Source organism: Lithobates pipiens, unplaced genomic scaffold (assembly GCF_037356315.1).
Source record: "Lithobates pipiens isolate NorthernLeopardFrog02 unplaced genomic scaffold, aLitPip1_a1.2 Scaffold_30, whole genome shotgun sequence".
Classification (NCBI taxonomy): Eukaryota; Metazoa; Chordata; class Amphibia; order Anura; family Ranidae; genus Lithobates; species Lithobates pipiens.
In genome coordinates, this window is record NW_027507791.1 from 39,894,854 (window position 1) to 39,956,462 (window position 61,609).

Here is a 61,609-nt window from a genome sequence, read left to right on the forward strand (position 1 = left end):
TTTTGTACCACCACTCTCTCCCTTTAAATGCGGGTGGACGATGCTGTGGGGGGGCAGGTGGGTGATTCTGGGGGGTGTGTGAGTGGGAGATGTTGGGGGGGTGTGGGTGTGTGATGCTGGGGGGGTGCTGTTGGACGATGCTGGGGGTTGAGGGTGAACGATGCTGAGGTGTGGGTGATGCTGGGGGGTGCGATTGGATGATGCTGTGGGGGTGCAGGTGGACGATGCTAGGGGGTGAGGGTGGGTGATGCTGGGGGGTGTGTGGGTGGGAAATGCTGGGGGGATGCGAGTAGGCGATGCTGGGGGGTGCAGGTGGGCGATGCTGGGGGGGTGTGGGTGGACAATGCTGGGGGGTGCAGGTGGATGATGCTGGGGGGGTGCGGGTGGACCATGCTGGGGGTGCGGGTGGGTGATGCTGGGGGGTGTTTGGGTGGGAGATGCTGGGGGGGTACGGGGGGGGTGATGCTTGGGAGGGTGCGGGTGGGAGATGCTGGGTGGGTGTGGGTGGGTGATGCTTGAGGGGTGCATGTGGGAGATGCTGGGGGGTGTGGGTGGGCAATGCTGGGGGGGTGTGTGTGGGAGATGCTGGGGGGGCATGGGTGGGTGATGCTGGGGGGGTGCGGGTGGACGATGCTGGGGGGTGGGGGATGCTGGGGGGTGCAGGTAGGCGATGCTTTGGGGGTGCCGGTGGACGATGCTGGGGGGTGCGAGTGGGCGATGCTGGGGGGGTGCGGGTGGGCAATGCTGGTATGGACACCAGTCAGCTAATCTTGTTAGATAAATAGTCAGGAATGGTTCTCAGTCAGCAGTATCATTTCCAAAGAGGTCCTTCCCTTCCTCAGTGAAGGCAAACATGTTCCACAATGTCCAGGTTTTGGAGTAGCGTTCATGTTGACGTCGTGCCGAGAGAATTAAATCCTCCTTTTTTGTTTAGGTCTTCAACCTTTTTGAGCCAAAGACCAATGGTTAGTTATACTGCCCCAGCGATAGTAAAATTTTTATAAATCAGGATGCAATACACACCTCCTCTCCGACACTAGTAGGTATAACCTTGTGAGCTGCCACACTACTAACCTCAATACAAATAAATAAAGAATACATGTAAAAATAAAAAATTGTATTTAAGAAAATAAATAAAATAAAAATAGAAATAAAATAGATTTAAAAAAAGTAATAAAAAAATAGATCATAAAATAAATATAAAAAGAAATAAAAAATGAAAAATAGTAAAAAAAAAAGAGCTGCCAACACTACCCACACTTCCCAAATGTGATAATACAAACTGATATACCAAATGTGTGCAAAAATATAAAATAAGTGTAGGGAGACACAACTCCCGGCAAAAAAAAGCTGGTTCCATAGGACGCTGCAAGAGAAAAGAGTCACCCTAGAACAGGAAACCTGGGGGCCGTAGTCATGGGGCCAGCTAAAAACTGGAACATAGGCAAGGATTTAAAGATAAGCTGCATACTCAGTATGCTGAAAGTGATAAACAATAGGGGGTGTAATATCACTTTAAAGCCAAGAAATATGTCTGGAATATATGAGAAAGTGACCAACTGGTTACATTGGCAGTCGACTTCTAAGCTCTAAAGCTCCATTAATTGAACTTATTACCGGCCTTCCCTTGCAGCACCGGGGTCCTGAGCCCAATTCTCTCTCAGGCCATTGCCTATAAGAAGTCTGTATGTTGGTTTCCTCCCGTGTCTCGGTTTATCACTCACCATCCAGATATACATACAGGTAGAATAAGTGACTTGTGATAAAGCTGACCACACCGGGTTCTCTATTACTGTGTATTATTGTAGTGGATACAATAGCCGAACACCGATGTCAATTATTTAATGAATTGTGTGAATGTCAACATTTAAAGTATAATTCATGCAATCTCATCGTTTGCCCTTTTTTTTATCAATTTCCTCTTCCAGAGCTCTTCTCTCCTCCGGAAATAAAAGTGACTCCGTCCAGGGTAATAGAAGGAGGTGAGATGACGGTGAGATGTGACACCAGACTGGATCCGCTCAGAGGCGGCACAGAGCTGCACTTTGCCTTCTACAGAGATGGATGGACTGTGCGGGGATACAATGTATCTGATACATACAGAGTGCCGTCATCTCAGCTGGAGGATTCTGGGAAATATACCTGTGAAGTGAGGACGAGGTCTGGCACTGTGAGGAAGATGAGTGATGGGATCTATATACAGATACATAGTGAGGATGTAAACATAAAAGAATGTCTTTGATCCAATCATACATATACTTTTTATCTCTTTATTCCCTGACAGACACGTGTTGAGGAAATAGAACTCATATTGACCAATCATTGTCATCCTTTCCTCTTCCAGAGATCTTCTCTCCTCCAGAAATAAGAGGAAGATGACTGATGGGCTCTATATACAGATAACGCGGATACACGATGAGCTTGAAGAAATAAATAAGCCACTGATCCAGTAATTCTCAACCAGGGTTCCTCCAGAGGTTGCTAGAGGTTCCTTCAGCATTGGGCCATTTCTGCCTCTCGGATAAGTTCCCACCGACACCATTGATCTTTTCAGCTATCTGTAAGGAGGTAATTCTTCCCAATGATCACAAGTGTAAGGACCATTCTTCCCAGTGACCATCACACTAATGTATCACGAGTTGTAGATTTCTCATTTTTAGCATGGGGTTCCTCGAGACCGGAGAACTATTTCAAGAGTTCCTCTGTGTTGAAAAGGTTGAGAAAGGCTGCTCTGATCTGTACATGTTCTGTCTCTAATGTCACTTTATACAAAAGACATTCCTCCTGAGACCCAGTCTGTATAGATAGTTTGACAACTTGCGGACTTGAGAAAATCCACAGGCAGCGTTAACTCACCAAGATGAAACAGATGTAAAGTGTAGCATGTTCCAGACTACTAATGCTGTGTACACACGACCGGACTTTTCGACAGCAAAGTTCAGGCGGAAGGAATCCATCGGACAATTCGATCGTGTGTGGGCTTCATAGGACCCTTTCTGTCGAAAAGTCTGATGGACTTTAGAAATATAGAACATGTTTCAAATCTTTCCACTGGAACCAGTTCCAATTGAGAAAACCTGTATGCTGGTCCGACGGACCAAAAACGACGCAAGGGCAGCTATTGGCTACTGGCTATTGAACTTCCTTTTTCTAGTCCCATCATAAATCATCACGTTAAACGATCGGACTTTGGTGTGATCGTGTGTAGGTAAGTCCATTTCAGTGGAACTCTGTCAAAAAGTCAATGGAAAAGTCCGTCAGAGTCAGACGGAAAGTCCAGTCGTGTGTACGCGGCATTACAATTACGGTTTACTTACTATAATTGTACTTTTGGGTCAGTGCCTAAGGTGGCAGGGTAAGATGAGCAGCACCAAGACTCAACATTTACATATTTGGGGGGATTTACTAAAACTGAAGAGCGCAAAATCTGGTGCAGCTCTGCATATAAACCAATCAGCATTCAGATTTATTGTCAAAGCTTAATTGAACAATCTTAAGTTAGATGCTGATTGGCTAATATGCACAACTGCACCATATTTTGCAATCTCTAGTTTTAGTAAATCATCCCCATTTTAATAACTTATATTGTTTCCTTTATCTTTATTAGACATGTGCATTCGTTTTCATTCAAATTTTGTCCGAATTTCAGGTATTTTCGTTATCATTTTAACAAACGATAACGAACGTGCAGAATCCGAAAAACGAAAGATCCGACATAAACAAATGCTTTAGTTTCCTTTTCGTTGTGACTACAGTTCGATATAGATAGAAGATTTGACGTGATGCTGACAATAACAATCTGTGTCCATCGTACCTGTGGTCGAATGTGCCTAACCTTAACTCTATTAGTCCAAGATTATTCTACATAGAGAGAAAAGATTTGACATAGAGAGAAAAGATTCGACATAGAGAGAAAAGATTTGACATAGAGAGAAAAGATTTGACGTAGAGAGAAAAGATTTGACGTAGAGAGAAAAGATTTGACATAGAGAGAAAAGATTTGATGTAGAGAGAAAAGATTCGACATAGAGAGAAAAGATTTGACATAGAGAGAAAAGATTTGACGTAGAGAGAAAAGATTTGACATAGAGAGAAAAGATTCACTGTAGAGAGAAAAGATTTGACATAGAGAGAAAAGATTCAACATAGAGAGAAAAGATTCAACATAGAGAGAAAAGATTTGCCGTAGAGAGAAAAGATTCGACATGAGAGAAAAGATTCGACATAGAGAGAAAAGATTCGACATAGAGAGAAAAGATTTGACGTAGAGAGAAAAGATTTGACGTAGAGAGAAAAGATTCGCCATAGAGAGAAAAGATTTGACGTAGAGAGAAAAGATTTGACATAGAGAGAAAAGATTTGACATAGAGAGAAAAGATTTGACATAGAGAGAAAAGATTCGGCATAGAGAGAAAAGATTCAACATAGAGAGAAAAGATTCGACATAGAGAGAAAAGATTTGCCGTAGAGAGAAAAGATTCGACATAGAGAGAAAAGATTTGACGTAGAGAGAAAAGATTCGACATAGAGAGAAAAGATTCGACATAGAGAGAAAAGATTTGCCGTTGAGAGAAAAGATTTGCCGTCGAGAGAAAAGATTTGACATAGAGAGAAAATATTTGACATAGGGAGAAAAGATTCAACATAGAGAGAAAAGATTCACTGTAGAGAGAAAAGATTTGACGTAGAGAGAAAAGATTTGACATTGAGAGAAAAGATTTGACGTAGAGAGAAAAGATTTGACGTAGAGAGAAAAGATTCGACATAGAGAGAAAAGATTTGAGGTAGAGAGAAAAGATTCAACATAGAGAGAAAAGATTTGACGTAGAGAGAAAAGATTTGACATAGAGAGAAAAGATGCGCCGTAGAGAGAAAAGATCTGACGTAGAGAGAAAATATTTGACATAGAGAGAAAATATTCGACATAGAGAGAAAAGATTTGACATAGAGAGAAAAGATTTGCCGTAGAGAGAAAAGATTTGACATAGAGAGAAAAGATTTGAAGTAAAGAGAAAAGATTCGACATAGAGAGAAAAGATTCGACATAGAGAGAAAAGATTTGCCGTAGAGAGAAAAGATTCGACATAGAGAGAAAAGATTTGACATAGAGAGAAAAGATTCCACATAGAGAGAAAAGATTTGACATAGAGAGAAAATATTTGACATAGGGAGAAAAGATTCAACATAGAGAGAAAAGATTCATTGTAGAGAGAAAAGATTTGACGTAGAGAGAAAAGATTTGACATTGAGAGAAAAGATTTGACGTAGAGAGAAAAGATTTGACGTAGAGAGGAAAGATTCAACATAGAGAGAAAAGATTCAACATAGAGAGAAAAGATCGCTGCTGGAATTGGGTGGGGAAAGTAAAATTATTAATTAATAATTATTTAATATTTACTAAATATAATATTTTTATATTTTGTTTTGCCATTGGTACATGACCCCAATGACCCAGTTTCCCACGCCTTTCATTTAACAATGCTTGCTAATGACTACAAATGACCAGATGACCAGAAAGTGTGGTGGCAGATCATGGACTGGGGTCTCTGGAAAAGCTCAGAGTGTCCACCAAAAAAGAAAAGAGAAGGAGACGGGAAAGAACCTAGGGTATAGTAGATTTATTCAGAAACAAGGATAAAGTGCTTCCACAATAGAAGGAAAAAAGGTCAAAATTTACTTACAACTGTTTAAGGCTGTGCTCATCCAACAAGGGGGAAATGTGCAGCCTGCCTAATGCACGGGTCTCCATGCAGGGTTGGGGTTCTCAGGTGGGTGAATGAATTAGTGGGAAGAGTCAGGGCAAAAAGAGCCTCTCGGTACTTTGATTGGCAGAGGCGCCCGATGTAGTTGTTCAAAGGATAGGCACTAGTCTCCTGCTTTAGTAAAACATCCAATACGTTTATTTCACCAAACAAAATGCATTTCATGGCTTTAAACTGCCACTACCACAGTTTAGGGTGATACGGTTGGTGTCTGGTATTAGCTGATAGTGAGCTAAGCTTGGGAAATATTCTTTATTGACTAATGGGTGGAGTGTAGAGTTTGTGGTAGGGATGTCATCTAGGTGTATGTAGAATTATAGAATAATATTTGCCCCACAATACAGTAGATTCAGGAATGTTTGCTGGAAAGTTTGTGATCTTCAAACAAGATTTAGGAACTGTTAGCCCTTGTACACACGGTCGGAGATTCCTACAACCAAATCCGTCTGATTTTGTCCGATGGATTTTGTCCGAAACTGTTGTATACACACGGTAGGACGAAGTTGTCGGAATGTCCGAACATTCAGAACGTGATGACGTTATTTCGTTACGACGGGACTACGTTCAGGCTAGTAGCCAATAGCTTTGGTGTAGGAATTTGATCTGAGCATGCGTGGCACTTTGACCGATCGGAATTCTCTACACATGATCGGAGTATGTCCGATCGGAGCATTTTGTCGGAAAATATTTCCGGCAAGTTGGAAAATTTGGTCCGACGGATATTCCGACGGAAACAGTCCGATGCAGACCACACACAATCAGAATATCCGACAAAACGCTCCGATCGGACGCATTCCGTCTGAATCTTCGATCGTGTGTACAAGGGCTTAGGAAGCCAAACCCAAGCAGATTTACTCATCCCTAATTAGCTCATACTGAAATGATCACACTACAAAGGGTGGAGCTTACCAATTGTCAACTAGGGCTTGGAAGTTCTTCTGGAATAAGCATTGTCTTGTAGGCTCCTGAAGCTCCTGCGGTGACCACTTATGATCGCTGAGCTTCTGAGGAACCTTCTTCTTCATCATTCAGATGGACCTACAGCAGTATGGTGTCCAAATAAGGCTCTGATGGTGAGGATTTGCATTTTTCCCCTTCTTTAACCAACAACTATATATAACCACTGATCCAAACCAAGTAACATTTTAGAATCTGATAAAAAAAAAATATATATATATTTTATATTATTATATTAATTTTATTTTTTTACCTAGCATGAAGACACTGGAGAGAAAAAAATATTGTAAAAGGTCTTCTAGGTAAAAAATACAATTCAATACACAGTTGAAATGCACATGATTAAAGTTTTTCTACCGATGTATTTGTCATTTTGGTAAGTCAATTTTGTGACTTATGCTCCTCTTGGGCAGATGATGCACTTATCTCCCAGCTCAGTTTTGATGCTTCCCGTGTCACCTCTCCTCCTTTTATTGGAACATAAAACAACATCGTTGCTTCTGTCCAATGAGAAGGAAGCTTATCCAGAATCTTCATATAAACTCAGAATTTGTAACACTTCAAAATTGCAAAAAAAAGTTCTTATAACATCCATCTCTGGTTCTCTCTTCAGTTTACACGGTGCAGAATATAATACGACTGGTGATCTCTGGATTTGTATTATCTGCTGCCGTATGTTTCATCTACTTCCACAATAAGTGGTGAAGAAGAAGAAGAACTTCTAGGAATCTGAGGACCTCAATGAAACATCTAACAAATAAATACGGAAAAGTTCTTGGTTGAATTTAAAGGAACTTCAGCATTTTTAAAATGTAAATTCACGAAAAAACTAGACATTATTCTAAAAAAAATATGAGTGATTAAACTAATGAGCTTAAACATTGAATACAGTGAGCCGTGGACAAAGTAGAAGTCACTGAGATCTCACATTAAGAAGAGTTTAACAGGAAGGAAATAATGTGGTTTTCTTGAAAAAAACTAAGATAAGATCCAAAACACAAATGTCACACTCTCGGGGGCTAGCGCTGCCATTCGTTGTAAGGGAAACCAACCGGTGAAGCTGGTGGAGGGGGTCCAAACTTCTGAGGGACCTCGCTGTGGCCAGGTCGACCAGAAGTGGGGACAGGTGCCTGTCAAAAATGGGTACCCACTCCCCACGAACGATGCCAAATGTGGCAGTGGAAGGGGGGAGGAAGCAAACAAGCGGGGCTTCGAATGACAATTACTCAGTCATGCTACACTATACCAAATTGAAATCTGTATCATTTTTTTCCCACACAAATAGAGCTTTCTTTTGGTGGTATTTAATCCCCTCTGGTTTTTAAAACTTTTTTTTGCTAAATAAAAAAAAAACAGACCGAAAAAAATTAAGTTTACCATAGTTTGTGCAGGTAATTTTTCTCCTTCATTGATGTGCTCTGATGAGGCTGCACTGATGGGCACTGACTGACCATAGGGCACACGGGGAACTAGTCTGGTGTACCAGGGCTGCATGTCCTTGTGGGGCCCAAGGCAGCTAGACTGCTCCTTGAGCCTGCACCACTCACCCGACCTCTCTGCAGCCCGTCGGCCACCAGTTCAGTTCAGCTCTTGGGTCGGGGGAAGCAGAAACCGCAGGTCAGCTGACCTGTGACCATGAAGACGGAAGAGCTGGAGGGGATGCTGGACCAGAGAGAAAGTGAGTGCAGATCCCAATGCACCTGGATAGGAGAAGCGGTGGGATGGCTGCATTTAGGAGACTCAATTTCTCTATCTTCCTCCTGCAGCCTCTGAAAGCCAGCTTCTCCTCCTCTACCTGCCGCAGGCATTCATCGGTTGCAGGAGGAAAATTGAGAGATTGATTCTTCTATTAGCAGCAGCCCCTGCCGCTCCTTCTATCCAGCTTCTTTCAGCTGCTCCTCCCTATGCTCTTTGCCCCCCCCCCCATGCTCTCTGGCCCCAAGTGCTCTCCAGCTCCTCAGTGCTCTCCACAGCCCCCAGTGCTTTCTGGTCCCCCAGTGCTCTCCAGTTCCTCTCTGCTCTCAGGCCTCCCTGTGCTCTCAGGCTCCCCAGTGCTCTCCGCCCCCGCTGTGGTCTTCTCCTCCCCCTGTGCTCTCCGGCTTTGCTCTGTGCTCTCCACCCACCTTGTTCCCCAGCCCCCACTGCTCTCCAGCCCCTCTTTGCTTTCTGCCTCCTCCCCATGTTCTCCACCCCTCCAGTGCTCTCCAGCCCCACCATGCTCTTTGCCCCTATGCTCTCTGGCAACCCATGCTCTTGGCCCCCCATGCTCTCCGATCCCCTGTGTTATTTGGCCCCCCTATGCTTTTTGGCCCCCATGTTGTCCCCCATCCATGCTTGCCAGCCCCCCCATGCTCTCCATCCCTCCTGTGCTCTCTGGCCCCCACGTGTTTTTTACTGGACCCCCTTACCTCCATCAGTATGCAGAGTGGTGAAGGAGCCAGTAAATATGTCATGGGCTGCTCAGTCATTGATGGGCACTGATTGGCAGCACTGCTGGGCACTGATTGGTAGCACTGGTTGCCACTGATAGACAGCACTGATGGCCACTTTTAGGGATGCACTGATAATTTAAGACACTGATAATCAGTGCCCTGATCTCTGTGTCTGCAGACTCTGGTGTAAAGGGAAACTCTGACGTAAGGGGGTCTCTGGTCAGCAGAGACTCACACACACACACACACACACACACACAATCTACAGAGCTCCCCGTTATAGCATAGTTCACAGATTCCTCCCTAACTTCAGAATCCATAAAAGCTCCCCTTTACATCAGACTCCAGAGTTCCCCTTTACAGCACAGTACACAACGTTTTCCTTTACATTACAGTCCACAAAGTTCTTCCTTACATCATAGTCCACAGAGTTGCCCTTTATATCAGAGTCCACAGAGTTCCCCTTTACATCAGAGTACACAGGGTTCTCCCTTACAGTGTAAAGATCCAAAACTGGCCCATTGCCATATTTTTTATGGGCAGCCACTGTCCGTAAAGAACATTTACAGACAGTTTGTAAAATGCCTGATATTTACAAACTGTCTGTAAATTTACAGATGGTTGGCTACCCTGCCATGGGACTATATGTTATTCTTACATGTCAGCATGAAACTTTCATTCTAGGTTCTCAGGAAGCCAGATTCAGGAAGGTTTATAAGTTCCTTTTTAACAGGTGAAAACTTACAATTTACCATCCACCTTATTTTATTGGATTTTTTATTTATTTTTGTTCTATTCTTATTGGCACATCTACACCAAAGGATTGTCTGTAGAGTGTGAGTTTACAATTCTTATCAATACATCTATTCCAAAGGAGTGATTGTATGGTATCACTTGGGTTTACTATTCAGTGAAAAGACATAACTTGGCAAAGTGACAACACTGGACTCCAAGGAAGTGTCCTTACTACAGCTAGACCACCAATCCCGAGTAAAAGGCCAGCAGTGTCCACCCTAAAATGTACTATGAGCTTTCTCTAGACTATCATATAAGAACTGGCCACAGTAGAGTGAAATCTTATTGGCTATCACAGGCTATTCCATTTTCTACATTTTCACGAGTGACAGGTCTATAAATAAAACTCTGGAAGTTAGAAGACGATCATAACTTCTGCTTTTCCGAGAGACCGTCACATCTTCTGCGTCCCGGCTACCATGTCTGCCTTCCTCGCTATCATATTCCTGTGTAAGTAAAACAATTTTTATTGTTTATGCTATCTGAGTATCAGTTGAGTATCTTTCTTTTGAGATGGTGTGAAACACACAAAACAACTCATTACTATGAAACTTCAGTTGATTTGCTTTATGAATATTTAATGTAAACTCTGTTCATGATCTTGTCACACAGGCTGGAAGGTTCCCATTTACTTAGACAAAATGTGCTTTGTTTTAAGTTCCAGAGTCAATGATAAAGGTAGCTGAGTGGCATCTCTAAGCTTTTGTACACACGGTCGGAGATTCCGATGGAATGTGTCCTATCGGACCGTTTTGTCGGATATTCCGACTGTGTGTGGTCTGCATCTGACTGTTGTATCCAACTGTTGTATCCAACTGATCCTCCCATTTACTGAACAAGACACTCAGCTCCCTCATGGAGTGATCAGACACCCCCCAACCCCTCACAGCTTGTGTAAGTCAAAGGGTGGAAGTTCAATTCTGGGATGTACTGAGAAAAAGGATATAACTTAAAACGACATTGTAATGATGACATGAGATCAAGGGAAACTCAACAACAGACCCAGGACACATACTCTGGGACTCAACCCTAGCATTGCCCGACCTTTTCAAACATGATCGGAGTATGTCCGATAGGAGTATTTTGTCGGAAAATTTTACCGGCTAGTTGGAAAACTTGGTACCGTCGGATATTCCGACGGACCAAGTCTTCCAACTTGCCAGTAAAATTTTCAGACAAAATGCTCCTATCGGACATACTCTGATCATGTGTAGCCTACTCCGACGGACAAAGTGCCATGCATGCTCAGATCAAATTCCTAGACCAAAGCTATTGGCTACAACCATGAACGTAGTCCCGTCTAACGAAATAACGTCATCACGTTATGTACAATCGGATTTTCCGACAACTTAGTCCGACCATGTGTATGCAACATCACTTCCGGACCTCTTCCGGAATTAATCCGTCGGAATTACTCAGAGGGATTTGGTAGTCGGAAACTCCGACCGTGTGTACAAGGGCTTAGAAGAAAGGTGTAGTTAAAGGTCGGGCAATGCTAGGGTTGAGTCCCAGAGTATGTGTCCTGGGTCTGTTGTTGAGTTTCCTTTGATCTCATGTCATCATTACAATGTCGTTTTAAGTTATATCCTTTTTCTCAGTACATCCCAGAATTGAACTTCCACCCTTTGACTTACACAGGCTGTGAGGGGTTGGGTGGTGTCTGATCACTCCATGAGGGAGCTGAGTGTCATGTTCAGTAAAAGGGAGGATCAGTTGGATACAATACATAGTTCAGAGTCTGATGGCTGATTGACTGAAACTGCATGCGGAGGAAAGGTCTGGATGTTGAATGAAATAAGCTTAATGAAGGTGGTGATGGTTGGTGGTGGTTGGAGGCTACATAAGGCATACTAGAAGTGTCTTGGTGGGGGTTATGATGGATTCATGGAAAAATCTTATGGGTAAATGAGCATGTCTAATTACTGTGTGGGAGTTTATGGGGTGAAAAATGGACAACTGATGCCTACACAATGGGAAAGTGTCAAGGTCTAAATGCTTAACCTGATCTCTTCAAAGTACACCATTTGTTTTTCCATGTCTCACCTCAGTGCTAAGAGATAGTGGCAGTTGCAATCTTCTTTGGGTGAGTTGAGAAAATTGGGATCAATATTCTCATTAGAAAGGAAATGTATAATTTCCAACTGATAGCGAAAAGAAAAGAACACGATTAAAACACATCCGATTTTTAATGACATGTACTGTACTGTAGATAATATTTTCTAACAAGTGTATTTTGGATTTTCAGCATTGAACGTCGGAAAGTCCGGTGAGTACAGAACTAAAATTGATACCTCAGATAACACTAATACTATAAAAAAAAAGCAACTTGAGCCCACAGCTTCCTGAGTAATCTATGTGATGGGGTTTGGGCCAATAAAGCAGAACTTCACTCAAAAGGGGAAGTTCTGCTGTTCTTCCTTCTCCCCCTCCTCTGTCATATTTGGCATATATTTTTTTAATGGGGGGGGGGGCGGGGGGAGCAAGTACCAGGTTCTGACAGGTACTGCTCCCACTTCTCCTCCCCCCTCCCTGCCCGCAGTCCTCTGTGACACATCACAGGTCCAAGAAGACTGCGGGACCATTTATAAGATGTGTAGACGCAAGTAGTCAGTAGTTAATATTCTGGCGCCATTGACCGAAAATCAGTAAAGAAACCAGCTTGGGTGAGGACAGAGCTGGATCCTTGGGCAGGTGAATGGCTGTTTATTAAATGTCAGCAGCTACAGTTTTTATAGCTGCTGACTTTTCGTTTTTACACAGGTGACTAAAGAACCTCTTTAATATTTTTAGCAGGCAATTCAAAAAATAGCGCTGGTTAGCCTTTCAAATCTGATTGAATTTTTAAGAATTAAATTTTTTAATGCATTGAATAGAAGACCATTTTTGATGGTCGTATTTGGTTCTTTGGAGGGTTTCTGGACAAGCTACTGTCTCCCAATGGGAAGATGGACACAGCAGTAGGGGGAACTTTCCAAATGCAGAAGCGCATTTCATACTCCGATCATGTGTAGAGAATTTTGATCGGACCAAGTGCCACGCATGCTCAGATCAAATTCCTACATCAAAGCTATTGGCTACTAGCCTGAATGTAGTCCCATCATAATGAAATTACGTCATCACGTTCTGAAAGATCGGATTTTTCACCAACTTTGTCCGACCGTGTGTATGCAACAGTTTCGGACAAGATCCGACGGACAAAATCCGACGGGCAAAATCCGACAGATTTGGTTGTAGAAATCTCCGACCGCGTGTACAGGGACTAAGAATTGAGTCCCCTACCACCAGAATCTGTCTTTCCTTTCCCTTCGCTTCCCCCCCACTCTCACTGGAGGAGTTCTTCCCCCAGCAGCTAGGAGAATCCTTCAGCTCCAGCAATGCTGGTCCCTGCTGGTCTCACCAATGTCACTCAATGGAGCGTACTTATTGGGATGGTCCAGTCCTGGATCGCCCTCCCTGGCACTTCCCCCTCTACCCTTCCTGACTGTCACCCATCTACTCTTTCCTAGTGCCTGCACCTCTTTGTCTCCACCTGCATCTGTGCTGGCCCCTGCCAGCACCTGCCAGGTACATTCCCAGTACTCCTTTAGTATGGAGGGTCTTTTCAGCGCTGACAGTTGCTTCCCCAGATTCAGAACCTGGGCTTCCAGGGAAACAATGTGCTTAAATTTTGCACAGCAGCATTCTCTCTCGATCGGATGATCAAGGATTGCATTAATGCCACAAGATGTACACCGAGTCGCATCTCCACACCAGCCAGGCATTGTACCTACTAATTTAATGAGGATTGGGGATTATACCCTGTCCAAATTACCTAAAAACTAACTTCCTAACACTAATAATCAACAAGAGAATACACAGGTACTCAACAAGACAATAGACAGGTACTCACAGACCAACATGGACACGCAGACCAAGGTGAACTCGCAGACCCACATGCACTCGCAGACCCACATGCACTCTCAGACCAACGTACACTCGCAGACCACGTGCACACACAATACACAAGTATACACAATTACTAACGATGCACACACACACTACTCAGACAATACTCAGGTACTCACAATACACAGGTACTACCTGACATCAATACTCAATACAGCCCATGTGCACTCTCAACACTCAGGTACTTACAATACACAGGTACTCACTCACACTACACAGGTACTTTGACCCCTGTTATAAACTCCTGTTTTCAATTCTGGTTTTTAACTCATCATTTAGTCAAGTTCCACTAACTCTGGCTTTAACTCGCCTCTTAGTCCAGTTCACACTGAGGCAGCACGACTTACAGTGGGACTGCCTCAGGCAACATGCGCACGACAGCAGCCGCGACTTGCAAAACGACTTCTGTATAAAAGTCAAAGTCGCCTCAAGTCGCCCACAAAGTAGTACAGGAACCTTTTTCTAAGTCAGAGCGACTTGAGTCACTCCTATTAGAACGGTTCCATTGTACAGAACGGAACGCGACTTGTAAGGCGGCTAAGTCACCTGACAAGTCGCCCCAGTGTGAACCAAGTCTTACTCTGGTTTTTAACTCACCACTTAGTCCAGTTCCACTTGGCCTAAGTTCCAGGAACTCGAAGATGAGCAGGCTCAAAATGAGTTGTACAGAAAGTTATAACGGCCTCAAGCAACTGAGACCAATTAACGAATCCTCCCCTTAATTAGTAGGCTGAAGGAAGGAAATAAAAATAAAGCTGTTTTAAAAAGTGACAGAAAAAGGTGTTAAAAAGCTGCAAGGAAAAGCCCTCAAAAAGAGCCTAAAATTGCAACCCAGCAATCACCAGCAGTCAAAAGCAAAACTTGTTCACACTCCACTCAAGGTCCTCACTGTTTAGCTTCCAACCAGCAATTATTATTTTGGATAACCGGCATTCATTATTTCTGATAATTTGTAGCTTTGGATAAATTTGCGTTCGTTACATTCACTAACAGCAACATTTGAAAAAAAATTTCAATACCTATAATTTAATAGTTATGATTAGTTAGTTAAGTATTATTTAGAATTTTCAGATTTTTGTTTTTTTCGAATGTTCAGATTTTCTTTCTTATTTTCGAATTTTCTGATTTTCTAATTTACGAATTGCGATCATAAAGAATGACCCAAAAAAAAAAACCCCGAATGAAACGAACAATTTGTTTTGGCAGTACACATGTCTAGTGATCAGTGCATATTTTTAGCACTGAACGCTGTACTAATGACACTGGCTGGGAAGGGGTTAAACATCTAGGGCGATCAAAGGGTTAAATGTGTGCCTAGCCAGTGTTTGTGTTGCTTTTACTAGGGAAACAGATGGATTTGAGTCCCTTCTTTGCAGGAACACAGTATTCATCCCTCCTCCATGTTAGAAGAGACCTTTGCTTTGTTTATATGGTTCTGAGTCCCTGCCCGACAATCGGTGGGTGCCAGCAGATGCCGAGTGCCCAGCATCCAGAGAGCAGCTTCTGCTGTGAATGATGTGGGGTGTGCATGCACCCCTTGCAGGCAGAAGTGTGGGGCCACGTATATATACATGATCTGGTGCACAGATGCTGCCCTGTAGTAGTAAAACTATAGGGGGAGTTAAGCTATAGGGCAGACTGTGAGTGGTTAAATAAAAACAAAAACTTGAATCAAACCTAAGCATTAAGGGTTGTACACCTTCGTGTTTTTTCACCTTAATGTATCCTATGCATTTAGGTGAAAAAACACCTGGCAGTAACCGCCCCCCCCCCCCTGTTTTACTTACCTGAGCCCTGGAATTTCACCTGGCATAGACGCGCTTTTCCTTTTCCTGGTGTCCTTGATTGGATAGATTGATAGCAGCGCAGCCATTGCCTCCCGCTGCGGTCATTCCAATGACCGTGGGCGCCAGGGGGTGGGGCAGAGTCCGGCATTTGTGCCTATGGATGCTGAACGCTGGACTCGGGAACGTGCCCATAAGGTAACCCCCTCTGGAGAGAGCTTCTCCTAGATGGTTATCTGATGCGGGGAGGAGCCCCCACATCCGCCGGGAGACCCCAGAAGAAGGTGTTCGGGGCCACTCTCTGCAAAACGAGCTGCACAGTGGAGGTAAGTATGACATGTTTGCTATCTAAAAATAAAAAAATAAAAATGAAAACCTTTACAATCATTTTAAGGGAGGTCGTTTTCTTTATTACAGAGATTTACTAACATGTTTTAAAATCTCTGTGTCCAGGACCACAAATATCTGACATGAGAACATCATTTTTTTCTTTTTTTTAACATAAGATGTGTTCACCTCTCTGTGTTTTGCTGCACACTGTGCTCTCTATGTGTTCTGTGTGATCTCTTTTCTTCTATAGGAGGGGCCATCAAACCTGTGGTGACCTTCACACCCAACTGGGGGAATATATTACACTATGACGATGTGACTCTAACATGTGATGTGCCGTCTACTGTACCAGAGGAGCCCCGGACCTATCACTGGTACAAAGACAACCGACCAATACCTGGAGCTCACCAGAGACTTCATATCATTAGAACTTCAGTACAGGAGGACAGAGGAGATTACCAGTGCCAGACCATCGGTGGTGATATCAGTGATCCCGTCTTCCTAAATGTTACAATAAGTGAGTCGTCCATCTCATCTCCATCATTACAGATTGTTGGGTGTGAATAGAACAACCTAAAGTATCATTTTATTACATTTCAGATGAGCTCATCCTGCAGAGACCTCCATCTGCCATCTATGAAGGAGACCCCCTGACTCTGAGATGTCATCATTGGATATTATATAAGGCAATAAACACAAAATTCTACAAGGATGATCAGGAGATAAAATCATTGGAATCCGACTCCACATTCCATATTCCTAATATAACGAGGAGTCAGTCTGGACGGTACAAATGTACTAAACAAATACACCGTCGTGATCGTACAAATGTGATAGAGCGCTCAGATGAATCCTTTATCTCTGTGAAAGGTAAATTAAAGCCAACTTTTCCTTTTTTTTTTCCAAATCTATTATTTTACTCGAAAGACAGAATCCATGTTATCAGAGCAACAATGGCACGAGGAGTATATGGAATGGTACAGTATAACATCATATAGAATTCAAAAAAATAAACAAACCAGATTTGTAATATAGACAGCATACGCTCAGTCAACATCGATTCAAAATAGAGCATTTCATCGCCTCGTGGGAGGCCGAATTCAGGCAAGGAGACAATCATAGTGGACACCAGAAACTGTCTAAACATTTATCACTCTTTCAAAAGGGGGTAAATCATATACAAAGAAAGAACGAATAGGATAAACAGGAGGGGGCTAGAAGAATAGAAATCGGGGAGGGGAAGAGGTGTGGGAGAAAGGGGTGCGCGGTTGGGCGATGCTGGGGGATGCGGTTGAGAGATGCTGGGGGGGCGTGTGGATAGGAGATGCTGGGGGGTTTGGGTGGGAGTTGCTGGGGGGGCGGGTGAGCGATGTCAGGGGGATTTGGGTGGCCGATGCTGGGGGGATATGGGTGGGAGATGCTGGGAGGGTGAGAGTGGGCGATGCTGGGGGGGTGCCAGTGGTAGATGCTGGGGGGGTGCAGGTGGGCGATGCCGGGGGGATGTGGGTGGCCGATGCTGGGGGGGGGTGTGGGTGGGAGATGCTGGGTGCGTGTGAGTGGGCAATGCTGGGGGGGTGCCAGTGGTAGATGCTGGCGGGGTGCGGGTGGGCGGTGCCGGGGGGATGTGGGTGGCCGATGCTGGGGGGGTGTGGGTGGGAGATGCTGGGAGGGTGCGAGTGGGCAATGCTGGGGGGGATGCCAGTGGTAGATGCTGGGGGGGGTGCTGGTGGGCGATGCCGGGGGGATGTGGGTGGCCGATGCTGGGGGGGTGTGGGTCGGAGATGCTGGGAGGGTGCGAGTGGGCGATGCTGGGAGGGTGCTTGTGGGCGATGCTGGGGGGGGTGCCGGTGGTAGATGCTGGGGGGGTGCGTGTGGGCAATGCTGGTATGGACGCCAGTCAGTTCATCATGCCAGATCTCATATAAATAGTCAGGAATGGTTCAGCAGTATCATTTCCAAAGAGGTCCTTCCCTTCCTCAGTGAAGGCAAACATGTTCCACAATGTCCAGGTTTTGGAATAGCGTTCATGTTGATGTCGTGCCGAGAAAATGAAATCCTCCTTTTTTGTTTATGTCTTCAACCTTTTTGAGCCAAAGACCAATGGTTGGTGGCTGTGAGCCAACTTTTTTTTTTATATTGCCCAAGCGATATTAAAAATTAAATAAATCAGGATGTAATACATGCCTCCTCTCCGACACTAGTAGGTATAACCTTGTGAGCTGCCACACTACTACTACTACTACTACTACTACTACTAGTATTAACCACTTTCCAACCGGCCCATAGCCGAATGACGGCTACAGGGCGGTTGCATAACGCTGGGAGGGCGCACAATGACGTCTTCCTAGAATCCCGCCCCTGGGGCGCGCACCCAAGAACATCCAGAGAACTTGGCGCATCACAGATCACGGTAAATGGCCGCTGATAGCTGCCGTTTACCACGTGATTGCTCCGTCCTCTCTCCCCTCTATGTATCGATCGGTACAGTGTGAGAGGAGAGGGGGAGAGATCGGATGGCAGCAGCGCTGTGGGCTGGATCTGTAGTGCCCACAGCGCTGCTCTGTGACAATTGCAGTCACATCCATGGATCCATGCTCAGCAATACCCTGCAATACCTTGCAATACTCTGCCATACCCTGCAATACCCTGCAATACTCTGCAATACTCTGCCATACTCTGCCATACCCTGCAATACTCCGCCATACTCTGCCATACCCAGTCATACTCAGTGATACCCAGCCATACCCAGCCATACTCAGCCATACTCGGCCATACTTAGCCATACTCTACCATGCTCAGCCATGCTTGTCTGTACTCAGCCTCTGTATGTGGCCAGGCTGTGGAAGTCTCACACATGTGGTATTGCCGTACTCAGGAGGAGTAGGAGAATCTATTTTGGGGTGTCATTTTTGGCATGTACATGCTATGTGTTAGAAATATTGTATAAATGGACAACTTTGTGTTAAAAAAAAAAGTGTTTTAACCACTTCCCGCCCGCCGGCCGTCATATGACGTCCTTCATTTTGTGGGGGGATATCTGAATGATGGGTGCAGCTACAGGCATCATTCAGATATCAGCTTTTTCAGCCGGCGATTCCCTATACCATAAGAATGATCATAGAGGCTGTTCCACTGCTTGATCGTTCTTACAGGAGGTGAGAGGGGACGTCCCCCCCCTCCCGCCGCCCTCCGGTGCTTCTACCGACTCACTACTACGATCAAAGCCAGGATTTATTTTTATTTTTAATTTTTTTATTTCAGGCTTCTCAGCCTAGAGGTGAGATGCGGGGTCTTATTGAATCCATATATCACTGTAAAGAGGACCTGTCATGCCATATTCCTATTACAAGGGATGTTTACATTCCTTGTAATTGGAATAAATAGGATCAAAACATTTATTTTTGGGAAAAAAGTGTCAAACTAAAATAAATAAAGTAAAATCAACAATAAAAATATATATATTTTTTTTTTAACGCGTCCCTGTCCCCGTGAGCTCGCATGCAGAAGTGAACACAGATGTAAGTCCCGCCCACATATGAAAACAGCGTTTAAACCACACATGTGAGGCATCGCTGCGAACGTTAGAGCAAGAGCAATAATTTTGGCCATAGATCTCCTCTGTAACTCAAAACATGTAACCAGTAAAAAAATTTCAAGCGTTGCCTATGGGGATTTTTAAGTAGGGAAGTTTGCCGCCATTCCGCGAGCGTGTGTAATTTTGAAGGGTGGAATGTTAGGTATCTATTTACTCGACATAACTTTATCTTTCACATTATGCAAAAACATTGGGCTCACTTTACTGCTTTTTTTTTTTAAGCACAATATCGTTTTTTTTGTTTTTTTTTAAATGTGTTCAAAAAATTGCTGCGCAAATAACATGCGAAATAAAAAGTTGCAACGACCACCATTGTATTCTCTAGGGTCTTTCCTAATAAAACATATATAATGTTTTCAGGTTCTATGTAATTTTCTAGCAAATAAATGATGTCAGAATTGGCCTGGGTGCTTCAGAACGCCTGAAGGTGCTCCCTGCATGTTGGGCCTCTGTATGTGGCCACGCTATGTAAAAGTCTCACACATGTGGTATCGCCGTACTCGGGAGTAATAGTAGAATGTGTTTTGGGGTGTAATTTGTGGTATGCATATGCTGTGTGTGAGAAATAACCTGCTAATATGAAATCATTTGACAAGAATGTCAACATTTAGAGTATAATTCATGCAATCCCATCGTTTACCTTTTTTTATCAATATCCTCTTCTAGAGCTGTTCTCCCCTCCAGAAATAAATATGACCCCATCCAGGGTAATAGAAGGAGATGAGATGACGGTGAGATGTGACACCAGACTGGATCCGCTCAGAGGCGGCACAGAGCTGCACTTTGCCTTCTACAGAGATGGACAGACTGTGCGGGGATACAATGTATCTGATACATACAGAGTGCCGTCATCTCAGCTGGAGGATTCTGGGAATTATACCTGTGATGTGAAGAAGAGATCTATCTCTGTGAGGAAGATGAGTGATGAGATCTATATCCAGATAATGCAGATACCCGGTGAGCTTGAAGAAATAAGTAAGCCTCTGATCTGTACATGTTCTGTCTCTAATATCACTTTATACAAAAGACATTCCTCCTGAGTAACGATGAGCCGAACACCCCCCTGTTTGGTTCGCACCAGAACCTGCGAACAGACCTAAACTTCGTGTGAACTTTAGAACCCTATTAAAGTCTATGGGACTCGAATGTTCACAATCTAAAGTGCTAATTTTAAAGGCTAATATGCAATTTACTGTCCTAAAAAGTGTTTGGAGACCCGGGTCCTGCCCCAGGGGACATGGATCAATGCAAAAAAAAAGTTTTAAAAACTGCAGTTTTTTCAGGAGCAGTGATTTTAATAATGATTAAAGTGAAACAATAAAAGTGTAATATTCCTTTAAATTTCATACCTGGGGGGTGTCTATAGTATACCTGTGAAGGGGCGCATGTTTTCCGTGCTTAGAACTGTCCCTGCACAAAGTGTCATTTTGCAAGGAAAAAAAGTATTTTAAAATCACTTTGAATTGTCGGCTCCCTTAATACAGAGACCACTCAATAAGTGTTCTCTATATTACGGAGCCGACTATTCATTCATTGATTAAAAAAAGCGTGGGGTACCCCTAAATTCAATTACCAGGCCCTTCAGGTCTGGAATGGATATTAAGGGGAACCCCGCGTCAAATAAAAAATAAATTGACGTGCAGGTCCCCCTAAATATCCATACCAGACCCTTTATCCGAGCACGCAACCTGGCAGGCCGAAGGAAAAGAGGGGGGGACGAGAGAGCGCCCCCCCCTCCTGAACTGTACCAGGCCACATGCCCTCATCATTAGGAGGATGCTTTGGGGGTCTGTGACCCCTCAAAGCACCATGTCCCCATGTTAATGGGGACAAGGGTCTCATCCCCACAACCCTGGCCAGTGGTTGTGGGGGTCTGCGGGCAGGGGGCTTATCAGAATCTGGAAGCCCCCTTTAACAAGGGGACCCCAGATCCCAGCCCCCCCGTTTGAAATGGTAAGGGGGTACAAAAGTACCCCTACCATTTCACAAAGAAAGTGTAAAAAATGGTTAAATAAGACAAACACACTTTTGAAAAATTCCTTTATTAAAAATAAAAAAAATTAAAAAAGATTCCAGAGGTGGTAATCCACTCTTGCTATCCAGTAACTTGCATATTAGCCTTTAAAATGAGCACTTTAGATTTCTCCCATAGACTTGTACAGAGTGTTCCGGCTTTTCGAATTTGCCGCGAACACTGCAAATTGTTCACTGTTCGCTGAATAGGCGAACAAGCAATGTTCGAGTCGAACATGAGTTCGACTCAAACTCGAAGCTCATCCATACTCCTGAGACCCAGTCTGTATAGATAGTTTGACAACTTGCTGACTTTAGAAGATCCACAGGCAGTGTTAGCCCACCAAGACAATGCTGAAGAGAGTCCATTGTAGTTTGTTCCAGACTGGCATATACAATGGATGTTTTTTTTTTGTTTGTTTTTTTCTTGCAGGTGAAAAAAAAATTTGATCTAAAATCCTCCAATTCTCTAAAAGTTTCTTTCACTTAGCAAAACTAAAAAAGAAACTAGCATGGCACTCAGGGAAGAAGGGAGTTCCTAGCTAAGGGCTGAAAAACAGCTGTGCTTACTATAATGGTACTTGTGGATCAGTACCCAGGGTGGCAGGGTAAGATGAGCAGCACCAAGACTCAACATTTACATATTTGAGGGGATTTACTAAAACTGGAGAGAGCAAAATCTGGTGCAGCTCTTCAAATAAAATAATCAGCGTTCAGTTTTATTGTCAAAGCTTAATTGAACAATCTGAGGTTAGAATCTGATTGGCTAGCATGGACAACTGCACCAGATTTTGCACTCTCTAGTTTTAGTAAATCAGCCCCATTGCGATAACTTATATTCTTTCCTTAGTCTTTATTCCCTTCCATTTTTCTCTTTCCCTTAATCTTTCATTCCACCCCTTATTCTTTTTCCCTTAGTCTTTTCTTTCCTTCCCTTATTATCGTTCCCTTAGCCTTTCTTCTTTCCCTTATTCTCTTTCCCTTTAGTCAACCTTCCCTTCCCTTATTCTCTTTCCCTTAGTCATTCTTCCCTTCCCTTATTTTCTTCCCCTTTAGTCACCCTTCCCTTCCCTTATTCTCTTTCCATTAGTCAACCTTTCCTTCCCTTATTCTCTTTTCCTTTAGTCGTTCTTCCCTTCCCTTATTCTCTTTCCCTTTAGTCTTTCTTCCCTTCCCTTATTCTCTTTCCCTTAGTCTTTCTTCCCTTCACTTTTTTTCTTTCCCTTTAGTTATCCTTCCCATCCCTTATTTTTTTTGTTTTACCTTTAGTCATCCTTCCCTTCCCTTATTCTCTTTCCCTTTAGTCATCCTTCTCTTCCCTTATTGTCTTTACCTTTAGTCTTCCTTCCATTCCCTTATTCTCTTCCCCTTTAGTCATCCTTCCCTTCCCTTAGTCGCTTTCCCTTAGTCTTAATTCCATTCCCTTAATCTCTTTCCCGTAGTCTTTCCTCCCTTCCCTTATTCTCTGCCCCTTTAGTCATCCTTCCCTTATTCTCTTTACCTTCAGTCATCCTTCCCTTCCCTTATTCTCCTTTTCTCTCCCTCTTCTAGCTCTCTCTAGAGATCTGTGTCTACCTTCAGTCAGAGAACTGTTGGAGAGAGGGGATGTGGGGATGTTGAGAGAAATAAAAAAAACTCTTCATAAATCAGGAAACACAAAGACTGTCTCTTCTGTTTTGACTGGTGGGATTAATAGCTGAAAGTCAGTTGAGAATATAAAGCAGACCCCATCTTGCCTCCATTCTAGTATTGGCTCCAGGAATGAGGCTCAGGCTCACTGTTATCATAGGTTTGTAGTGAGTCCCTGGGATTTGCAAAGTTCACAAATCACAAACCTTTGGCCCAAAAATATTCAGGTTTAACCCTAAAAATAAGGAATAAGGTGAGACAATATTCGAAGGGGTGGATTACCCAGTCCCCTTTCTATAAAAGGGTGAACTCAAAACAGCAGGCATATTGTCCATGTATGTTGAAGGTGTTAGGGAAAGATAACAACTCTATGTAAGGAGAGATCATTTTTTTCATCATTTATTATTATTATATTTAGTTTTGCCATTGGTACATGACCCCAATGGCCCAGTTTCTCACGCCTTTCGTTTAACAATGCGTGCTAATGACTACAAATTGCCAGAAAAAGATCTAGGTCTAGGGTGTGGTGGTAGATCGTGGATTGGGGTCTCTAGAAAAGCTCAGAGTGTCCACCAAAAAAGAAAAGAGAAGGAGACAGGAAAAGTCCTTAGATTGTAGTAGATTAATTCAGAAACAAAGATAAAGTGCTTCCACAATAAAAGGAAAAAAGGTCAAAATTGACTTACAACTGTTAAGGTTGTGCTCCCCCAGCAAGGGGGAAACGTGTGGACTGCCTAATGCATGGGTGGAAAAAGCCTGTCTACATGCAGGGTTAGTGTGGTCTCTCTCTCTCTCTCTCTCTCGGTCTCTCTCTCTCTCGGTCTCTCTCTCTCTCTCTCTCTCTCTGTTCTGTGGGGTTCTCAGGTGGGTGAATGATTTAGTGGGAAGAGTCAGGGCAAAAAAAGCCTCTTAGTACTTTGATTGGCAGAAGCGCCCGATGTGGTTGTTCAAAGGATAGGCACTAGTCTCCTGCTTTAGTAAAACATCCAATAAGTTTATTTCACCAAACAAAATGCATTTCATGGCTTTAAACGGCCACTTCCACAGTTTAGGGTTGATACGGTTGGTGTCTGGTATTAACTGGTAGTGTGCTAAGCTTGGGAAATATTATTTATTGACTAATGGGTGGAGTGTAGAGTTTGTGGTAGGGATGTCATCTAGGTATATGTAGAATTGTAGAATAATATTTGCCCCACAATACAGTAGATTCAGGAGTGTTTGCTGCAAAGTTTGTGATCTTCAAACAAGATTTAGGAACTGTAAAGCCGCATACACACGTAGCCGTCTGTCCGACGTACTTAGTCTGGCGGACTTCCCGCCAGACTGTCCGTCGGACTTTCCGAACGGGCTACTTGCCCACACACGGCACTTTTTCAGTGGACTAATACGGCGTACTAAGTCCGCCGTACTATCCACCCTACTTTTGAAATGAACGGACTCGCCTACACACGCGGAGGAAAGTCCGCTCATTTTGAGCGCGTCTCCAGGTAGGCGGGCCCGCGAAGGATACGTCGCTGGCCCTGCCGCCTGGTATGGACTTAAAGGGGAACCCAAACGCCAAAAAAAAATCGGCGTGGGGGTCCCCCCAAAGTCCACAACAGACCCTTGTCCGAGCACGCTACCCGGCCGGCCAGGAAAGGAGGGGCGAGCGAGCGCCCCCCCCCCCCTCCTGAGCTGTACCAGGCCGCATGCCCTCAACATGGGGGGTGCCTTGGGGAAGGGGGGGCCGCGCGGCCCCCCCACCCCAAAGCACCTTGTCCCGATGTTGATGAGGACAAGGGCCTCTTCCCGACAACCCTGGTCGTTGGTTGTCGGGGTCTGCGGGCGGGGGGCTTATCGGAATCTGGGAGCCCCCTTTAAAAAGGGGGCCCCCGGATACCGGCCCCCCACCCTGTGTGAATGAGTATGGGGTACAATGTACCCCTACCCATTCACCTGTAAAATAAAGTACAAAAAAAAACACAACACACAAGATAAAATTATTTATTGCACAGCTCCGGGGGTCTTCCGTCTTCGGGGGTCTTCTCGCCGGACTCCTCCGCTATCTTCTTGTAGCTCTTTTACTAGCGGAGGAGCCCGGCATTCTTCTTCGTCACCGCGGCCTCTTCTTCCGACTTCGGGGGTCTTGTCCCCCTCTTCGGTTCTTCTGCCGGGCCACTGCGCCTTCTTATAGCTCTTTTACAGGCGGTGGCCCGGTCTTCTGTTCCCGCCGCCGCATTCCGTTCTTCTTCTTCTTCTCCTAGAGATGTTGACTCGACGTTCTCTCCGGCCGCAATGCCAGGGACGCACTGCGCTGCGACTTATATAGGGACAAGGGGCGGTGTCACATGGGTTGATGTCACATGGGTTGGTGTCACATGGTGACCCCGCCCCCTTATGATGTCACAGTCCCGGAGGATGCTGGGACTGTCGCCATGTGACATCAACCCGTGTGACCAACCCATGTGACATCAACCCATGTGACACCGCCCCTTGTCCCTATATAAGTCCCCACGCAGCACGTCCCTGGCATTGCGGCCGGAGAGAATGTCGAGTCAACATCTCCAGGAGAATTTTTTTCGGCGTTGGGGTTCCCCTTTAATTACATACCAGACGGCGGGGCCAGTGACGTCTTCTTTGCGGGCCCCGCCTACCTGGAGACTCACTCTAAATCAGCTAACTTTTCTCCGGGCGGGAAAAGTCCGTTCATTTCAAAAGTACGGCGGACTGGCATACACACGGCAGGATTGTCCGCCGAAATGCGAGTCCGGCTGCAAGATTGGAGTGCAATGCCGCGTACACACGTAGCCGTCTATCCGACGGACTTAGAGCCGTCTATCCGACGTACTTAGTCTGGCGAACTTCCCGCCAGACTGTCCATCGGACTTTCCGAACGGGCTACTTGCCCACACACGGCACTTTTTTCAGCGGACTAATACGGCGTACTGAGTCCGCCGTACTATCTGCCCTACTGAATGGACTCGCCCACACACGCGGAGGAAAGTCCGCTCATTTCGAGCGCATCTCCAGGTAGGCGGGGCCCGCGAGGGAGACACCGCTGGCCCCGCTACCTGGTATGGACTTCAAGGGGAACCCCAACGTCGAAAAAAATGGGCGCGGGGGTGCCCCCCCCAAGTCCACAACATACGCTTGTCCGAGCACGCTACCCGGCCGGCCAGGAAAGGGGGTGGGGACGAGCGAGCGCCCCCCCCTCCTGAGCCGTACCAGTCCGCGTGCCCTCAACATGGGGGGTGCCTTGGGAAAGGGGGGCCGCGCGGCCCCCCCACCCCAAAGCACCTTGTCCCCATGTTGATGAGGACAAGGGCCTCTTCCCGACAACCCTGGCCGTTGGTTGTCGGGGTCTGCGGGCGGGGGGCTTATTGGAATCCGGGAGCCCCCTTTAATAAGGGGGCCCCCGGATACCGGCCCCCCACCCTATGTGAATGAGTATGGGGTACAATGTACCCCTACCCATTCACCTGTAAAATAAAAGTACAAAAAAAACACAACACACAAGATAAAATAGTTTATTGCACAGCTCCGGGGGTCTTCCGTCTTCGGGGGTCTTCTCGCCGGGCTCCTCCACTATCTTCTTGTAGCTCTTTTGCTAGCGGAGGAGCCCGGCTTTCTTCCGCGCCACCGGCCTCTTCTTCTGACTTCGGGGGTCTTGTCCCCCTCTTCGGTTCTTCTGCCGGGCCACCGCTCTTTCTTATAGCTCTTTTACAGGCGGTGGCCCGGTCTTCTGTCGCCGCCGCCGCCTTCCGTTCTTCTGTTCTTATCTTCTTCTTCTTCAGATGTTGCCTCGCCGAGTCCTCCGCTCACAATGACGGGGACCAGGCACGCGGCGACTTATATAGGGTCAAGGGGCGGGGTCTTCGGTTGATGTCACATGGGTGGATGTCACATGGCGACAGTCCCAGCATCCTCCGGGACTGTGACGTCGTAAGGGGGCGGGGTCACCATGTGTTATCCACCCATGTGACATCAACCAAAGACCCCACCCCTTGTCCCTATATAAGTCGCCGCGTGCCCGGTAGCCGTCATTGTGAGCGGAGGACTCGGCGAGGCAACATCTGAAGAAGAAGAACAGAAGAACAGAAGAACGGAAGGCGGCGGTGGCGACAGCAGACCGGGCCACCGCCTGTAAAAGAGCTAGAAGAAGGCGCCGTGGCCCGGCAGAAGAACCGAAGAGGGGGACAAGACCCCCGAAGTCAGAAGAAGAGGCCGGCGGCGCAGAAGAAAGCCGGGCTCCACCGCTAGCAAAAGAGCTACAAGAAGATAGCGGAGGAGTCCGGCGAGAAGACCCCCGAAGACGGAAGACCCCCGGAGCTGTGCAATAAACTATTTTATCTTGTGTGTTGTGTTTTTTTTGTACTTTTATTTTACAGGTGAATGGGTAGGGGTACATTGTACCCCATACTCATTCACATAGGGTGGGGGGCCGGTATCCGGGGGCCCCCTTATTAAAGGGGGCTCCCGGATTCCGATAAGCCCCCCGCCTGCAGACCCCGACAACCAACGGCCAGGGTTGTCGGGAAGAGGCCCTTGTCCTCATCAACATGGGGACAAGGTGCTTTGGGGTGGGGGGGCCGCGTGGCCCCCCTTCCCCAAGGCACCCCCCATGTTGAGGGCACGCGGCCTGGTACGGCTCAGGAGGAGGGGGCGCTCGCTCGTCCCCCCTTTTCTGGCCGGCCGGGTAGCGTGCTCGGACAAGGGTCTGATGTGGACCTGGGGGGACCCCCACGCCGATTTTTTTCAGCGTTGGGGTTTCCATTTAAGTCCATACCAGGCGGCGGGGCCAGCCCCGCCTACCTGGAGACCCGATCGAAATGAGCGGACTTTTCTCCGGGCAGGAAAAGTCCGCTCATTTCAAAAGTACGGCGGACTGGCACACACACGGCCGGATTGTCCGCCGAAATGCGAGTCCCGCGGGAAGATTGGAGTGTAAAACTACTTTCTAAGTCCGCCGCACTTACGGGTCAAAAAAGTATGCCGGAGGCTACACACGGGGGGATTGTTTGGCGGACTTGAGTTTGCCGGTTTTCCACCCGCTTGTTTGATCGTGTGTACGCGGCATTAGAAAGCCAAACCCAAGCAGATTTGCTCATCCCTAATTAGCTCATACTGAGATTATCACACTACAAAGGCTGGAGCTTACCAATTGTCAACTAGGGCTTGGAAGTTCTTCTGGAACAAGCATTGTCTTGTAGGCTCTGGAAGCTCCTGCGGTGACCACTTACGATCACTGAGCTGCTGAGGAACCTTCTTCTTCATCATTCAGATGGACCTACAGCAGTATGGTGTCCAAATAAGGCTCTGATGATGAGGATTTGCATTTCTTCCCTTCTTTAACCAACAACTATATATAACCACTGATCCAAGCCAAGTAACATTGTAGACTAAAAAAATAAATAAAAAATAATTTATATTTTTTTACCTAGCATGAAGACACTGGAGATAAAAAAATATTGTAAAAAGGTCTTCTAGGTAAAAAATACAATCAAGTACACAGTTGAAATTCACGTTTAAAGTTTTTCTACCAATGTATTTGTCATTTTGGTAAGTCAATTTTGTGACTTATGCTCCTCTTGGGCAGATGATGCACTTATCTCCCAGCTCAGTTTTGATGCTTCCCGTGTCACCTCTCCTCCTTTTATTGGAACATAAAACAACATCATTGCTTCTGTCCAATGAGAAGGAAGCTTATGCAGAATCTTCATATACACTCAGAATTTGTAACACTTCAAAATTGCACAAAAAAGCTCTTATAACATCCATCTCTGGTTCTCTCCTCAGATTACACGGTGCAGAATATAATACGGCTGGGGATCTCTGGATTTGTATTATGTGCTGCCGTATGTTTCACCTACTTCCACAATAAGTGGTAGAGAAGAAGAAGAACTTCTAGGAATCTGAGGACCTCAATGAAACATCTAACAAGTGACTACGGAAAAGTTCTTGGTTGAATTTAAAGGAACTTCAACATTTTTAAAACGTATATTCACAAAAAAACTGGACATTATTCTAAAAAAAATATGAGTGATTAAACTAATGAGCTTAAACACTGAATACAGTAAGCCGTGGACAAAGTAGAAGTCACTGAGATCACACCTTCAGAAGAGTTTAACAGGAAGGAAATAAAGTGGTTTTCTTGAAAAAAACTAAGATAAGATCCAAAACACAAATGTCACACTCTCGGGTGCTGCCGCTGCCATTCGTTGTAAGGGAAACCGGCCGGTGAAACTTTACTGATTATTTTATTTAACGAATGTTCCCAAAACTAAAGAATATTTTCCTCCCAGGTCCAGTCTCCTAAATCTCACTCATCCACTCTTGGCATTACACTTAAAGATGTTGTTTAATGAAACATGTAAAACTAAAGAGACCCTGTCACCAAGTCAAAATAAAAATGCAGGTAAAGCACAGACAGATTAAGTATTTTAAATTTGCATTTGCAGTATATTTGCTTTCCATAAATGATATTTTATTCGCTTGTATGGTGCCTTTGAATTTGCTAAAAAATGTGACTTACTCGAGGACAGTCAATTCCATGGCTCAGCCCCCTCCCTCATTGCACAACCTAGCCCTCTCTCTTCTGGAAGTGGCAGTTACTGTCCATGGTGGCCCAACTCCTCCAACCTTCACCTCTCTGGAAAACCTTTTATGTAGCAGCTGGGAGGGGAATGTTATTAAGTGTTTACTATTCTTGTTGGTATATCTCCCCCAAAAGGGTGTTTACAATTATTATGGGTAATTCTACCCCAAAAGTGCGCCTGTTTTTATTCTAAAGATAAAAAGAACAGTTGTGGAGGCAGCATGGACTCTTGTGGTACGATATGAACTGACAAAAGTCAGTTTACAAAAAATATAAATTTACTATACAAAAATACACATAATAAAAAAAGCCTTGAATACGTAGATACTAGACATTGGATGCTACTAATAGTGGCAAGTCCACTTATCTGACACAAATTGGAAGAAATTAGATGTATATAATGGCTCCGCACTGTTGTACACGAAAACTGTTCTTATTCTTGTTGATACACCTACCCTATAGGATTGCCAGCGGGTTGTAAGCCAAATTTACAATTAATATCGGTGCATCTTCCCTAAGAGAGCACTTGTTTCTATTCTTATTGGTACTGTAATAGAATGTATAAACAACTGACTCCATCTTAGATTCTCTTCCATTTTGAACTTTGCATGATTGTGAGTTTTGCCATAATCAGCTTAAAAGTTTGCATAGAACCACACCCTATGAGATATTGTGATTAAGCCGAATTTGTGCCAGCAAGTCATCAGCTATTTCTTGTTATCTAGTCAAGCAGCCTAATTCTTGATAAGAAAGTACTAAAGTGTAAAGTTTGAATAACCCTAAGCCCTTGTACACACGGTCGGAGATTCCGACGGAATGTGTCCTATCGGACCGTTTTGTCGGATAATCCAACTGTGTGTGGTCTCCATCGGACTGTGTCCGTCGGAGTATCCGACGGACCAAGTTTTACAACTTGTCCGTAAAATTTTCTGACAAAATGCTCCGATCAGACATACTCCGATCATGTGTAGCCTACTCCGACGGACAAAGTGCCACGCATGCTCAGATCAAATTCCTAGACCAAAGCTATTGGCTACTAGCCTGAACGTAGTCCCGTCGTAACAAATTAATGTCATCATGTTATGTACAATCGGATTTTCCGACAACTTTGTCCAACCGTGTGTATGCAACAGTTTCGGACAAAATCCGTTGGACAGAATCCGTCGGACAAAATCCAACGGATTTCGTTGTCAGAATGTCCGACCGTGTGTACAAGGGCTTAGACATGTATTTTTACTGGTATATATACTACTGTTGTATTCAATAAAGTCAGAGATCTTATGAACACACTTCAGCTTGTTTCTCGTGTCTAATGTGGTCTCCCACGGATCCGAGGATCCTGGTGGTCTGCCTGAATTAACCAAGGATCGTTGTCCAGAACCAGAATTCCTTTCAGGTACATCAGCACAAATAGATTGCCTTTACGGTGCAAACCGAGCTTACAATTCTTATTGGTACATCTACCCCCAAAGGAGTGAAAGCGCTGGTCTCTCCAGCAAGCATCTGTGTGATACAGTTAAATAAAAGTAATAACAATTTAATCTCGGTTGTGTGCAATTGTAGCTAACTTGCACTGTTTTGAATAGTCTTCTATCACTACATTAACCACTTCAGCTCCGGACCAATAAACACCTTAAGGACCAGAGGTCTTTTTGCAATTTCGCACTGCGCTGCTTTAACTGGTAATTGCGCGGTCATGCAATATTGCACCCAAACGAAATTTGCGTCCTTTTCTTCCCACAAATAGAGCTTTCTTTTGATGGTATTTGATTGCCTCTGCGATTATTTTTTTTTGCGATATAAATGGAAAAAGAGCGAAAATTTTGAAAAAAAAAGATATTTTCTTCTTTTTGTTATAAGAAAAATCGAATAAACTAAATTTTAGTCATACATTGAGGGCAAAATTTATTTAGCCACATGTCTTTAGTAAAAAAAATGTCAATAAGCGTATATTTTTTGGTTTGCGCAAAAGTTATAGCGTCTACAAACTAGAGTACATTTTCTGGAATTTACACAGCTTTTAATTTATGACTGCCGATCTCATTTCTTGAGGTGCTAAAATGGCAGGGCAGTACAAATCCCCCCCAAATGACCCCATTTTGGAAAGTAGACACCCCAAGGAAATTGCTGATGGGTATGTTGAGCCCATTGAATATTTATTTTTTTTGTCCTAAGGGATTGAATAATGACAAAAAAAAAAAAATTTTTTTTACAAAAAGTTGTCACTAAATGATATATTGCTCACACATGCCATGGTTATATGTGGAATTGCACCCCAAAATATATTCCGCTACTTCTCCCGAGTATGGCGATACCACGTGTGTGGGACTTTTTGGGAGTCTAGTCGCGCAGGGCACCCCGAAAACCAATCACCACCTTCAGGATTTCTAAGGGTGCAAATTTTTGATTTAACTCCTCACTACCTATCACAGTTTCGAAGGCCATAAAATGCCAAAATAGCACAAAACCCCCCAAAATGACCCCAGTTTGGAAAGTAGACACCCCAAGCTATTTACTGAGAGGCATGTTGAGTCCGTGGAATATTTTATATTTTGCCACAAGTTGCGGGAATATTACAAACTTTTTTTTTTTTGCACCAAGTTGTCACTAAATGATATATTGCTCACACATGCTATGGGCATATGTGAAATGACACCCCAAAATACATTCTGCTGCTTCTCCCGAGTACGGGGATACCACATGTGTGGGACTTTTTGGGAGTCTAGTCGCGCACGGCACCCCGAAAACCAATCACCACCTTCAGGATTTCTAAGGGTGCAAATTTTTGATTTAACTCCTCACTACCTATCACAGTTTCGAAGGCCATAAAAAAAAATGCCAAAATAGCACAAAACCCCCCCAAATGACCCCATTTTGGAAAGTAGACACCCCAAGCTATTTACTGAGAGGCATGTTGAGTCCATGGAATATTTTATATTTTGCCAAAAGTTGCGGGAATATTACAAACTTTTTTTTTTTTTTGCACAAAGTTGTCACTAAATGATATATTGCTCACACATGCTATGTGCAGAAGTCAAATTACACCCCAAAATAAATTCTGCTGCTTCTCCCGAGTACGCGGATACCACATGTGGGGGACTTTTTGGGAGCCTAGCCACGTACGGGACCCCAAAAACCAAGCACTGCCTTCCGGATTTGAATATAAAATGCTATAAAAAACAAACTAACCAGAGTCACCCGTAACACTTATACGGTGATCAGTGGTGAAAGGGTTAACTAGGGGCAATCAGGGGGTTCAAATTTTTATTAGGTAGTATATGGGGGTCCCTGGCGCTATATAAAAACCTGACGGGGAACCTAAATAACTAACTGGCTAACCAGCGTCACCAGTGACACTTATACTGTGATCGCTGGTGAAAGGGGGTGAAAGGGTTAACTAGCAGCAATCAGGGGGTTAAAACCATTATTGGGTAGTATATCGGGGTACCTAGCGCTATAAAAACCTGGCGGTGAACCTAAAAAAATAACTAGCTACCTAGCGACACTAGCGACACTGATGCAGCGTTCAGAAAAATTATCGCTTAGTGACACTGGCAAAAGGGGGTGAAAGGGTTAACTAGCGGAAATCAGGGGGTTAAAACCATTATTGGGTAGTATATCGGGGTACCTAGCGCTATAAAAACCTGGCGGTGAACCTAAAAAAATAACTAGCTACCTAGCGACTGTAGCGACACTAATGCAGCGATCAGAAAAACGATCGCTTAGTGACACTGGCAAAAGGGGGTGAAAGGGTTAACTAGCGGCAATCAGGGGGTTAAAACCATTATTGGGTAGTATATCGGGGTACCTAGCGATATAAAAACCTGGCGGTGAACCTAAAAAAATAACTAGCTACCTAGCGACACATGCAGCGATCAGAAAAATGATCGCTTAGTGACACTGGCAAAAGGGGGTGAAAGGGTTAACTAGCGGCAATCAGGGGGTTAAAAACATTATTGGGTAGTATATCGGGGTACCTAGCGCTATAAAAACCTGGCGGTGAACCTAAAAAAATAACTAGCTACCTAGCGACTGTAGCGACATTAATGCAGCGATCAGAAAAACGATCGCTTAGTGACACTGGCAAAAGGGGGTGAAAGGGTTAACTAGCGGCAATCAGGGGGTTAAAAACATTATTGGGTAGTATATCGGGGTACCTAGCGCTATAAAAACCTGGCGGTGAACCTAAAAAAATAACTAGCTACCTAGCGACACTAGCGACACATGCAGCGATCAGAAAAATGATCGCTTAGTGACACTGGCAAAAGGGGGTGAAAGGGTTAACTCTAGGGGCAATCAGGGGGTTAAATCTTTATTGGGGGGTGATAGGGGGCTACCCTGGACCTAACACTAACTGTCCTGACAGTTTTTACTGTCACAACTGACACTGAATGCATTGATCAGTAAAGAAATGATCAATGCAATCAGTGACACTGTGACTGGGGGGGGAGGGGGGGCGGGGGGGGGGATCGGGGGGCGATCGGGGGGGGGATCGGGGGGGGGTTTGTGTGCCTGTGTGTACCTACATGTCAGTGTAGTGTTGGTGCACACTTACTTTTACTGTTCTCCTCGTAGTCCGGTCAAAAAGACCGCCCCGAGGAGAATGACATCACTTCCTCCTTCCTGTGTAAACAATACACAGGGGAGGAAGCTTCTCATTGGCCAGGAGCGATCCAGAGGGGGTGGCCGAAAACCAACGGCCATCCCCTCATCACGGAGCGCTCCTGGACCGAATCGGACCGCCGTAACCAGCGGGAGGGGGTCCGATCGGACCCCCCACCCGCTGGAAGGCAATCACGTAGATGTACGTGATTATGCCTGCCTGTGCCATTGTGCTGACGTACAATGGCAATACGGCGGTCCTCAAGTGGTTAATGCAAAGCTTTTAACAAACGTGTAATCAAAGAACCAAACCCAACTTCTTTCTCAGATCTTAAATAGGAGTTCCACCCCCACCAATTAATTAAAAGTCAGCAGCTACAAATACTGTAGCTGCTGACTTTTAATATTATTACACTTACCTGTCCAAGGATCCAGCCAATTTCCCAATTGGCTCTCGGGTTCTGCCGCTGCCATTCACTGTAAGGAAAACCAGCTGGTGAAGCTGGTGGGGGAAGCAGGAGGGTGTCCAAACTTCTAAGGGTTGTGCCAGACGTGGGGACAGCTACCTGTCAAAAACAGGTACCCGCTCCCCACGAACGATGGCAAAGGTGGCAGTGGAAGGGGGGAGGAAGCAAACAAGCATAGCTTCGAATGACAGTTACTCAGTCATGCTACACTATACCAAATTGAAATCTGTATCATTTTTCCCACACAAATAGAGCATTCTTTTGGTGGTATTTAATCCCCTCTGTTTTTTAAAACTTTTTTGCTAAATAAAAGAAAACAGACCGAAAAAAATAAAGTTTACCATAGTTTGTGCGGGTCATTTTTCGCCTTCATTGATGTGCTCTGATGAGGCTGCACTGATGGGCACTGACTGGCCATAGGGCACACAGGGAACTAGCCTGGTGTACCAGGTCTGCATGTCCTTGTGGGGCCCAAGGCAGCTAGACTGCTCCTTGAACCTGCACCACTCACTCGACCTCTCTGCAGCCCGTCGGCCACCAGTTCAGTTCAGCTCTTGGGTCGGGGGAAGCAGAAACTACAATTCAGCTGACCTGTGACCATGAAGATGGACGAGCTGGAGGGGATGCTGGACCAGAGAGAAAGTGAGTGCAGAGCCCAATGCACCTGGATAGGAGAAGCGGTGGGATGGCTGCATATAGGACACTCAATCTCTCTATCTTCCTCCTGCAGCCTCTGAAAGCCAGCTTCTCCTCCTCTACCTACCGCAGGCATTCAGCGGTTGCAGGAGGAAAATGGAGAGATTAATTCTTCTATAAGCAGCAGCCCCCGCCGCTCCTCCTATCCAGCTTCTTTCAGCTGCTCCTCCCTGTGCTCTTTGCCCCTCCCCATGCTCTCTGGCCCCAAGTGCTCTCCAGCTCCTCAGTGCTCTCCACAGCCCCCAGTGCTTTATGCCCCCCCAGGCTTTCCAGCCCCCTGTGTTCTCCAGCCCCCCTAGTGCTCTCCAGCTCCTCTGTGATCTTAGGCCTCCCTGTGCTCTCAGGCTTGCCAAAGTGCTCTCCGTCCCCCTGCTGTGCTCTTCCCCATGTGCTCTCTGGCTTTCCCCTGTGCGCTCCTCCACCCATATTTCCCAGCCCCCCACTGCTCTCCAGCCCCTCTTTGCTTTCTGCCTCCTCCCCATGCTCTCCACCCCCCAGTGCTCTCCAGCCCCACCATGCTCTTTGCCCTCCTGCCCCCTGTGTTCTTTGCCTCTATGCTCTCTGCCCCCCCATGCTCTTGGCCCCCCATGCTCTTCCTATCCAGCTTCTTTCAGCTGCTCCTCCCTGTGCTCTTTGCCCCTCCCCATGCTCTCTGGCCCCAAGTGCTCTCCACAGCCCCCAGTGCTTTATGCCCCCCCAGGCTTTCCAGTCCCCTGTGTTCTCCAGCCCCTCAGTGCTCTCCAGCTCCTCTGTGCTCTTAGGCCTCCCTATGCTCTCAGGCTTGCCAAAGTGCTCTCCGTCCCCCCCGCTGTGCTCTTCCCCCCTGTGCTCTCTGGCTTTCCTCTGTGCGCTCCGCCACCCGTGTTTCCCAGCCCCCCACTGCTCTCCAGACCCTCTTTGCTTTCTGCCTCCTCCCCATGCTCTCCACCCCCCCAGTGCTCTCCAGCCCCACCATGCTCTTTGCCCTCCTGCTCCAGCCCCCTGTGTTCTTTGCCTCTATGCTCTCTGCCCCCCCCCCATGCTCTTGGCCCCCCATGCTCTTCGATCCCCTGTGTTATTTGGCCCCCTATGCTCTTTGGTCCCCATGTTGTCCCCCATCCATGCTTGCCGGCCCTCCATGCTCTCCATCCCTTCTGTGCTCTCTGGCCCCCACATGTTTTTTACTGGACCCCCTCACCTCCATCAGTATGCAGAGTGGGGAAGGAGCCAGTAAATATGTCATGGGCTGCTCGGTCATTGATGGGCACTGATTGGCAGCACAGCTGGGCACTGATTGACAGCACTGGTTGCCACTGATAGACAGTACTGATGGACACTTTTAGGGCTGCACTGATAATCGAGACACTGATAATCAGTGCCCTGATGTCTGTGTCTGCAGACTCTGGTGTAAAGGGAAAGTCTGACATAAGTGGGTCTCTGGTCAGCAGAGACTCCCACACACACACACAATCTACAGAGCTCCTCTTTATAGCACAGTCCACAGATTCCTCCCTAACATCAGAATCCATAAAGGCTCCCCTTTACATCAGACTCCAGAGTTCCCCTTTACAGCACAGTCCACAAAGTTCTCCCTTACATCACAGTCCACAGAGTTCCTGTATTGCCTGTAGAGTGCGACCTGAGTTTACAATTCTTATAAATACATCTATTCCAAAGGAGTGATTTTATGGTATCACTTGGGTTTACTATTCAGTGAGAAGAATAACTTGGCAAAGTGACAACACTGGACTCCAAGGAAGTGTCCTTACTACAGCTAGACCACAAATCCCGAGTACAAGGCCAGCAGTGTCCACCCTAAAATGCACTATGAGTTTTCTCTAGACTATCATATCAGAGAGGGTAGAACTGGCCACAGCAAAGTGAAATCTGATTGGCTGTCACAGACTATTCCCCTTTCTAAATTTTCACGAGCGGCATGTCTATAAATAAAACTCAGTGGAAGTTAGAAGACGATCATAACTTCTGCTTCTCAAAGAGACAGTCACATCTTCTGGGTCCCAGCTACCATGTCTGCCTTCCTCGCTATCATCTTCCTGTGTAAGTAAAACAGTTCTTATTGTTTATGTTATCTGAGTATCAGTTGAGTATCTTTCTTTTGAGATGGTGTGAAACACACAAAATAACTCATTACCATGAAATTTGGCTTCTGTTGACTTGCTTTATGAATATTTCTTATAAACTTTGTTCATGATCTTGTCACATAGGCTGGAAGGTTCCCATTTATCTAGACAAAATGTTTTAAGTTCCAAAGTCAATGATAAAGGGAGCCGAGTGGCATCTCTAAGCCCTTGTACACACGGTCGGACATTTAGACAACCAAATCCGTCGGATTTTGTCCGAAACTGTTGCATACACACGGTCGGACTAAGTTGTCGAAAAATCCGATCTTTCAGAACATGATGATGTAATTTCGTTACGATGGGACTACGTTCAGGCTAGTAGCCAAAAGCTTTATGTAGGAATTTGATCTGAGCATGCGTGGCACTTTGTTCGATCGGAATTCTCTACACATGATCGGAGTATGTCCTATCGGACCAGTTTGTCGGAAAATATTTCCAGCAAGTTTTAAAATTTGGTCTGACGGATATTCCGACGGAATCAGTCCAATGCATACCACACACAGTCGGATTATCCGACAACACGGTCCGATAGGACACATTCCGATGGATTCTCCGTCCGTGTGTACAAGGGCTAAGAAGAAAACTGTCGTTAAAGGTCTGGGCAATGCTAGGGTTGAGACCCAGAGTATGTGTCCAGGGTCTATTGTTGAGTGTCCCTTTATCTCATATCATTACAATGTTGTTTTAAGTTATATCCTTTTGCCCAGTACATCCCAGAATTGTACTTCCACCCTTTGACTTACACAGGCTGTGAGGGGTTTGAGGTGTCTGATCACTCCGTGAGAGAGCTGAGTGTCTTGTTCAGTAAATGGGGGGATCGTTTGGATACATAGTTCAGAGTCTGATGGCTGATTGACTGAAACTGCATGAGGAGGAAAGGTCTGGCTGTTGAATGAAATAAGCTTCATGAAGGTGGTGATGGTTGGTGGTGGTTGGAGGCTACATAAAGCCCCATAAACACAATCAAACAATCCGGTGGAAAAGTCCGGCGGACTCAAGTCCGCCGGACAATCCGCCCGTGCGTGGGCTCCGGCGGACTTCTTAACCCAAAAGTCCGGCAGACTAAGATTGTAGTTTTGCACATCAATCTATCCACCGGACTCGCATTTCGGCGGACAATACGGCCGTGTGTGTGCTAGTCCGGCAGACAATATGGCCGTGTGTGTGCTAGTCCGGCAGGCAATATGGCCGTGTGTGTGCTAGTCCGCCGTACTTTTGAAATGAACAGACTTTTCCCGCCCGGAGTAAAGTCCGCTCATTTTGAGCGTGGCTCCATGTAGCCGGGACCAGCGAAGGAGGCATCGCTGGCCCCATCACCTGGTATGGACTTAAAGGGGAATCCCTACGCCAGAAAAAAACGGAGTGGGGGTCCCCCCCAGGTCCATATCGGACCCTTATCCGAGCCAGCCAGCCAGGAAAGGGGGTGGGGACTTTCCTCCGTGTGTGTGTGGGCGAAAGGGGCGGACTGACCTTTCGGGCCACTCGGGCACTGCCCAAGGGCCCCGAGCTACTAGGGGGCCCCATCAGGGTTGCCAGCCTCAGTAAAACCAGGGACAGTATGGAAAAATCTGTCTTTTTTTTACATCTGTCTCTGAAATGTCCCTTACTGACATCCTTTTGGTCTAAAAATCCTGAGATTATAGCTGCACCACCTCTCCAGTACCTTCTCAGCAAATAGAAACATGTCTGTGTATACTGTGTGTGTGTATACTGTGTGGCCCCATAATCTCAGATTGCCTGGGAGGCCCCATAATCTCCTATTGCCCGGGGGCCCCATGAGTTGTCAGTCCACCCCTGGTGAGTGAGTCCGTTCCTTTCAAAAGTACGGCGGATAGTCCGGCGGACCTAGTCTGCCGCAAAAGTGCCGTGTGTGGGTAGGTAGCTCGTTGAGAAAGTCCGGTGGACAGTCCGGCGGTTTTTCTGCCAGACTAAGTCCGCCGGATAGTCTGATACGTGTGTACGCGGCATAAGGCATACTAGAAGTGTCTTGTAAGGGGGGTGGGGGGGGGTTATTATGGATGCATGGAAAAATCTTATGGGTAAATGAGCATGTCTAATTACTGTGTGGGAGTTTATGGGGTGAAAAATGGACAACTGATGCCTACACAATGGGAAAGTGTCAAGGTCTAAATGCTTAACCTGATCTCTTCAAAGTACACCATTTGTTTTTCCCATGTCTGTTTGTCACCTCAGTGCTAAGAGAGAGTGACAGTTGCAATCTTCTTTGGGTGCGTTGAGAAAATTGGGATCAATATTCTCATTAGAAAGAAAATGTATAATTTCCAACTGATAGCGAAAGAAAAGAACAGGATTAAAACACATCCGATTTTGTTTTAATGACATGTACTGTAGATATTATTTGCTAACACAAGTGTGTTTTGGATTTTCAGCATTGAACGTTGGACAGTCCGGTGAGTACAGAACTAAAATTGATACCACAAATAACACAAAAATAACAACTTGAGCCCACAGCTTCCTGAGTAATCTATGTGATGGGGTTTGAGCAAATAAAGCCGAACTTCACTCAAAAGGGGAAGTTCTGCTGTTCCTCCTCCTCCCCCCTCCTCTGTCATATATTTTTTAGGGGGGGGGAGCGAGTACCAGGTTCTGACATGTACTGCTCCCACTTCCCCTCCGACTCCCTGCCCGCAGTCCTCTGGGACACATCACAGGTCCCAGAAGACTGCGGGACCATTCATAAGATGTTGTAGACGCAAGTAGTCAGCTGTCCACAGTTAATATTCCGGCGCCAGGGACTGAAGTTCGGTAAAGAAACCAGCTCAGGTGAGGACAGGGCTGGATCCTTGGGCAGGTGAATGGCTGTTTAATAAATTTTGTAGCTGCTGACCTTTAATTTTTACACAGGTGACTAAAGAACCTCTTTAAATGACCATTTTTAGCAGGCGATTAAAAAAATAGCGCTGGTTAACCATAATTTGCACGCAATTGAAATTAACCATTTATTTAAATGTATGACAGAATGGTTGTTTGGAAGGCCTGTGATGCTTTTCTTTAGTTTGAACTTAAATTCAACTGAAGTTTGCAAACTTCAAATCTGATTGAATTTTTAGGAATTACATTTTTTAAAGCATTGAAGCCAATAGAAGACCATTTTGATGGTCGTATTTGGTTCTTTGGAGGGTTTCTGGACAAGCTACTGTCTCCCAGATGCCATGGGAAGATGGACACAGTAGTAGGGGGAACTTTGCAAATGCAGAAGCGCTAGGCCTGCTTAGACCAGCAGAAGAACTTGCCTTCAAAGCAGTTATCAGCTCCTTGTGAAAGCAATACGATAGAGTAAAAAAATAACAATAAAAATTAATTAAGTAAAATAAAATAAAAGAAGAAAGTGTTAAATGAAAGTTTAACAAAAAAATAAATAAATAAATAAAGCCTCCCAACCCCACATACAGTACATGCACAAATAAATGCTGAAACATGCTTTAAGTATATAGAAAACAATAATTTGCAACACCTATTAGGTGTTTCCATGCACACTGTAGTAAGAGCAATAATTCTAGGGTTAAAAGTGATCCATGAATGGAAGAGGTGGTCCTTTCATCCATCCACCCGTCCTCGTTCATGGAGTCCTTTTTATAGCTGAACGCTATAATACAACTTTTAAGAATGGAGGAGAGGATGCAAAGGGCGGGCATAGTTGGCACTCTGGACAAATGCACACAACGGGTCCCATTCCTCATATTAATCCCCAAAGCACCAGGGGATAACACTGTGTGTTTTACGTAGAAGGGTGACCCCGCACCCTCTGACAACACAGGGAAAGCCATAGGGAAGTCGCGCCCTCCGTTATTTAAGAAGTGTCAGAAGAACTGTAGCGTCACACATGCCTGAAGACTCCCACTGAGCCGTATCGATGCGGACGGAGTGGAGAAGAAGCGGGAGCAAGATGCGGGACAAGAAGAGCGGAGGAAGAAGAAGATGAAGAAGAAGATGGAGAAGAAGAAGTGGAGGAACAAGAAGAACACCGAAGGAAGACCCGAAGAAAGAAGATGAAAGTGGAAAGAAGAAGAAATTAATAAAGGACTTGTCAAAAACCGTCTCTCGTGTTTTTTAACCCTTTTGTCACTTTTTTGTGAAATGGTAGGGGTACATTTGTACCCCATTACCAATTCACACGGGGGCGGGATCTGGGGGTCCCCTTGTTAAAGGGGGCTTCCAGATTCCGATAAGCCCCCCGCCCGCAGACCCCCACAACCACAAGGTGCTTTGAGGGGCTACCCCAAAGCACCCTCCCAATGTTGAGGGCATGTGGCCTGATACGGTGCAGGAGGGGGGCGCTCTCTCGCCCCCTTCTTTTCCTGCGGCCTGCCAGGTTGAGTGCTCGGATAAGGGTCAGTATGGATTTTTTGGGGGTACCTCACGCCATTTTTTAAAAATTTTGGTGCAAGGTTCCCCTTAAAATCCATACCAGACCTGAGGGGCCTGGCATGGAATTTAGGGGGATCTCCACGCATTTTTTTTTACATTTTTGGTTCGAGGTTCCCCTGTGGGGAAATCCCCATGCCATTTTTAGAACTTTTTTTTTTTTTTTTTCAATAGTTTTTTATTATTAGTAACAGGTGATAAACAGTAACATCAGTCAGTAGATGTAAACAAAATTCAAAATGCAGAATGTCATCTTTACAAAATATAACAAGCAACATAATAAGGACATGAGGAAATGTAGCAAGTCTGGATGATTTTGTCAGACGGAGCTATCCAAGAAGCCTATGAATATGACAACCAGAGAGAAAATGGGACTAGCCCTAGCGTGCCTACTCAAGTGTGTAACCATATAACTGTGGTAACCGTCGGAACAGTAGCCCGGTTAGGTGAGGCCCAACTTAGTCGTCCCAAAAAAAATAAAAATAAAAACCTATGGGATAGAGCAAGTTGCGCTCCAGGTAAGGCCGAACACAAAAAAAAGAAAAACAGAAGGAAAAAGAAGGCAGGCCATGCACTTTCAGCTGGAAAACGGGTGAGGAGGCGAGAGCGAGACCCCCCCGCCGCCCCTGCAGGGATCTTGCTGCGGAGGGGAAGGCCCCGACTCCCACCCCCCCCCCCCACGCGTCACCAACTGCCTTAAAAAAGGAGGCTAGGAAACCAATGTTAGCCTAAATGTATCTTGTAAACAAAAGGGAGAATAAGGGAAGAAGTCTGGTTGCAGGCTTAAAAAGGTTCCCCTAGTACTTATGTACCATGAGAGATTCGTCCACCTTCAGGTAATTGGGAGGACGTGGTGTATAAACCAGAAGAGCTAATAAAATATGAAATCAAACTGAAGTGGTCAAACTTTGACCTAACCAGGTGTCTCGGTTCTCAGTGGTAGAGGATCTCCAAAAACAGAGAATGAAAGAAGCAAAGACAAGTGAAAGGTAGAAAGGAGAGAGAAAAGGGGATAGAGATAAAGGACAGAGTGTGGGGTGAAAGGGGAAGTAGCATGAGGAAATATCCAGGTCTTCCAGATTGGGATATCAAGCCGGGGGAACTCCCGGAACCAGGGAGATGTGGCAATATTTTGCCCAGGGTTCCCAGATGCATTCGAAGGTTCGGGTTTTGTCTAAGGTGATGCTGACCATCTTTTCTTGAGCCATGATCCAGGATATTTTATGCTTCACCGCTGCAAAGGGAACACAGGGCTTCTTCCAGTGGGCCGCGATAGTAATCTTGGTCCCTAATAGAATAAAGAAAATCAAAGCTTGGGTCTGTTTGTCTATCTTGTCTATTTTGAGGTTGAGAATCGCTATCTCCGGAGTCTGCGGGACATGGACTGATGTTACCTTACGGATCAGATGGAAGACCCTGTTCCACAGACCCCGGATTTTCGGGCAAGACCACCATATATGAAGCATGGAGCCCCAATGATCACATTTCCTAAAGCACAGCGGTGAGGCATTAGGGTAGTACCTGGCAAGGATGGCTGGGACTCTATACCACCTGGTCAAGACCTTAAGGTTCGCTTCTATCAGTGAAACATTGAAGATCCGTTTAAAGGAGCGCTGAAAGTTCGCAAACCACACTCTCTGATCCCAGGAAATATCCAAATCTGCCTCCCAGGCCAAAGCATAAGAGGGCTTGGAGGTCGCAGCAGCCAAGGAGGCATATATGATTGAAATCCCTCCCCTCTGGTCCACAGCCTCAGAACACCAAGCTTCGTAAGGGGTAGCTTGGGGGGGAATAGTCTTCTTGGGCCAGAGTGAGTGGAGAAAGTGTAAAAGTTGTGAGAATCTATATCGTTCAGACGGTGGCATTTGGAGTTTGCTGGTGCAGTATGCTGCTGTAACGGGGCCTGCCGGGGTAAAGAAGTCGCCTATCCTGAAAAGGCCTTTGTTGAGCCACCAGCTGAAAGCTAGAATATTCATTCCCGGGGGAAAGGAGGGGTTGTGGAACATGTGTGTAAGAGGGCGGAGGGCAGAGACAAGGGCCGGTTGTTTATGTAGTTGGTCACACAGGGCAATAGAGTGTGATAGTGTGGGGGATAGGATTGGGGGTTGGAGTTTGGGCGAGGACCATATGATGTAATCGATAGTATGGCGGGGAATAGCCTGACGTTCAATTCCAACCCAATCAGGTTTCGGACCTTTAGAGTAAACTGTTGCTAATTGTGCGAGTTGCGCCGATTGATAGCACCACCAGAGGTACGGTAGGGCTAGACCACCTTGGGATCTCATTCTGTATAAAATGTATTTCGAGCAGCGCCTGCCCTTAGGGTACCATACGAACTGGAGAATTCTGGTTTGCAGAGGTTGTAATTGGGCTTTCCTTAATGGAATAGGGAGAGATCTGAACAGGTAAAGGAGTCGTGGAAGGAGGGTCATCTTAATTGCATTAATACGGCCCAACCAGGAGATGTGTAGCTTTTCCCAGTTCATGAGGTCTGATGTGATCCTCCTGAAGACTGCAGGGTAATTGTGGGCGTATAGGGAGTCTATTGAGGTGGAGATGTTCACCCCGAGATATGGGAGAGATGTCTGGCACCAAGCAAAAGGAAAGTGGCTCTGCAAGCTTTCGAGACGTTCTGCGGGGACTGTAACGTTAAGTGCTAGAGACTTCACTGGATTAACGCATAGACCCGAGACTTTGCCAAAAGTGTCAAGTACAGAGAAGATGTTAGGAGTGGAGATCAGAGGGGAGGTAACATATAATAATAAATCGTCTGCGAATAGCGCACATTTGTGTTCTTAACCTCCACATCTAACTCCTGTAATATCAGGGTGATTCCTAATGGTTATGGCTAGGGTTTCGATCGCTATGACAAATAGGAGAGGTGATAGGGGGCAACCTTGTCTAGTACCTTTCTCTATTACAAGGGGGTCCGAAAAGCATCCCTGAAGCCTGACTTGAGCGGACGGGGTCGAATATAGAGATCGCAGTGATTGTAAAAAGTGTGGGCCAAAGCCCCATCTCTGCAGTACATTGAATAAGTAGGACCATGAGATGGTATCAAAGGCTTTCTGTAGATCTACGGATAGTAGGAATCCCTCTTGGCTAGGACCCCCGTCCCAGCGAGAGTTAAGTAGCGATATTATATCCACTGTTCTCCTAACTTGGTCTGGTCCTTGTCTCCCCGGGACAAAGCCCACCTGGTCTTTGTGGATATATTGGGCAATAAAAGAAGAGAGTCTGTTGGAAAGAATTTTCGTAAAGATTTTGATGTCGTTATTGATTAGAGAGATAGGACGAAAGTTTGATACTAATGTGGAGTCTTTGCCCGGTTTTGGAATAACGGAAATGTAAGCCAGGTTCAGGGCTTTGTCCAGGGGAGATCCAGACCTGAGAGAATTGTAGAATTTGGCCATGAAAGGTGCAAGTGTTGTCGCAAATTTTTTGTAGTACCCCACTGAAAAGCCATCCGGGCCAGGGGCCGAGTTCTGTTTTAGGTGTGATATGACTCCCAGAACTTCCGCTTCAGAAATTGGATCTTCTAGAAGATCCGAATGTTCCGAAGAGAGCCTCGGTAGAGGGACTGAGTCCAAAAATTCATCCAAATGGGGAGAGGTGTCAGGGCGATTCTCCTTATATAGAGAACTATAAAATTTATGAAATGTTTCCATGATACTGAGTGGGTTGTGGGATAGATCACCCGAGAGGATACGAATTTTGGGGAAAGCGTGGGGACGCGGTCTCGGGGTTAACTTCATTGCCAGTTTGGGTCCTATTTTGTCCGTTTGGGAGTAGAAGCGGGATCCCGACCATCTCAGTTGTTTCTCCGCCGCAGTGGTAAGAGCTAAGTTTAATGCAGTTCTAGCAGTTTCGCAGGAAAGTAGCGACGCCCTGGTAGGGTTACGTTTATGTGCCTTACTAAGGGAATGAAATTCCCTGGTGAGTCTGTCTATTTCGCTCTGCCGTCCCTTCTTAAGCTGGGTAGAAAGTTGGATAATCTTACCCCTGATCACTGCCTTGTGGGCCGCCCATAAGGATTCTGGGGAAATCGAGTCAGTGTCATTCAGTAAGAAATACTCTTGGATATCCCTTTGAATGGATGCACAATTAGCCATGTCACTTAAAAGGGCCTCATTTAGTCGCCAGGTAAACCGGCGTCCCGAGTCGTAAGTTCGTGTTAAATGAACTATGACCATAGAGTGGTCCGAAATGGGGGAGTCCCTAATCAATGCTTTAGAAGCGGTTGGAATGTCACGTGATTGGAGGAAGATGTGGTCAATTCTTGTGTAAAGTTGGTGTGGGGCGGAAAAGTGAGTGTAGTCTTTTGTTCTAGGGTTTAGTTCCCTCCAGATGTCCACCAATCCTAGGGAATACAATGAGGGGGCAATTTTAGTGCTCTGTCTCGGGGGTCTCCGCGAGTTGGGGACTCCCTTAGATGATTTATCCAGGGAATGATCAAAGGGAAGGTTAGTATCCCCTCCCATTATAATTCTCCCTTCCAGCATAGGGCTAAGAGTGGACAACATGGAGGAAAAGAAACCCGCCTGGTTCTTGTTTGGAGCATAATATGAAATAAAGGAATACACCGAGCCGTCAATAGTGCCTTTGACCAAGATGTACCTGCCCTCTTTATCACTGAATGTGGAAGCGTGAGAAAAGCCTACGTTTTTGCCAAAACATATAGCAACACCCTTTGTCTTATTACTAGCCTTAGAAAGGAAAAATTGGGGGAAATGCCCGGATAGAAAAGAAGGGTTGAAAGATGTTGGGAAGTGAGTTTCCTGCAATAGCATCACATCTAAGCGTTGGGAATGGTAAAGGTTAAAAGCTTTTCGGCGTTTGACCGGCGAGTTTAGGCCCTGTACATTGTGTGTAACAATCTTCAGATTGTTGAGTGGTTTGGGATCAGAGGCCACGGACCAGAGTTAGAAAGAAATGTTGTGTGTGGACGGATCTTACCATGATTCCCCGAGGGGAGAAGCTGAGGATGGGCGACTCAACCATTGGATTCCGGGAACAAAATGATGGGGGAGGATCCTGGTGTCTGGAAGACCTGGAGGGGGGGTGAGAAGCAGGGACAGAGAAAGCAAGGAGAGAAGAAATCGAGGCACCTGAGAAGAGAATATAAAACATTATAACAACCAATTGCGATTATTAACAGAACATATTACAGAAACAAAGCACATTGCAAAGATGCAGCCTAGTCAAGACCGAAGTCTTCCGACTGGGTGGGGAGGCTGCGCCCCAGCCCATGTCACATACACAGAACATCATCAGATAATAATAAAAAAATAGGGGTGGGGAGAAAAAATAAAAAGGGGTGAAAAAAACAAAATAGAGGAAGAGAAGCCCCAAAAATAGGGGTCCTCTCAAAATAGGTCTCAGAGAGGGAAAAAAAGCCACTCTAAGAGAGAGGGGAGGCGCGGAGCAGCCGCTCTGACCCATCCGCCAATAAAATGAAAAGCCCCTGAGCTATGTGGAGGATTGACTGGTTTGGAGGGGTAAGTAAACCTAACTAATAAAAAGAAAAACAAAATACAAACAGCAAAAAACCCACAGAATTATAACTCAAGGTGAGCCCCTATTCATTAGTAGCTCAGGAAAAGACTGTCTTTGGGGCTGTCATATCGCTGCTAACCTAAAAAGGGCTCAGGAATCCCCCTCCGCCCCCCCAAACCAGGGGGGGGGGCGGAGAGGGGTCCCAAGGAACAAGCCCCACAGAAGCTGTGAGCTTAAATAACAAACAGTAAGCTGTATTGCCTGTAAAGTAAAGGATAAGTCAGATATGAGGTCTCAGACCGGGCATATGTTGACACCCAGTGTGCAGCACTACCCAGCAGGTAGGAAAAAGCGACAAAAAGGGCCGGTAGGCCGTAAAAAATTGGAAAGGACCTGAGGATGGAATGTTCTCAGGGAGGGTGTCCGTCTTTCGAACGTTTTGCCTGTTGTTTCTGCCAGAGGGGTTTGGGAGGGCTCGTTGGTGGAGGTCTCTTCGTGGAAAGCGGGAGTTTTGGATCCAACGGGGGGACAGGGGAGGTAGTGATGAGGCCCAGGCGCAGCAAGACGCGTTCGCCGTCAACAAAGGAGGCGAAACTGTAAGATTTATTCTGGTATGAGAAAGAGAGTCGAAATGGAAAGGCCTATTTGTATGGAATGGATTTCTGGGACAGGACCTGCAGGAGAGGCTTCAAGGATCTCCTCCTCTGGATGGTGTAGGGCGAGAGGTCAGCGAACACCTGTACTGGATGTCCTTGAAAAGAAAGTGTGTCAGATTCCCTGGCCTTGCGCATTACATCTTCCTTGACTTTGAAAAAATGTGGTTTGACAACAATGTCTCTAGGCAGACCATCTTGTCGGAATAAAGATTCCGTTGAGGAGGGAGACAATATGGGCGGATGTAAAGTACTCACAGTCGGTAGATGGTAAACCTCTCGTTGTGGAGTTGCGGAGGGCGGATCGGCGATGGATTCGTCCGGATCTGGCTGAAGGCCTTGCGCTGCTCGGGCGGTCACCATCTTAGGGTAGGCCGCAGGCTATGGATCGGAGACCAATTGGTTCGACAGACAGCGTCTGGCCGTGCTCCCGTTCATGCGGGTAGGTCGGTCTGAGCCTCGGGATGCCGCGGGGGTGATCGGTGGTGTCAATCTCCGGCTATTGTTGGCTGTGGCGGAGTCGGCGGGTCGGAGAGGAGCGGAGCTCTCAGGACATGCGACCGTCCATGGAGCCGCCGCGCATGCGCCCCTCCCCATGCCATTTTTATGCCAACTTTTATGTGTATTGCGGACCGGCGATTCATTGTAGCCAAGGGTAGTTTTAAATTACTTTGTTTCCTTTAGAAATGTCATGTTGCTGTCAGACTGTTCTAAACACGGGAAACATGCGCCACTTTACAGGCATACTATAGACACCCCCCAGGTACGAAATTTAAAGGAATATTACACTTTTATTGTTTCACTTCAAGCATTATTAAAATCACTGCTCCAGAAAAACGTCAATTTTTAAAACTTTTTTTGCATTGATACATGTCCCCTGGGGCAGGACCCGGGTCCCCAAACACTTTTTATGACAATACCATGCATATAAGCCTTTAAAATTAGTATTTTTGATTCCTCCCATAGACTTTTAAAGGGTGTTCTGTGGCTTTCGAATTTGCAGCGAACACCCAAAATTGTTGGCTGTTCGGCGAACTGGCGAACAGCCATTGTTCGAGTTGAACATAAAGCTCATCCCTGCTTGTGACCAATTAACCACTCCTCCCCTTAATTGTTAGGCTGAAGGAAGGAAATAGAAAAAGGCTGTTTTAAAAAGTGACAGAAAAAGGTGTTAAAAAGCTGCAAGGAAAAGCCCGAAAAAGAACCTAAAAATGCAACCCAGCAATCACCAGCAGTAAAAAAAATGCACTATCACTGTACTAATGACATTGTCTGGGAAGGGGTTAAACATCTAGGGCGATCAGAGGGTTAAATGTCTGGTGCAAAGCTGCTGACCTGTAGCAGTAAAACCGCTATAGGGCAAACTGTAAGTGGTTAAAATAAATAAATAAATGAATAAAACCTAAGCATTAAGGGAGGTTGTTTTCTTTATTACAGAGATTTAGTAATATGTTATAAAATCTCTGTGCCCAGGACCACAAATATCTGACATGAGAACATCATTTTTTTAACATAAGATGTGTTCACCTCTCTGTGTTTTGCTGCACACTGTGCTCTCTATGTGTTCTGTGTGATCTCTTTTCTTCTATAGGAGGGGCCATCAAACCTGTGGTGACCTTCACACCCAACTGGGGGAATATATTATACCATGACAATGTGACTATAACATGTGATGTGCCGTCTACTGTACCAGAGGAGCCCCGGACCTATCACTGGTACAGAAACCAGACAAAGATAGAAGGAGGTCAACAGAACCTTCATATCATTAGATCTTCAGTAGGACGGGACAGTGGAGATTACCAGTGCCAGACCATCGGTGGTGATATCAGTGATCCCGTCTTCCTAAATGTTACAATAAGTGAGTCGTCCATCTCATCTCCATCATTACAGATTGTTGGGTGTGAATAGAACAACCTAAAGTATCATTTTATTACATTTCAGATTATGTCATCCTGCAGAGACCTCCATCTGCCATCTATGAAGGAGACCCCCTGACTCTGAGATGTCATCACGTAAAAGATTTTAATTCAATAAACACAAAATTCTATAAGGATGATCAGGAGATAAAACCATCAGAATCCGACTCCACATTCCATATTCCTAATATAACGAGGAGTCAGTCTGGACGGTACAAATGTACTAAACAAATACACCGCTATGATATTACAAATGTGATAGAGCGCTCAGATGAATCCTTTATCTCTGTGAAAGGTAAATTAAAGCCAACTGTGACAGACTCACCCGGAACAGGGGGTTTTGAAGGGGACGCAATGCTTACCGATTATGGGCCCTGGCATTTGGGGGAACAGTGCTCTTTGTGAGCTGTATGCCTGGGGACTCTTGAGGTGGTGTTACTTTAGATTCAGGCCCATATCCCCCCCAAGACACACAGACTCTGGGGACCCTGTATCGGCCATATTATAAATAGTGACTGATTAGTAATGTTGGGGATCATAGAAGATGCTGATGTCATCAACTCCAGCCACCTGTCTGTTGTCTGCTATAATGGGTTTATTGTAAATAAGGCTAGTGTGGGCCCTAAGAGTCTTTCACCCATTGTTGTTTGTGTTAATTCTGCTATTGTGAGAAGGTTTTCTTGGATTTGCCCAAAAAGACTATTCTTATTATTCTTAATTCTGAACAATACATGATCATTTAAAGAGCTGATCACATTGACCTCCGGAGACGGACTGTCTGGTCACCAAGGCTGCCTTAAGTGCTGTGTTAATTAACATGTTAATTATATAATTGTCTTTTAAAGAGGAAGTAAACCCTGATGAGTTTACTTCCTCTTTCATTCCCTGCAAAGGTAAAGCATAATGGACTACTACGCATCGCATAGTAGTTTATTATTTGTCACTTATCTGACACAGGAGCCAGCGATGTCACCGCTGTCCCCTGTAGTCCGGCGCATCCATCTTCTCGGTGGGGTCTCGCAGCTCCGCTGCTGTCATTCGGCAAAGCCGCGCATGCGCACGGGAGCCGACGCGTCATCTTCGTAATTAACGATGCCGCGCTCAGCGTGCCTGTCTTCGGGCAAATATCTCCTAAACCGTATAGGTTTAGGAGATATTTCTTGGACCTACAGGTAGGCCTTAATCTAGGCTTACCTGTAGGTCAAAGTGTGTTGTAAGGGTTTACAACCACTTTAAGTTGTTAAGTTGCTGGTATGGACGTCACCCAGATAATCTTGCCAGATCTCATATAAATAGTCAGGAATGGTTCTCGGTCAGCAGTATCATTTCCATAGAGGTCCTTCCCTTCCTCAGTGAAGACAAACATGTCCCACAATGTCCACAATGCCCCAGTGATTGAATAAATCAGGACGCAATACACACCTCTTCTCCGACACTAGTAGGTATAAACTTGTGAGTTGCCAAACTACTAACCTAAATACAAATAAATAATGACTACATGTAAAAAAATAAAATAAAAAACTGTATTAAATAAAATAAATAAAAATAAAAATACATAAAAAATGAAAAATAATAAAACTGTCTCCCGCAGTAATTAAATTCCGCCAATAGATGTCCCCAGCCTTGTGGGTTAAATGACACCCAGCATTATTCAGCCTGGGAAACTGAGGACATCCTGTGAGTGCAGAGTGTCATGGACCCTCCCACTTAAAGGGCGTCACCCTGGTGTAATGATGCAACAACAGGTCCATTCTCTGCATCATCAAGAACCATCCAATGTCGGAGAACCGATGAAGAGGGCCCCGCCCATCCCATAACCAGCCTGAAGACATCTTCAGAAAGGTAAGTATACAAAAAGAAGCAAAAAATGCATGTTGGGAGGGCTATTATTTTTGGAATTGTAAGATATTAACAATCACAACATTACTAGATGATAACTACAGTGCAGTGTTATGCAAAACTTTATCTTTAGAAACTTTGGTTAATCCAGAGGACGGTAAACACCCAAAAATACTTTTTAAAGTTACTCTATTGCAGAAGTAAAAAAAGTCCCTTGCAAAAGAAAAGACTTAAAGTGGATGTTAACCCTTCCATATGCCCAGTGAAGTGCCCTCTGCAGTGGTGAAGGCAATCGTATCCAGTCTCTGTGTGGCATGGAGATGAGTGAGGGAAAGAAGGCCCCCACCCGTCTCCATACCACTGCAGGGAAGTGGCGTCACTTCCGCTCATAGCTCTTAAAGGGACATGTTTTTATTTTATTGCATTTTAGTGTAAATATGAGATGTGAGGTCTTTTTGACCCCCCCCCCCCCCGATCTCATATTTAAGAGGTCCTGTCATGCTTTTTTTCTATTACCAGGGATGTTTACATTCCTTGTAATTCGAATAAAAGGGACACATTTTTTTTTTAAAGAACAGTGTAAAAAAAAAAAATCGAATAAAAGGTAAAATAAATAAGAAATAAAATTAAACACGCCCCGTCCAACTGGGCGCACGTGCAGAAGCGAAAGCAGATGTGAGCAGAGCCCACATGTGAAAATGGTGTTCAAACCACAAATGAGAAGTATCGCCGCAATCAGTAGAGTGAGAGCAATAATTCTAGCCCTAGACCTCCTCTGTAACTCTGATGTTGCGTACACGCAACAGGAATTTCCGGCAGACTAGGTCCGACGGTCTTCCCGACGGACTTTCGGCGGAGTTCCAATGGACTTTCTGAACGAACGGACTTGACCACACATGAACGGACTAAGTCAGTTCGTAAGTCTGTTCATTTTGAACATGATGTCGTAAAAAGGACTAAACAAGGAAGTTCAATAGCCAGTAGCCAATAGCTTCCCTTGCGTCGTATTTGGCCCCATCGGATCAGCACACAGACGAATGGTTTTCCCGATTTTAGTCCGTCGGAATTGAGTCCGTCGGATAGATTTGAAACATGTTCTATTGCTAGGTCCGTCAGATTTTTTTTTCCGAAAAAGATCGGACTAGCCCACACACGATCAGATTGTCAGATGGACTAATCCCTTCGGACCTAGTCTGCCGGAAAGTCCAGTCTTGTGTACACAGAATAAACATGCAACCTGTAGAATTTATTAAACGTTGCCCATGGAGATTTTTAAGGGTAAAAGTTTGTTGCCATTCCACGAGCGGGCGCAATTTTGTTGGGCATCAATTTACTCGGCGTAACATTATCTTTCACAATATAAAAAAAAATGGGCTAACTTTACTGTTGTCTTATTTTTTAACTAAAAAAAAGTATTTTTTTCCAAAAAAAGTGCGCTTGCAAGACCACAAATACAAACGTAACCGAAAGTATTGCAACGGCCGCCATTTTATTCTCTGGGGTGTTGGAAAAAATAATAATAATAATGTCTGGGGGTTCTAAGTAATTTTTCAACAAAAAAAAAACAGTTTTTAACTTGTAAACACCAAACATCAGAAAGAGACTCGGTCTTTACGTGGTTAATATTCACCTATGCTGCTGCCTATTTCTTGCAGTCATCAAAATCTTCAGATCTAACACATCCCCAGGTACATTGGAAGACCTCCAAAAATAGTCAACTTACAAAAGACAAACCTGTCACCATATCTTGTGAAGTGATGTGTAGTATACATCTATGCCAAGACTTCCATTCAGCTCTGGAGGCCGCCATTGTGTGAATATTGGATGTGGTGCTAGTTCCGTGGGCGGAGTAGACCTGTACAGCCTCCCATAGAGACAGATCTGTCCCGGAACCAGAACCACCTCCAGAAGTGGGACTGGGGACTCCTCCAGTACCGGATGGGAGGACCAGATGTGTACTAACATTAAAACTATTGACTTTTTACCATAGAATAGAATTAAACCCTCAGGGCTTTTTAGCTTAACACATTCAGCACAATAAAAAAAAAATCCCTAGTAAACTATTTGGTAAAATTCACCCCCTGTGCTTGCAGTTTACAACTTTCAATACTTCCCTGAACTTCTGGTCTTCAAGGGAAAGAGTTACCAGTGGAAAGAGCATTCTACAGCTGGTCTATTAACTTGGAGAAGGTGGGGGGGAGGAAAAGGATGGAGGAGCAGAGGAGCGCCTTGTCATCCTAGGCTAGGGGGCTGTGTGTTTCTATTGATGCACACAGTGTAGGGAGACACAAATCCTGGCATGTAAAGCTGGCTCCAAAGGATGCTGCAAGAGAAAGGAGTCCCCCTAGAACAGGAAACCTGGGGGCCGTAGTCATGGGGCCAGCTAAAACTGGAACATAGGCAAGGATTTAAAGATAAGCTGAATATTCAGTAAGAGATTAAATCCACTGCTGAAAGTATTAAAAAAACAATGTAGGGTGTAATACCACTTTAAAGCCAAGAAACAGGAAATATAACTGGACTTTATGAGAAAGTGACCAACTGGTTACATTGATAGTAGACTGCTAAGCCCTAAAGCTCCATCAATTGAACTTATTACCGGACTTCCCTTGCAGCACCGGGGTCCTGAGCCCAATTCACTCTCAGGCCTGTAAGAAGTCTGTATGTTTCTGTTGGTTTCATCCCATGTCTCCGTTTATCACTCACCATCCAGATATACATACAGGTAGAATAAGTGACTTGTGATAAAGCTGACCACACCGGGTTCTCTATTACTGTGTATTATTGTAGTGGATACAACAGCCAAACACCGATGTCAATTATTTAATGTCTGCGACTAAGAATTGTGTGAATGTCAACATTTAGAGCAGTGATTCTCAACTAGGGTTCCTCCAGAGGTTGCTAGGGGTTCCTTCAGCATTGGGCCATTTCTGCCTCTCAGATAAGTTCCCACCAACACCATTGATCTTTTTAGCTATCTGTAAGGAGGTAATTCTTCCCAATGACCACAAATGTAAGGACCATTCTTCCCACTGACCATCACACTAATGTATAATGAGTTGTAGATTTCTCATTTTTAGCAGAGGTTCCCCCGAGACCGGAGAACTATTTCAAGGGTTCCTCTGTGTTGAAAAGGTTGAGAAAGCCTGATTTAGATTATAATTCATGCAATTCCATTGTTTGCCTTTTTTCTTAATTTCCTCTTCCAGAGCTCTTCTCTCCTCCGGAAATAAAAGTGACCATGTTCAAGGTGATAGGAGGAGATGAGATGGCGGTGAGATGTGACACCAGACTGGATCCGCTCAGAGGCGGCACAGAGCTGCACTTTGCCTTCTACAGAGATGGATGGACTGTGCGGGGATACGATGTATCTGATACATACAGAGTGCCGTCATCTCAGCTGGGGGATTCTGGGAAATATACCTGTGAAGTGAGGACGGCGTCCGACACTGTGAGGAAGATGAGTGATGGGCTCTATATCCAGATACATGGTAAGGATGTAAACCTAAGCCCTTGTACACACGGTCGGACATTCCGACGGAAAATGTCCGATCGGACCATGTTGTCGCATAATCCGACAGTGTGTGGGCTCCATCGGACTGTTTCCGGCGGAATATCCGACGGACAACGTTTTAGAACTGGGCTGTAAAACTTTCCGACAACATGATCCGATCGGACTTTGTCCGATTGTGTGTAGAGAATTCCGATCAGACAAAGTGCCACGCATGCTCAGATCACATTCCTAGACCAAAGCTATAGGCTAGTAGCCTGAACGTAGTCCCATCGTAACGAAATAACGTCATCACATTACGTACGATTGGATTTTCCAACAACTTTGTCCGACCGTGTGTATGCAACACAAGTTTCGGACAAAATCCGTTGGACAAAATCCGTTGGACAAAATCCGATGGATTTTGTTGTCGGAATGTCCCACCGTGTGTGCAAGGGCTAAAAGAATGGCTTTGATCCAATCATACAATCATACATTATCCTTACAAACACTTTTTATTTCTTTACTCCCTGACAATCACGTGTTGAGGAAATAGAACTCATACTGACCAATCATTGTCATCCTTTCCTCTTCCAGAGATCTTCTCTCTTCCAGAAATAAAAGTGACCCCATCCAAGGTAATAGAAGGAGATGAGATGACGGTGAGATGTGACACCAGACGGGATCCGCTCAGAGGCGGCACAGAGCTGCACTTTGCCTTCTACAGAGATGGACGGACTGTGCGGGGATACAATGTATCTGATATATACAGAGTGCCGTCATCTCGGCTGGAGGATTCTGGGAATTATACCTGTGCAGTGAGGAAGAGATCTGGCTCGGTGAGGGCGATGAGTGATGAGATCTATATCCAGATAATGCAGATACACGGTGAGCTTGAAGAACTGAATTAGCCTCTGATCTGTACATGTTCCGTCTCTAATATCACTTTATACAAAAGAGATTCCTCCTGAGACCCAGTCTGTATTGATAGTTTGACAGCTTGCTGACTTGAGAAGATCCACAGGTACTGCTAGCCCACCATGATGACACAGATGTAAAGTGTAGCCAGGGGTGGACTGACCATTTGGCCACTCTGGGCACTGCCCCGAGGGCCCCCGAGCCACTAGGGGGTCCCATCAGGGTTGCCAGCCTCAGTAAAACCAGGGACAGTATGTAAAAATCTGTGTTTTTTTTTACATCTGTCTCTGAAATGTACCTTACCGACATCCTTTTGGTCTAAAAATCCGGAGATTTTAGCTGCCCCACCTCTCCAGTACCTTCTCAGCCAATAGAAACATGTCTGTGTATACTGTGTGATTGTATACTGTGTGTGTGGCCACATAATATCTGATTGCCTGGGGGCCCCATAATCTCCTATTGCCCAGGGGCCCCATGAGTTTTCAGTCCACCCCTGAGTGTAGCTTGTTCCAGACTGGCATATACAATGGATGATTTTTTTTTGTTTATTTTTTTCTTGCAGTTGAAAAAAAAATGTAATTTAAAAGCCTCCAATTCTTTAAAAGTTCCTTCACTTAGCAAAAGTAAAAAAGAAACTAGCATGGCACTCAGGGAAGAAGGGAGCTCCTAGCTATGGGCTGAATCAGGGCTCTCCCTCTTCTAGCTCTCTCCAGAGATCTGTGACCAGGAGTGGGCTGACAACTCATGGGTCCCCGGGCAATAGGAAATTATGGGGCCCCCAGGCAATAGGAGAAGATTATGGGGCCCCCGGGCAATAGGAGATTATAGGGCCCCCAGGCAATAGAGTATGGGGCCAGACAGTATATACACATACAGTATACACACACAGACACACAATATACACACATAGTATACACACACAGAATACACATACACACACTGAAAAGGTACCGGAGAGGCGGGGCAGCTATAATCTTGGGATTAAAAAAAAAACACAGATTTTTACATACTGTCCCTGGTTTTATTGAAGCTGGCAACCCTGATGGGGCCCCTTAGTGGCTTGGGGCCCTCGGGCAGTGCCCGAGTGCCCGAATGGTCAGTCAGCCCCTGTCTTTGACTACCTTCGGTCAGAGAACTGTTGGAGAGAGGGGGTTTGGGGAAGTTCAGAGCAATCAAAAGATTCTTCACAAATCCGGGAACACAAAGACTGTCTCTTCTCTTTTGACTGGTGGGATTAATAGCTGAAAGTCTGTTGAGAATATAAAGCAGACCACATGTTGCCTCCATTAGCGCATTCTAGTATTGGCTCCAGGAATGAGGCTCAAGCTCACTGTTATCATAGGTTTGTATGGAGTCCCTGGGATTTGCAAAGTTCGCAAATCACAAACTTTTGGCCCAAAAATATTCAGGTTTAACCCCAAAAATAAGGTGAGCCAATATTCGAAGGGATGGATTACCCAGTCCCCTTTCTATAAAAGGGTGAACTCAAAACAGCAGCCATATTGTCCATGTATGTTGAAGCTGTTAGGGAAAGATAACAACTCTATGTAAGGAGAGATCATTTTTTTCATCATTTATTATTATTAGATTTAGTTTTGCCATTGGTACATGACCCCAATGGCCCAGTTTCTCACGCCTTTCATTTAACAATGCTTGCTAATGACTACAAATTGCCAGAAAAAGATCTAGGTCTAGGATGTGGGGGTAGATCGTGGATTGGGATCTCTGGAAAAGCTTGGTGTGTCCACCAAAACAGAAAAGAGAAGGAGACGGGAAAGAACCTAGGGTATAGTAGATTAATTCAGAAACAAGGATAAAGTGCTTCCAAAATAGAAGGAAAAAAGGTCAAAATTGACTTACAACTGTTAAGGCTGTGCTCACCCAGCAAGGGGGAAACGTGCGGACTGCCTAATGCATGGGTGGAAAAAGCCTGTCTCCAGGCAGAGTTGGTGTGGTCTCTCTCTCTCTCGGTCTCTCTCTCTCTCAGTCTCTCTCTCTCTCTTTCTCTTTGTTCTGTGGGGTTCTCAGGTGGGTGAATGAATTAGTGGGAAGAGTCAGGGCAAAAAAGGCCTCTTAGTACTTTGATTGGCAGAAGCGCCCGATGTAGTTGTTCAAAGGATAGGCACTAGTCTCCTGCTTTAGTAAAACATCCAATAAGTTTATTTCACCAAACAAAATGCATTTCATGGATTTAAACTGCCACTACCACAGTTTAGGGTGATACGGTGGGTGTCTGGTATTAGCTGGTAGTGAGCTAAGCTTGGGAAATATTATTTATTGACTAATGGGTGGAGTGTAGAGTTTGTGGTAGGGATGTCATCTAGGTGTATGTAGAATTGTAGAATAATATTTGCCCCACAATACAGTAGATTCAGGAGTGTTTGCTGCAAAGTTTGTGATCTTCAAACAAGATTTAGGAACTGTTAGCCCTTGTACACACGGTCGGAGATTCCAACAACCAAATCCGTCGGATTTTGTCCGATGGATTTTGTCCGAAACTGTTGCATACACACGGTCGGACGAAGTTGTCGGAATGTCCGATCGTTCAGAACGTGATGACGTTATTTCGTTACGACGGGACTACGTTCAGGCTAGTAGCCAATAGCTTTGATGTAGGAATTTGATCTGAGCATGCGTGGCACTTTGTCCGATCGGAATTCTCTACACATGATCGGAGTATGTCCGATCGGAGCATTTTGTTGGAAAATATTTCCGGCAAGTCTGAAAATTTGGTCCGACGGATATTCCGACGGAAACAGTCCGATGCAGACCACACACAGTCAGAATATCCGACAAAACGCTCCGATCGGACACATTCCGTCGGAATCTCCGATCGTGTGTACAAGGGCTTAGAAAGCCAAACCCAAGCAGATTTGCTCATCCCTAATTAGCTCATATTGAAATGATCACACTACAAAGGGTGGAGCTTACCAACTGTCAACTAGGACTTGGAAGTTCTTCTGGAACAAGCATTGTCTTGTAGGCTCTGGAATCTCCTGCGGTGACCACTTATGATCGCTGAGCTGCTGAAGAACCTTCTTTTTCATCATTCAGATGGACCTACATCAGTATGGTGTCCAAATAAGGCTCTGATGATGAGAATTTGCATTTTTTCCCTTCTTTAACCAACAACTATATATAACCACTGATCCAAGCCAAGTAACATTTTAGACTAAAAAAATAAATAAAAAATAATTTATATTTTTTTACCTAGCATGAAGACACTGGAGAGAAAAAAAATATTGTAAAAAGGTCTTCTAGGTAAAAAATACAATCAAATATACAGTTGAAATACACGTTTAAAGTTTTTCTACCAATGTATTTGTAATTTTGGTCAGTCAGTTTTGTGACTTATGCTCCTCTTGGGCAGATGATGCACTTATCTCCCAGCTCAGTTTTGATGCTTCCTGTGTCACCTCTCCTCCTTTTATTGGAACATAAAACGACATCATTGCTTCTGTCCAATGAGAAGGAAGCTTATCCAGAATCTTCATATAAACTCAGAATTTGGAACACTTCAAAATTGCACAAAAAAGCTCTTATAACATCCATCTCTGGTTCTCTCCTCAGATTACACGGTGCAGAATATAATACGACTGGTGATCTCTGGATTTGTATTATCGGCTGCCGTATGTTTCATCTACTTCCACAATAAGTGGTAGAGAAGAAGAAGAAGAACTTCTAGGAATTTGAGGACCTCAATGAAACATCAAACAAGTGAATACGGAAAAGTTCTTGGTTGAATTTAAAGGAACTTCAGCATTTAAAAAAATAAACTTATATTCACCAAAAAAAATTAACATTATTCTAAAAAGAATATGAGTGATTAATCGAATGAGCTTAAACACCGAATACAATGAGCCGTGGACAAAGTAGAAGTGGTCACTGAGATCTCACATTAAGGAGAGTTTAACAGGAAGGAAATAATGTGGTTTTCATGAAAAAACTAAGATAAGATCCAAAACACAAACATCACACTTTACTGATTATGTTATTTAATGAATGTTCCCAAAACTAAAGAATATTTTCCTCCCAGGTCCAGTCTCCTAAATCTCACTCATCCACTCTTGGCATTACACTTAAAGATGTTGTTTAATGAAACATGTAAAACTAAAGAGACCCTGTCACCAAGTCAAAATAAAAATGCAGGTAAAGCACAGACAGATCAAGTATTTTAAATTTGTACTTACAGTATATTTGCTTTCTATAAATTATATTTTATTCTCTTGCATGGTGCCTTTGAATTTGCTAAACAAATTTGACTACTCCAGGACAGTCAATTCCATGGCTCAGCCCCCTCCCTCATTGCACAACCTAGTCCTCTCTCTTCTGGAAGTGGCAGTTACTGTCCATGGTGGCCCAACTCCTCCAACCTTCACCTCTCTGGAAAACCTTTTATGTAGCAGCTGGGAGAGGAATGAAGGGGAATGTTACTAAGTATTTACTATTCTTGTTGGTATATCTCCCCCCAAAAGGATGTTTGTTTCTATTCTTATCAGTACATGTAACCTATAGGAGTTCCTGTAGTTTACAACCTAAGTTTACAATTATTATGGGTAATTCTATCCCAAAAGTTCACCTGTTTTTATTCTTGTTAAGACACCTACCCCATAGGCCTGCCAGTGGGTTGTAACCCAAATTTACAATTAATATTGGTACATCTTCCCTGAGAGAGCACTTTTTTCTATTCTTATTGGTACATCATCACAAATAGTTCGCCTTTAGGGTGTAAACTTAGCTTACAATTCTTATTGGTACATCTACCCCCAAAGAAGAGCCTGCATGGTGTCACCTGAGTCTACTATTTAGTAAGTTAGAAATGGAAGCCAAACCTTGCCCAAGTGACAACACTGGACTCCAAGCAAATGTCCTTACAATCCTATCATCCTACTTGACCAATAATGCCTGGTATAAGGCCAGCAGTGTTCACCCTAAAATGTACTATGAGGTTTGTCTAGACTATCATATCAGATAAGGTAAAACTGAGATCTGATTGGCTTTCACGTTCTGCATTCTCATGACATTGGTTATAACTCTGATGAAATGTCTATAACTAAAACTCAGGAAGTGAGAAGAAGTTCATAACTCCACATTCTTAGAAAGACAGCCATCCCTTCCTGGTCTACCATGTCAGTCTTCCTCGCCATTGTCAGTCCATGGTCCAGTCCTGGTCTACCATGACTCGCCATTGTCCAGTCTTGGTCTACCAT

The 61,609-nt window shown here is 45.0% G+C and overlaps 3 protein-coding genes, 1 long non-coding RNA gene and 1 pseudogene across 6 annotated transcripts in view; all 5 read left to right on the forward strand.

Annotated features, from left to right (window-relative positions):
* Positions 1-2,464, forward strand: part of LOC143942185 (Fc receptor-like A) — a 20,904-nt pseudogene extending 18,440 nt beyond the window's left edge. Inside the window, exons 4-5 of the transcript XR_013264727.1 lie at positions 1,769-2,210; positions 2,345-2,464. The product of XR_013264727.1 is annotated as an Fc receptor-like A (transcript). The remainder of the gene's footprint in view (positions 1-1,768; positions 2,211-2,344) is intronic.
* A 9,358-nt stretch (positions 2,465-11,822) lies between these two features.
* On the forward strand, positions 11,823-17,121 carry LOC143942186 (low affinity immunoglobulin gamma Fc region receptor III-B-like). Its single transcript, XM_077463441.1, has 3 exons — positions 11,823-11,847; positions 16,151-16,522; positions 16,606-17,121. The coding sequence occupies exons 1-3, from the start codon at positions 11,823-11,825 to the stop codon at positions 17,001-17,003; spliced, it is 795 nt and encodes a 264-aa protein (XP_077319567.1). The 3' UTR covers positions 17,004-17,121.
* A 3,149-nt stretch (positions 17,122-20,270) lies between these two features.
* On the forward strand, positions 20,271-31,105 carry LOC143942686 (uncharacterized). 2 transcript variants are annotated; one of them, XR_013264818.1, is made up of 2 exons: positions 20,271-20,575; positions 29,018-31,105. It is a non-coding gene; the product is annotated as an uncharacterized LOC143942686 (long non-coding RNA). The 2 variants fall into 2 exon arrangements; XR_013264819.1 differs by having other exon boundaries at positions 20,271-20,557.
* A 6,047-nt stretch (positions 31,106-37,152) lies between these two features.
* Positions 37,153-50,843, forward strand: LOC143942678 (low affinity immunoglobulin gamma Fc region receptor II-b-like). The gene is made up of 4 exons (XM_077464057.1): positions 37,153-37,618; positions 40,092-40,112; positions 49,828-50,094; positions 50,178-50,843. The coding sequence occupies exons 1-4, from the start codon at positions 37,588-37,590 to the stop codon at positions 50,555-50,557; spliced, it is 699 nt and encodes a 232-aa protein (XP_077320183.1). The 5' UTR covers positions 37,153-37,587; the 3' UTR covers positions 50,558-50,843.
* Positions 50,844-53,184: 2,341 nt separating this feature from the next.
* LOC143942679 (high affinity immunoglobulin gamma Fc receptor I-like) lies at positions 53,185-60,553 on the forward strand. Its single transcript, XM_077464058.1, has 3 exons — positions 53,185-55,482; positions 56,079-56,369; positions 59,970-60,553. The coding sequence occupies exons 1-3, from the start codon at positions 55,233-55,235 to the stop codon at positions 60,059-60,061; spliced, it is 633 nt and encodes a 210-aa protein (XP_077320184.1). The 5' UTR covers positions 53,185-55,232; the 3' UTR covers positions 60,062-60,553.
* The last annotated feature ends 1,056 nt before the right edge of the window (positions 60,554-61,609 follow it).

What these genes read in the sequence shown, in the direction of transcription:
- LOC143942186 (XM_077463441.1), top strand. Translation starts at nt 11,823, where the DNA reads ATGGATTCATGGAAAAATCTTATGG. An exon ending in TTCATGGAAAAATCTTATGG is followed by an intron (nt 11,848 to 16,150) that starts GTAAATGAGCAT and finishes ATCTGACATGAG; the next exon opens with AACATCATTTTTTTCTTTTT. An exon ending in CTTCCTAAATGTTACAATAA is followed by an intron (nt 16,523 to 16,605) that starts GTGAGTCGTCCA and finishes ATTACATTTCAG; the next exon opens with ATGAGCTCATCCTGCAGAGA.
- LOC143942678 (XM_077464057.1), top strand. Translation starts at nt 37,588, where the DNA reads ATGTCTGCCTTCCTCGCTATCATCTTCCTGT. An exon ending in ATTGAACGTTGGACAGTCCG is followed by an intron (nt 40,113 to 49,827) that starts GTGAGTACAGAA and finishes TTTCTTCTATAG; the next exon opens with GAGGGGCCATCAAACCTGTG. An exon ending in CTTCCTAAATGTTACAATAA is followed by an intron (nt 50,095 to 50,177) that starts GTGAGTCGTCCA and finishes ATTACATTTCAG; the next exon opens with ATTATGTCATCCTGCAGAGA.
- LOC143942679 (XM_077464058.1), top strand. Translation starts at nt 55,233, where the DNA reads ATGTTCAAGGTGATAGGAGGAGATGAGATGGCGGTGAGATGTGACACC. An exon ending in GCTCTATATCCAGATACATG is followed by an intron (nt 55,483 to 56,078) that starts GTAAGGATGTAA and finishes TTCCTCTTCCAG; the next exon opens with AGATCTTCTCTCTTCCAGAA. An exon ending in CCAGATAATGCAGATACACG is followed by an intron (nt 56,370 to 59,969) that starts GTGAGCTTGAAG and finishes TTCTCTCCTCAG; the next exon opens with ATTACACGGTGCAGAATATA.